This window comes from Myzus persicae, unplaced genomic scaffold (genome assembly GCF_001856785.1).
Source record: "Myzus persicae strain clone G006 unplaced genomic scaffold, MPER_G0061.0, whole genome shotgun sequence".
NCBI classification, from domain to species: Eukaryota; Metazoa; Arthropoda; class Insecta; order Hemiptera; family Aphididae; genus Myzus; species Myzus persicae.
This window is the reverse complement of record NW_019103912.1, coordinates 152126-224214: the sequence shown is the minus strand read 5'-3', so window position 1 is coordinate 224214 and position 72089 is coordinate 152126. Positions and strand designations below refer to the sequence as shown.

The 72089-nt window shown below is 29.9% G+C and overlaps 2 protein-coding genes across 2 annotated transcripts; one reads left to right on the top strand and one right to left on the bottom strand.

Moving 5' to 3' along the window:
- Positions 1–4463: 4463 nt before the first annotated feature.
- Positions 4464–10118, top strand: LOC111036235 (venom carboxylesterase-6-like). The gene is made up of 10 exons (XM_022318199.1): positions 4464–5069; positions 5155–5292; positions 5355–5511; positions 7160–7345; positions 7473–7663; positions 7762–7927; positions 8010–8194; positions 8263–8413; positions 9265–9391; positions 9453–10118. Exons 1-10 carry the CDS (start codon positions 4881–4883, stop codon positions 9655–9657), a joined length of 1695 nt encoding a protein of 564 aa, XP_022173891.1. The 5' UTR covers positions 4464–4880; the 3' UTR covers positions 9658–10118.
- A 3476-nt stretch (positions 10119–13594) lies between these two features.
- On the bottom strand, positions 13595–40371 carry LOC111036233 (laccase-5-like). The gene is made up of 12 exons (XM_022318196.1): positions 39807–40371; positions 21713–21874; positions 21438–21636; positions 21002–21128; positions 20665–20872; positions 15991–16211; positions 15717–15921; positions 15439–15623; positions 15173–15368; positions 14778–14993; positions 14457–14687; positions 13595–14210 (listed from the first exon to the last, which is right to left on the bottom strand). Exons 1-12 carry the CDS (start codon positions 39955–39957, stop codon positions 14062–14064), a joined length of 2250 nt encoding a protein of 749 aa, XP_022173888.1. The 5' UTR covers positions 39958–40371; the 3' UTR covers positions 13595–14061.
- Positions 40372–72089: the final 31718 nt, after the last annotated feature.

The following is a 72089-nucleotide window of genomic DNA, read 5'->3' as shown; positions in this document are numbered from 1 at the left end:
AAGCTTTGAATTTAGGTATACTGATATTATAGACTGCAGTCTTTGTTTTTAATGCAACTTTTTTCATATTTTTATCTTTTTGATTCTCAAAACGCATTTGCCAGCGGGCGCCCATATCCTCCTTTCCATTTTTATTTTTAATATTAAAAACTATTTGTTTTTTTTTATATATTTTTCTTTTTTGATTCTCAAAATGCATTTACTTGCAGGCGCCCACGTCCCCCTTCCTATTTTTATTTTTAAAATTAAATCCCCTTTGATTCTTTTATATATTTTTCTTTTTTGATTATATAAATGCATTTGCCTGCGGGCACCCATGTCCCTCTTCCCATTTTTACTTTTAAAATTTAATTCTAGATGACTTTTAAATACCATTTTTACATTTTAATAACCAGCTGGTTCCTAACACATATTAGTTTTACCATTATTTAATTATTGTAAATAAATCTATGAGTTTAGGAATACTGCAGATATTGTAGACTGCAGTATTTAATGTTTGTTTTTAATGCAACTTTTTTCATATTTTTATTTTTGTTAATTCTCAAAACGCTACTGCCCGTGTGCGCTCATGTCCCCCTTCCCATTTTTATTTTTAGAATTGAATATAATCTCAATTTTTTATTTTTATTTTTTTATTTCATTCCTTAAACTCATTTGCCTGCGGGCTCCCATGACCCCCTTCCCATTTTTATTTTTAAAATTGAATTCTCGATGACCTTTAAATACCATTTTTAAATTTTGATACACAGTTGGTTCCTTAAAATATTCATTTTCTCATGATATAATTATAACAAAAGACGCTAAGAGTTTAGGAATACTGATATTATAGATTTCAGTTTTTAATACTTGTTTTTAATGCAGCTTTTTTCATATTTTTATTTTTTTTGATACTCAAAACGCATTTGCCTACGGGCGCCCACGTCCCCCTTCATATTTTTTTTTCTTAAATTAAATCCCATTTGATTTTTTTATATATTTTTCTTTTTTCATTTTCAAAATGCATTTGCCTGCGGGCGCCCATGACCCCCTTCCCATTTTTATTTTTAGAATTGAATATAATCTCAATTTTTTATTATTTTTTTTTAATTTCATTCCTTAAACTCATTTGCCTGCGGGCTCCCATGACCCCCTTCCCATTTTTATTTTTAAAATTCAATTCTTGATGACTTAAATACCATTTTTACATTTTGATAACCAGCTGGTTTCTTCTTCATATTAATTTTACCATTATTTAATATTATTGTAAATAAAGCTTTGAGCTTAGGTATACTGGTGTTATAGACTGCAGTTTTTAATGTTTGTTTTTAATGCATCTTTTTTCATATTTTTATCTTTTTTGATTCTCAAAATGCACTTGCCTGCCAGCGCTTATGCCCCTTTTCAATTTTTTTTCTTTTATTTAACTCTAGTTCAATAGTAATTTATATGAAAGACGTACTAAATATAGTTATCTAAAAATTACTTAACACCTATTATTAGTCTTGGATGGGGTTGAGACACGTATCCCCAGTCCCACCCATAGAAATTTGTTTCTGTTCTGGCGGCCTGAATTTTGGTGTAGGAATTCCAAGATCTTTCATAAGAATTTATTGGAATGACGTACTAAATATAGGAAAAAAAAATTGCCACATTTTAGATAGGTGGTACTGTGGACATGTGCGTTCCATACAAGACGCATTTGGGTAACCATAGAACGCTTGTCCGTCTTTTTATGTTGTACGTAATGATATTTACTTAAAAATGTGTAATTTTCGTTGAAAAATCAATGCCAACAATATGCAGTTTATGGAAAATTCGTAAATATCTTTAATTTTAACATAATGACCAAGTTAAGTTACAGTTATTTATTTATGAAATAACTTAGTTACTCTTACTCACTATGTCGTTGTATAATATTCTATTTTTTTAACTAGTTAAGTTGAATGTTATCAAAATAAATAATTTATAACTTAATTTTTAACTTTTTAACTAGTTATTGCCCAACTTTGCTTTTTGTTTTCCCATGAATATGATTAAACAAAGCAAGATGTACATCTAATAGAGTGATCCGTTGAAAACATTATATGAGAACTATATTAACTGTGTGAGACTATTATATTGTTTCATGGGTGGTTAATTTAGAGAAGTTTAAATTGATATGGTTCTATATATTCAAATATAAAACGATGTACAACATGATTAAGATAAAAAAAAATATTTATCGCACCGTACTAGGTACTAATTATATAACTATTTTCAGATGGCTACATTAAATTTAAGCAGTAGAGTTGTACACATCGATTTCGGTAAATATAGTAAAAATACCGTGACGTTCATAATGGCATATTGATAAACTCGCTGCTTTATCTTTTATTCTTAAACATTCTAGACCAATTATCATAATATAATAACTAATAAGGCAAAAGTTGCTGTTCGGGAAACGTCGAAACTAACGTGGAAGATGTTTTTCTTGGATTAGCTTTTTTGGCAAAAACAATTTATTATAAAAAATTAGATTTAGATTAAAAAACTATGATTTGGCCTACTGCGCTGTTGATTAGTATCACAGTTATGGCCCAGCCCTGCCCTGCTTACAGATAATGCACCAGTTGCGTCCCTGGGTTTGGTAAGTACTGCAAAATGTGACCTGTACGTTTTTATTTTGAATAAACAATACTAAAATATCTGCTAAAAAAATACCAACCTATCAATCACGTTGATTTGACGCAAGGCGCCATGAAATTGCATGTAAATTTGTTATACATTTTGTATACATTTTTTTTCAGTATATTTTTACCAAAACAAATTACAACACTTAGGTACCTACTTATATAATTGTTATAAATGTAACCGCTGATCCGAAATTGCAAGACTATAACAAAAAACCCTATTATTGACTATCGAGTATCGAATATATTCTAGAATAATTGAAATGTTATGAGTAATATATTGTAATTACTGGTTTGTAATACTATTAAACCTATAGTATGTTCTGCGCGTGGATTCAATATCTTCTATGGAAAACACACTAATAATAAATCTTTGTTTAAACTTAAAAAAAATATTTCTTCAAACAACTGCGTTAACTAAATAATGTAGATTACATAACTTATAAAGGTTTTTGTTATTCAATTAAAATACACATTTTTTTGTCAAAGTCATCTCCCCTAAATTATGCCCATTGTACCTAGAGTAACTTGGAACCCAACTCGTATTTTCGGTCAGAATTATAAGTGACTTAAATACTCAATGATTGATTAAGATATACTTAATCTACCTAGTTTATTTATAATATATAAATAAATATAGGGCGATTCACCTAGCTTAATTATCTCCATTTTTTCCTTCGACAGTAAATGTTAATTTATTCAAATTTCTAATACAGATTTTGTTTTTGTTTTTTTAATGTATATTTAAGGACTATAATACTAATATGATCCACATTTAATATTTTAATTGAACATTTTGAAGCAGATGATTTTTTTTGAAATTTTTGATGTATCTAAATCAACATTTTACGAGTAGTTCCAAGTCAGTATTGAAGTATAAACAATGCGTACGAAATCGTGCTTACACTCATTAACTTAAATAATGTACCTAAATTGAATACAAATAACAATTAGTATACCTGAAGTTTGTGAGTACATTTTAAATTTGATTTAAAAATTAGTTATAACTTATGTCATATAGTTATATTGAATGTCGGTACCAGAATGTGGTATAGTAATAACTAAAAAGGTAAATAGGACTTAGTACATAGTTGGTTGAAATGTATACAGAGTTTCCTCTCGAAAGTGAGGCAGACCTATAGTGCTAAAAAACTGGGTACTCCACTGCATAGTGCCATATCCAAACCTAATATAATTCTTAGTAGATATAGAAAGTAGAATTACTAAAAAGCTACTCATTCAAATTTTGATTTGGATAGATAAATCTTACTTGAAAATTAGAAGTTGGTATAGCCGCATGACACTCCTTAAATGGTAATCAAAATCTAAGTAGGTACTAGAAAATAAGGACATTATGCATAAGTACTTCCATATTTCAAAAATTAGAATTCGAATAAAATCATTATTAAATGAAAAATGGGGATGAGGATGCTAGGCGAATCATCCTGTATATTTTTCTAAACATTTGACTATAGATATCAGAAAACAATAGTTCTATGGTGACTTGACACTTTTATCGTCTATTTTAAATTTTATTTACGTAATACTGATATTAATAAAGTATTGACCAGTTTTAAGATAAGTATGTGACTTTTGAAATATTTTATGGTTTCTCTTATAAAATATACAATATTGAAGGCCTGAGAATGTAATCATTTATATTTTATTGCATAACTGTTATTATTCAAACATTTTAATATCCTACTACCTAATGTGATATATTATATATTAAATGTGTATATATTAAAATAATTAATAACCAACGTTTTTTTTTTATAGTATAGGTATGCATAGCAACACAACACCACATAACAGTACAATATATTAATTAATCTTGTGTTAGTAATAAATGCTTTAATCTAATTAATTTGGGGGAGTTGAAGTATGGGGTGAGGATAAAATATATTGTAATTTGTATTAACGTAAAATTAAATGTAATTATAGGAACCTAATCAGAGAAAAATTCTATTTCTCCTCTGAATAAATTCCTACTATTACGCCACTTTACTGAAGGATGTCCAGCTGTTTGTAACATACCTTGTATTCCCACCAAGAAGTGGGGAAAAAGCATACTATAATTGTTACCAGATACATAGCATTATATTCTCGTGTTTTTATTATAACAACTATTTATTCATTCAACATTTATGTACCTACCGTCTACCGGTGGCCAATTATTGATATACTCTTTGCAATTTTCGCCGGCTGTTATTTTGCTTCTATTTTTTCAACATGCGCATGGTTATTGTTTTATTATTGACACGTTTGTATTTTTTGGTGGCTGGTCATCAGTATCCTATAGTAGAAACTGAAAGTGGGCTCATATCTGGAAAACTATCGAAAACATGGAAAGGAAGAACTATTTACAGCTTCCAAGGAATACCTTACGCTACTCCTCCAGTGGGGAAGCTGAGATTTCAGGTGAGATTGTCAATGTGAAATATTTTACAGGTGTATATAAATACAAAATATTAAAACACACATAATACATAATATTATGTTATAGGAAGCTCAGCCGATAAAACCTTGGCTGGGTGTGTGGAACGCATCATCTCCGGGTAGTAAATGTATTCAATACGACCATTCGAGTTATTTAATTGAAGGAGACGAGGACTGTCTTTATGTGAATGTATATACACCAAAAGTTAGTGATTCGTATATATCCATTTTAGTTTCAAAAAATAATTGTTTTAATTTATAATCTAGCTTCCGGTAAAAGGAAAAAGTAATAAACTTTTGAATGTATTGGTTTTTATTCACGGAGGCGCCTTCATGTTCCTTTACGGATCTATATACCAGCCCGATTACATTTTGGACAAAGATATAATTCTAGTTACATTTAATTATCGGCTCGGTCCAATAGGTAATGTAATATGAAATCGACTTTGTAATTAACAAATATTATCTAGTTATGATTTTATATTCTGAAAATAATAATAACAATTCACATTAAACTGAATATATTTTAAAATTACAACTGTAGATTTCAGTTCCTACTTCCTAATTAAATATTCCTTAAACTCTCTACACACTAGAAGCTATCCTTAATCCTAAACTTACTACTCAAACAAGAACAACCTGCAATAAGCAAACCTAACCTAGAAATAACAAACACAATAAAAGAAAACTTAGCTATATCATATTATTCTATTTATTGGATGACACATAATTGAGCAAAAAACAAATTTTTTACGTAGTGGTAGGTACTTTGTCGACATACAAAAGAATGTAGAAATACAAAATAAAATCTTCATGATTGAGCATAAATAATTCTGCGAAGTTGTAATTCACAATTATTTTTAACTATATTAGACAAACAATATTTATTTAAATAATTAATATAATACATTATACGATATGAGTTTAAAAAAAAACACGATTTTATGGTCCTAATATAACCTAAATGTTCAAAATATTGTCCATATTTTACTTGCCAATTAATTTATACTTGTATAAATTTACTATTGTCAATTCTTTACCTCTTTCCGATAAAATAATTTGTAAATAATTTATGGTTTATAGGTAGCTTGCATAATAAAAAAAAATAAAAATAAAACGCGTTTAATACTTTTTTGACCCACTGACGTATATGAAAGACTAAGTAATTGAACACTCACAACACAGTGCACATATAAGTACTGAATTTCATAATAATTTTGGAATAGTTACTTATCTTAAACTATAAATTCTCATGAGTAAATGTTTAAAACTTAACGTTTATAAGTTATAACGGTCTGCAATATCACGGATAAAACTAAAATTTATTTTTTCATTGCAGAACTTATTTATTAATAGTTTAATATGATTGATAAAGCTGGGTTCGGTGATTTAATAATATATGAAAATAATAAACTGAACAATAATCGTTAAGAAAAAAATTCCATGCTCAATCATGTCTTACCGTAATTATCTTATTCTATTTTCAGTTACCTAAAATCTCTTACTAATCCTTATTTATTATCAACATTAAATCTGAAGCGGTCATCAAAAAAATAATTGTTTTCATATTGGAAGCTTGTTTTGTTATAAAATAGTTATATTTCGTTTTGTTATTGTCATAATATTGTACCATTTCAAATAACTGTCGAGTTGCCATAGTCACCAACTAAAAGCTAGGTAGGTAATAATGATAAAAAAAAAACAACTGCAGATGCATATATTTTATTCCATCTATTTATTTTAAAAATAATACAAAATATTTTATTTGTGATTATACAATGACTTAAATGAATATTTTTTTCATACGTTTTTATAAAATTGTATACGATTAACCTCTGCAATTTACCTAACCTTCAATTTATGAAATTCAAGGTTGAATTATTTTGTATTTGCATTTTGTATAATATATAGAAGGATAAAGTAGTTTTTATAAGTTAAACTACTATTATACCTACTATATTATACTCATTAATAATAATTATAGTAATAAAGATCAAATTATATTCACATTTACATATTTCATATTATGCCTACACAAAAAGACAGATATCTAAGAAATATACATTATACAGGTTTTTTTAGTACTGGAGATTCCGTAGTGCCCGGCAATAATGGATTAAAAGATCAAGTACAAGCGTTAAAATGGGTGAAAAGAAATATAAAGTATTTTGGAGGCGATCCAGAGAATATTACAATCAGTGGAATGTCGGCTGGAGGTGCCAGTGTTCATTTCCATATGTTGTCACCATTGTCTAGAGGTTACACATTGGTTTATGTTTTTTTTTAAATTATTGTACCTAGTGGATGATAATTAATTTCCTGTGTTAAATGTACTCGATTTCATATTATAACATATCCCAATGTGTCATATATTTTATGATACAGGACTGTTTCAAAGAGTATTCTCTCAGAGTGGAACGGCATTATGCCCTTGGACAATAACCGAAAATGTACCGGATAAATCAGCAGCAGTCGGAGCTTACCTAGGTTGTCCTACTCGTCCGTCGAAAGAATTGGTCGACTGTTTAATGTCGAGGCCAGCTTTACACATCGTAGAAGCAGTAAAAATATTTCTCGTGAGTACCTAGCAATATTAGACTGTTGATGCGTTGTTCGTTTTTAAATGTATACTTATATGTTTTACGCTAATTCGATCGTTATATGGAATTCGTAGCCGTTCCTGTACAACCCATACTCTCCTTTTGGACCGATTGTAGAGTTACCGAGTGAAAATGCTTTTATAAGCGAACTGCCCTATCAAATTCTTGCCAAAGGCCTAGCGGCTGATGTACCGTGGTTGTCCAGTGTTGCCACTCACGAGGGCCTCTACCCTGGATCTGGTATTCGATTTTACTAATGTTATAGTTGTTAGGTACGCTATCGTTACAATGAATAAATAATACTACGTATTATGTTTTTAAGAATTTATCAATAACCCTACGTTATTGAAGTACATTGACGAAAATTGGAACAAAGTCATGCCGCACATACTGGATTACAACTATACAGTACCCCAAGATAAAATCGACAACGTGTCTGAACTTATCAGAAAAGAGTATATAGGCAGTAAAGAATTGGTTAAAGGAAATACAGAACAATTTATTCAAGTATTCAGAATTTGTAAAATTGTTTTTCGTCAATCGTCAGATAGTTTATAATTGGACATCATTTTCAGATGATAAGCGATCGCCTGTTTGTAGTCGATATTATAAAAGCTGCTAAAATGCATGCACTGCTTTATAAATCTCCGGTATATTTGTATCAATTCGGATACCGGGGTAGCCACAGTCTATCGGAACATTTTGCTCAATCAGATGAAAATTATGGTAATAACATAGGCGCAAATTGGGTTTCAAATTTGGGGGGGGGGGGCTGTAAATTTTTTTAAGCAAACCCTTGCGCCATGCCCAATTATGGTAAGTAATAATTAGGGCTGTGCATCGAATGCATTAAAAAAATTAAAATTACTAAAAGTTTTGTACATAAAGCTTAATAATCCTAAAAATGCGTTTCAATCTCTTATAAATGGATTTGAATCTTTGAAAAATATTCCACTTAAAATGCACTATAATTATAATAAATTAAAAATCACAATTCAAAAAATATAAAAATCTATCAAGTGTAAAATATTTTAAATTAAAGATATTATTAATTTCGTACGACACTTACAACTTATTTATACAATATTTATAAGTAAAAAATTAAATAAATAAAAATAATTCATAAAGGGGATATAAAAAGTTTAACTGACTAAAAACCATACAAAAAAATTTAAAAAGTAATAAAAAAGTAGGTAAAATGTAAAATAAAAGTTTCAAATTTGAATTTATTTGAACAGAAAGAGGCTAATTCAAGCGTTAAAGAAATATAAAATATCACATTTTTCTACAAATTTACAGCCTTAGTAATAATAATATACCTCCTATTCATAATAATTATTATATTTTATGAAAACGTTAAAAAAATTTCAATACTTATTATTTCAAACATTTAAAATTAACTTCAAATAAACTTATTTGATATTTCTATACATTTTTTCGAAATTGATTATCCTACCTTGTGGGAGGGGGTGGTGAATCAACCCTAAATTTGTGCATATGGGTAATACAAATATCCTAAACTATATTATATTATTATACAGATTAATGATTTTACAACATTGTCATTGTATTTTTAGGAGCTAGTCATGCCGATGACACGGGTTACGCATTAAAAAACGTATATGTAAAAGTCGAAGACTCAGAATCGGATAAATCGTTAGTGCCAATTATAGTTGATATTTGGACATCGTTTGCTTTCGAAGGGTAATATTTTATTTGATGTCTGTAGGATAAATTTATCAAAAAACAATTATTTTTGAAATAGAATACCATCAACTGGAATTAGCTCTATCAATTGGACACCAGTGAGCAAAAACCCTAATCATTCGGCCGTGTCGTTTTTAAAAATATCTTCCCCTACTAATATTACAATGAGCGAAGTCGAGAATATGGGAAGAACTAGTTTTTGGGATTCGCTGGGCTTCAACGAGAATGAACACTATTCTTATCATGAAAATAAAGATGTTTAATTTTCTTAAATGTATTACCTAATAATACTTCAATTGTAATGCTCAGTTGCATTTATTTTTATATATAATTTATGGAATACAAAGTACTAATTTTTTTTATAAATTTGTGCATAACTTAAGTTATTTTTTTAAGGAATCAAAATACTTCTTAGTTTTTTTAAATTTATGTTAAATAATATATTGGCATTTAGATTTAAAATATTGTATTGTTGTATTAATATTATATTATTTGATTTACATTTGTAATCATGAATCATAATCTATAATGATCATGATTTTTAAAAATAATTTGGTGTGATGTTACTGAAAAATTAAGATTTTTACAATTGTATAATTTACTTTTTATGTAACAAGACTCGGTTAATATTATATCTTCTAGAAAATTTGTTTTCAACAACAACGTTTCTTAAAATATACGTAGCATGCGTCTATCATGACGTATGCTTATTTCAATTTGAACAGCAAGCATATTAAAAAAAATCAATTAACCTTAAACCTACCTAACTTATATATATTTTTTTTTGGTATATGAATTATTATAATTTTCTCACGGGTTGTTAATAACAAAACGAGTTTTGAAATCTTTGCACTGGTTAATCTATACTCTTCGCTTCGTTTAAATTGACTTAAACCTATACAATTTATTATAAATTTAAATTTTGGTAATTCATTTTGAGCTATTATAATTTATAGAATTATAATAATATAGGTATTATGTTTAATCATACATGAATAGTAATTTATATTAATGATGGCAAGTCTTGAACCCGTGAACAATTACCAATATTTATAGTAATAATACTAATAATAGTATAAAATAACCGAAACACGCTACTCGATATTTTCCTCTGCAATGAAAATCTATGAATCATAAATATGTTTTTGTTTAAGAACCATTGTTGGTAACCACGCAGTAACAAAACCTTACGAAAAATCGGTCAGAAAGAAAAAAACGTGTGTCCGGCCCAAAAATATATTTATGTTAAAAGTATCAAAAACAGTTAAGAAGGGCAAAAAACACGTCAAGTCTTATTGATTAGTAGAGCGTGGCTTTATACAATCTTCTCTCGGTGATTTATCGCATTGTAAGGTGGGTGCTTAGGTACACAAGTATAGCGCATAACTCTTCACTGGTTATCGTTGAAAATCTTTGAAGCACTGGACAGCTATCGATAACTATGAAACATTGATATTTTTATTAGAGCAGTGCTACTATTTTCTATTACCTGTCATATATTTTATAAACACAATAGTTAAGCTGGGTTCACACTGCAGCGATTTGTATCGTATACTATTGAGTGTGGAGGTATTACGCCGCAAATCAGATACTATTGTTTAATTATTTACTTATTTATTTCGTAGAAACATTTTAATAGTCTTGTTGTGTTGGCTGTCCAGAAAAATATTAAAATCGACTCTGAAGTTGTACTTGACGAAACAGCATTGAAGCCACATTATTAAGTAGATATTTTATTGTAATTAAAACAGTATAAATATATACTTTTGTAATGTATCAACAGTACCTACATTCTATAGTATTTGTAAACGTGAATATTTAAATGTGTAATCTTACAGTGATCTCTTTATATTTGTATTGAAAGGTACACACTGTTACAGGAACAAAAATTATGTTGTATATTACTTGGTATATACTTAACCAAATTAAGATGTTTTTAGGTAGCAACTTGTTTGTAATACGTTACCACTTACCAAGGTACCTAAGATGAATATTATGTTAATATCTACACACGAAATAGTTATTGGGAACCCTGCTATATGGTTACAACTATAATGATCGGTTGCTTCACACACACTCGCACAACCATTCCATATTGATATAGAACATTCAATATTTCTTATACATTTTAACTCCTTAAAAAGTGTCCACTTTCAACATAAATGGAGATCGTATCGGGAAGAGCCAACATCACAACAACGACGCTAATGTATTTTTAGTAGCCTATCTACGACGCCGCAGCATTGTAACTGTATGATTGAAACGTAATAATATGAAAAATGTATTTATTTCCACGTACAGTCACAGAGTATAACCTTACTGTGAGGTAATTATTTATATCATATGAATTACATTTTATTAGTTCTTTATTGAATTCAGTTTGACAAATAGTGGTAGGCATTGTTATTACTAAAATATATGTGGTCATGCGGTCATGCGGGTAAATACAATTAAATTTAAAAAGCATTACCGGAAGGCTTGTAAACTCATCGACGCCTTTATTACAATAGAATATCGAATTAACAAAGTATTTCGATTTTAGATGTATGTGAATTCCGAAAATATATACTTTTTCAGTCGTACAATACACGATTATTAGTTAGGTTCCAAATAATCTGAGTCTAAAAAAGAAAAAAACAGTTAATGGATGTGTTGACTAACAATAATTTAAATAACAGCTTTGTAAAAACTTATGGAATAGCAGTGCTTCTAATCATTAACTGTACCTCTAAGGCCACTATTAAGTCTCTTATAGCATCCATACCTGTGTAGGTAACAACTAACTTCAAAGAGCATTCAAGTGCCCTTCTTTCGGTGACTGTACCTATATTACAAATTACAATACGACCACAAAACTGATAATTATAAGTATTGTAGTATCATAAGTAGGTATGGATAATATACAATAGTATAGCTCAGCGGCCGATCTTCAACCCGTGGTCTGTATTCTCTGCGATCACATTTTAAGTACCTAAAGCATGTATCTTTTCTATTTCGATAAAGTTAGAACGGTTATAACTTATAAGCCATTATTTATAAAATAAATGTATTTACTAATGCGGTGTTCTTTGTGAGGCACCCTACAGAATCATTACCTCAGTGGTTCTCAAACTTTTTATATTCACTTACCACCTTCACAGAACATTTTCAGATATATACCATACCACTACCCATAACTTAATAACTTTTTGTTTTGATTATCAAAACCTTATTTTATACTCTGCATGGCATTCACTGTTGGAACATTTAAAAACAGCTTATGCAAAATAAACCAAATAAAATTTAATGTTAAAAATGATTCAGTCCCATTTTTGTATTAAGGAGGTTTTCTCCGCCTACCATATAGGTTGAGAAACGATTGCACTGTACCATACACTTTTATAAGTGCACCACACACAGACTTATCATCACTGTAGCCAAGTTTCCACATGATCTTTAAACCGTAGATTCAAAATGCTGTGTTGTTTTAGATTTAAGAATTGATAACATAATACCTATATAATACCAAATTGATTAGTTATGTATATGTTTTTATATATTTTTTACTACAAGTTTTGGAGTACGATTCTGTTCGATTACTGTTCTTAAAATATATTTATAATATGTTATAAGTCCACAGTCATCTGTGTAGGCTGTGTGTCTGATATAGATATCGAGCTATTGAAATAAAGTAGAGATTTTTTGAATTGTTTTGAAATTGGTGTTTATAATTCTAATTAAAAAAGGTGATTCATTTTATTCAAATTTTGAAAAACGAGTCTTATGCCGAGTTGCATGAATAGCGGTCACTAAACATTTAATCAATCAATATTGAACTAATGGTCCCTTAAACTTGATTTAGTGTTCGATGTTTGCTTCATTAAATTTTATTGAACCGTTAAATTGATCAATTTTTCATGCAATCTGGCATTAATATTTTGTTTTGGCATTGAATATTAATATAGCTGGCTAATATTGGTAAAAAAAAAAAAACAATAACAAAAAAGGTGTAAAATTAACTGACATGTTTTTAATCATAAAAATTAGTGAAAGAAAATAATGATTTTGTTATTATAGCACAAAAAGAATAATATAGTACAAATATTTTTACATTATAACATAACGTTTATTCTAATTTATACATTGATAATATTCATAAAACATTAATTAACTAGAATCTACTAATTTTTATAGATCATTATTTACAAGATGAATTAGACGTATAGAATTAAGTAAAATTAAGTAGAATTAAGCATTGTATTGTGTTGTTTATATAAAGTAAAAACGGGCTACATAATATTGGCAAGCAATTGATGAGTTTCAAATGTATATAGAGGCAAGATAGAAATATACGATAATTTTGTGCTTGATAAAATATTATACATAATAATTAATATTGTGAAATGACTTAGACTATATAATGAAAAAAAAAACAATTGAACGAGTGACTAATAATAACACATTTAAATAACATATGTTCGTTATGGCATAACACATTATTTCTAGGGTACAAAAATGTAATATATATATAATATATATATATACGTTTAAAATAAAATAAATAAAAAAAACATACTATCTATAAAGTACACGAACGTATGTCTTTCTTTTGTCGCTTCTAACTGTGGTTACCGCATTGCGTTACTTATATGAGCACTTAGTTTTGAACTGACGTGTTATGGACGTGGTCAGTGTACACTGACTGGAGGTAAAAAGTCACCACAACGCGGGAAGTTTTCGGGAACCGGCGGTAAATCGGCGTGTGTCCCGACGTGAAGCACCAAATTCATACCGATTACGATATGGAACAAGAAGTGACAATGGAACAGCCAGTAACCTGTGAACAAAAAGTTTAACGTTTGTATACTCGGTGAATTAACTGTATTAACAATACATTAATGGAACGTAAGTCACGCGTGGCAATAATAACGATAATAATATGTGCAAAAAAAAGTAGGTATCTACACTAACCGAATCAACTGTTTATAATATTTAAACGTAGCGTAAGGCACGTGTGATAATTATAATATGAAAAAAGTACTCTTATAATATTATTGAATCTATTCCAATCGACGATTCTTACCTGGGTTGTCGGCTCTGAACCGGAATACGACGTATCCGTTGTTGGGCACGGCTATCGTGTCTTTGAGCGGTGGCAAATTGAAATGCCTGTCTAAAAGTCCTCTTCTGTCCAAATCAAGAGCGTGTTTCAAGTTGATTTTCTTGACGTTCTTGTCGGGTGATCTTCCCATACCAATAACGTTGAACGAGTAACCGTGCAAATGGAACGGATGACTCAAATTCGGTTGTTGGACTATTGAAAAAAAAATAACAATACAGTTTTATCACATTTTGTATATTATTATTGAAGTATTGCAAGGTTTGTAAAATATAGATAAATTACCTTCATCGACCAACACGACTTCCACAACAGCGTGCCTTGGAATATCGACTTTGTGCGAACACATGCAATTTCTGCCACAATTTGCTGGCTTGTTATCTCCGTTACAGAATAATTCTGGAGGTATATCGTCTATCTGGGAAATCATTGGAGATGCCGGAGAGGTATAAGAAATTTCGTCCACTAAACTGATTACATGGTCTCCACCACCGGGAGCCACTGAAAAATTAAAAAAAAGGGTTCTTAATATTATTCGTGCAGACTACTGCAGACAAATAAACATTGACTGGGTAATATTCAATCATAAATATTATACAATATTCTTTCATAATTTATTAAGCACGTTGGTTGTTATTTTAATATAATAGATTTAACAGATTTAACGTGTTTTGGTATACCCAAGTATTTGTTGTATTGATGAGGTTGGAAAAGTTCGTCAGGTCTGTAGAATAAGAATTTGAATGGCAAAAATATTTTTACATCGGGTCTTTCTTGTAAAAGACCTTTGTCTACAACTTTGGCATTTTTCAGTTGGTTCACACAAATGGCGTCAGTTCTGGGGCGATCACAGACAGCATCCAACGGGTTCATTACCTATCATTAAAACGAAAATAAATTAATACAATATCGAATATATTGTGAAAAATGATTAATATTCACTTACAACACCCTGGGGTAATCCAACATCATAAGTTGGAGCCTTTGATTTTGGTTGATATGGTCCTCTTGCATACCTGAGTATGGCCAACTGTTGCACTCGTTTGTTTCCACATTCACCAAGACCTCTGACTTGAATCCAATAAGCACCGACAGGCTGTTCCGCGTTAATAATGAAGTCGTATCTCTCTCCTGCAGGTCACAATGATATATATATTATAATATATTATAATGAAACGGTCTACTTTGTATGTAGAAAAAACAACTAATCATCATAAAAATTACCCGAGAATGAAATGATTGTGTTGACGACCACCGGTTGAATAGGTTCTCCGTCTGTAGCAATAAGCACGAGCGGATGTCCTTGGATGGTAATTTGGGCTGGACAGACAGATGCTAATGCATTGATCATTCTAAACCTGTATCTCCTACCCGGTGTGATGGTAAAAGTTTCCAAAGGCGTGTTAGTACTGAATCCAGTGTTGGGGTCCTGTAATCGAATAGCAAAGTTTTTATAGTCCATTATTGTTCAAAAAATATTTCATTCATCCGCACTCACCGTGAACTGCCCTTTGCCATTGATCAACAGAGACTCGGGATCTTGACCGGTGTTTGCAGCTAATCTACCTGGGAATCGTTCCATTCCATTTTCATGGAGCCAATCGGACAACAGTACCACGTGTGTGGTCAAATCGTAATCGTACAAGTGGCTGTTGGGATCTTGCGATGGTGGTTGTCGTACAACAATACTACCGTAGATACCATCAATTTTTTGAAGTCCTGAACAACATAGTAATAATTTTTATAAGCATTGAATGGTGAAACAATAGTTTATCAACATACTATAACTATTTCACTATTTAAATGTATAAAAAAAGATTCTACGTTTATTGAATTATATTCTTGAATATACATTGGAGCGTAGCTTTGTGCCTTTGGACTTTGCCAATTTTCGAGGGACTGATTATGTAATCGGAATTGTTTTGTCATATGGATATGTATGGTTTAAATATTGAACATTGTACTATTTGAACATCTTTTATACTCGTCTAAAGTTGAACGGTTCAACCAACCAAGAATATTAATAGTTATCGAAAGTGGTATCGGTACTCGTTCAGAAAATTGAACTTTGGTACATCATAATCATAAAAAAGCTCAGAATTTCATATAAATGAGTCTTATTCTTGCATAAAAAAATTTTTACTACGTATTAAATATCATATTTTGAAAAAGGCAAAAGTTAACATTTTAAATATTTTTAATAACATAATATTATGCTATTTAATACTCATATTTGGTGCTGTTATTAAGTGCGAATTACTGGGATTATATAACTATTAGTTGTTTTGTCAAATTTCAAATAGTTCATAATGGATAGCGATTATGTTAATTATCTTACACGAGAAAGTGAAGATAATTAAATGAATGAGTATTTGATGGGCTAACTATCAAATTAATTTATGGTTTTATATTTATATTAACATATTTTATTTAGTGTTTGTGAAAGTTATTTTATTGTAGTTAAATAAAAGTAAAGTAGTAAATAAATCAAAAGTATTTTCCTTGACATGAGTCTATTTATACCTATATACTTTTTAAGAAATATAAAAAAAAACCATAAAAATATTATGTTGTGCACCTATTATTACACATTACTAAGTAATTTAGTAAACAAAATAATATGACGTATATAAATGTAGGTATCATATTTAAATTTTTACTGATTTATTAATCTGTTATTATTTTTTTCAAATGTATTAGATTCGTTGGTTGTATACGAGTAGTGGTAATTATCTGAAACATCTATGTAGGAACACCGTATAATTTTGTTGAGAAAAATTAATTACTGAATTTGAAGTGGGCGATTGAACGTTATACCCACTTATTGAATTTCATTATGCGTTTAAACTAGGGTGACCATTTTTACAAAAAAAAAAAACGGGACAAGCAATTTTTTGTTTAAATACTCTAAAAAAACATACACATTTTTAAAAATATTTTTTATATTTTATAGTTACAATTAACTTTGTATAATATTTTAACAAAAAAACACCTGTTATTTTTTATTGAGTTGATGTCGATTGCTCATCATGTTCTTTATTATCTATTGCAGTGCCGTTACTGTACTTTTGCGATGAACTAATTGCGTTTAATAGTTTTGGTTGTGTTAACAAAAAATCATAAAAATCATTACACGAATATTTTTTGAAATGATTTTTCAGAATTATAATTGATTTGATGGTAGGAACGAGAAAGCGATTTTTTTCGTCCGTCCATAACACATTAGTGATAGAAAATTCTCTTTCAATTGCAGCATTTGTTCCAGGCATTGCAAGAGAATATTCTACAATCTTCCACAAATTATTTATCAATATACTTTTACTATTTAAAATTTTATAGATAGCACACCATCTTTCTTCAACACGAACATAATTATTCTGCCATTCTTTTAAATTTTCATTTATAACATTAACTACATGATTATATTCATCAAAAAGAATATCTTCATCCACATTCCAACCGGTTTGTTTTTTATTATTTTGTAAAATAAATGTTAAACTTTTTTGAACATCATTCCATGTTGGACAATTTATCAGTTGAGTCCAACGAAATATTTTTAGTTCTTCAAATGAATTTCCCCACTTTTCAATATACAACAAAAATGTGTCATAAAACTGGATAGTTTGCTCTATAAATTGTTTTTTTGTGTATTTATTTTTTGTTTCTAGTTCTAAAAGCATCGAATTTACACTGGAAGTTAAAAAGTTTTGTGTTTTTCTATTTTTTATTTTTCCACATAATATTTCTAACTCTTCTGATACTTCACATGCAGATATGTTGTCCCCTTCTATTCTTTTTATAGTGTCACAAACGACTTTTAATTGACTTTGTATAAAATGAAACCATATTATTGCAACGGGGTCACTAAAAAATGATTTTAAAATGGTTGGGCATTTATCCTGAGTGTCAAAGTACAATTTTAAAGCTGGATACATTTCAATAATTCTAGAGACTGCTGGTTGTAAGGATAGCCATCTTGTCTTTACACTTCCAAGTACGTTTTTGTATTGTGTATTTGTAAAATCACAAAATTCTTTTAATGCTTCCACTCTCACAGTATAAATATAAAAGTATTGAAATATCTTGTTAACGATACATTCGATATCAATAGGTAAGATATCTGTACTAGTTTGCATAGCGTTATGCAGAATATGAGCTGCACAACCAATTCCAGAAATGTTAGTCCTTAAATTATTGTTCAAAATCGTAAAAACATTTTTTGTTCCCCTCCTTGCAGCACCTCCAAAATTGGTATTACAGTTGTCACCGGTAAATGCAATAATTTTGTGAGATAACTGATATTTTGTTAAAATTTCCATAATATAAGATGACAATATATCTGAAGTTTCTCCTTTCAAATTTGTGAATTCTAACACTTTTATTTGAACTCCCGTTTTAGGATCAAAATATCGAATAAGAATGGGGACTATTTTTAAATTCTTATGATTTGAAGTGTCAATCATAATTGTCGCAAAATTAACAGCCTTTAGTTCGTCTATAATTTGATCCATTGCAAAAGGAGCCAATACATTCAAAATAATTGATTCACACTTGGTACGCGCACAAGAAAACTTTTTTTCATGTAACTTTTTTATTAAAGTAGTAGTACAATCCATTGACCTAAAAGAATGGTTATGTACTATAGTGTGAAATGCAAACATTCCCTCTTCTGCTGCAATTTTTAACCCTTCACTAGTTAAGCCAGCTGGTCCTTGTTTAGTAAAATATGAAGTTACCTTGTCACTTTTTGAAGCACTAGATAAGGCCGACCTATGTTTTTTCTTTTCCATATGCTGTTTGATATCTGAGCGTCCTCCATGTTCGATTGAAAATACCGCCTTGCACACCGTACAAAACACTTTTCCAATTTCTTCACTATTTTTTAGAAAAGTAAATTCAGACTGTAAAGATACAGTGAACGTACATCTCCTCTTTGGCATTTAAAAAAAAAAAACAATGCACTAACTCACAAAATTTAAAGAAAAAAGACGATACGTAGTGGCTATAATAAACACAGTCGCTTTACTGTTCGTACGTTACTACTCGACATATTATTTTGTTGTTCGACTTTTTGATTATAATCATCGATTATAAATAATATTATATATTTTAGTTTGTAATGCATATGCTATACGACGTAGAGTGGTGACTTGGGTAGCGCGTGTCGCGTGCGTAGGTAATTCGCAGAAGCTATCGGTTATCGTAATCGCGTGCCACGGTCCGCGATAGATTCATAGAATAAATACTATACATTATTAGTTATTACCTATGGCTAATTCACTAATTGCTCGTCGGCACTCAGCATCGGCAATCGACGTCCGTTCCACGAACATTTTAGTCTGTTATTTATAACTTTGTTTTCAAGTTTTAACTGTTTTATATTTGGCTTATAAATTTATTTTATTCTTTTACAAAAAATCATAAATTATAATTTAATTATATGGAAATAACGGGATTAAAACGGGACAATCTTCTGAAATCGGGATAAAAAGCGTCCCGTTCAAAGTTTCTCGGGACAACGGGACATAATGATCAAAAAAGGGACAATCCCGTTTTAAACGGGACGTATGGTCACCCTAGTTTAAACTCATTGGAAATGAGTTCGTATTTTATTAATTTTTTTATTCATGCACCGTATAAGGCAATAAGTGACACTTCATTTAGGTTTGATATTTATTAAAATATTTTAATTTAAGTGGTTTTGTTTAGATAATAATTTAATAACTTTCACTAAATTGTACTCCACTACTTCTACTACCACTACAGTCTACAGTACTACTGCGTTACATAAGGCCACGTGTAGACATTGCTACCATTATCGTGGAACTAGAACTGGGTTAATGTGTGTGAATCACGGCCGGCCGGATAGGAATACCCAGACTATATATATTTTTTTATGTGAATTTGATCGCTCACGCATATATACCTACGTATAGTATGCATATATTGCTTATTTTAACAAAACCAATCATAAAATCCTGATCGACTGTTGTGATATATAGGTACCTATAGTGGCGAGTAGGTATGTCGAACGAGGAGTGCATATAGACGTGAATATACGTAATATGCATATTATTATAAATTATACAATATCAATGCACAATATATTATTAAAATGTCTTGAGTAAATGTTATATCGGTTTTTGACGGTCAACTCGGCGGCAAGACTTACCGGAATGGGCGTGCCAGAAATGAGTGCCACTGTTGGTGTCGAATTGGTATCTGAACGTGTTTCCTTCGTGGATTGGACATTGGGTGACGTATGGGACACCGTCGTAGTATTGAGTTCCCTTCTGGTGAAGTCCGTGCCAATGGATCACTAATTCCATACCGTGCATGTGGTTCAAGACGTCGACGACGACCTTGTCTCCTTCGCAGACCTATATACGCCCGCGGAATACAACACAGCGGTTAGAAGAGAAATATAAAATACCACGTCGAGATGAAAACAAGACATATCATACATATGTACGCAATATCGTAACACGGCGGATATTATATGAACATACCTGTATACTTGGACCGGGCAACATACGATTCACAGCCAACATTCCTCTTTCGACACCATCAGCTAATATGCACTGACAATGGCTCCACAAAGAATTGGTGGCGTTTGGTGTGCAGACTTGACAAGCTCTATATTATTATATTCAAACAAAGGAAATTTATTTTCGTCCGAAACTTGGTAAATAATGGGTGTCGGGTGATGACGATAATGAACCAAATGTTCACAATAAATCAGAACCGACGATGAGAATGTCGTAAGGTGTTTATTGGAATATATATATATATATATATTATATATAGAGAGAGAGAGAGAGAGAGAGAGAGATAGAGACGTCTATTATGTTCCATATTATAATATGTTTAATGATAAGTTACGTGTATAGGGACCAACGAACGACACCGAAGAAAACGAAATAATATAATAATGTTCATGCTTACGCTCCCAGTACGTTGTATAATTCTGCGGTGAAATGATAATAACATATTCTGGGTGGCTCTCCTTCGCGACAAGCTCTTGCGCATTCTTCGGGTGACGAAAGTTCAGAATTCTTACGTAATTCGTCGAGACCTCTCTTGTCGAAGTCTAGTGATGAATATCCTAAAGGCGGCAAATTACCGTGCGATGATTCAGAAATACCTTAAAAAATAAACCATCGAATTTATTAAAATATAATATTAGTTACAAAATAAACGTTATTTTTTAGACCACTCACTTCCAAACCCAGAGAAGGTGGCTGGGTGAGTTTGTACAAGCCCGTGAGCTGACGGAAAATAGTCTTCTGGCTGAACGTAGGCAGAATCATCTTCCTGTGCAGGTTGAACATGTCCCGGAGACCAATATGACTCAGCTGTTGCTTGATCACTCGATTCACCTCCTAAACACATAATAATAATATGACAGTGTTAATAATTGAAATATTGTACAAATGCATATAACTATTGTGCTGTCTTAATTATTATTTTGACTGCGAAACAGAATTTTATTTCTATACCGTAACAATAATAATAATACATACAAATAATATATAATTAGTATTCTTTGAATATAGATGTGTGCGACTAAGCGATTTCTAAACTTTAAAAAAAAAAATGTTTTAATACCTTGTTATTACACACTAGACCATTAACCGATTATCGTAACAATACTAAAAATACAATTTATCTATCCAATGTGTGTAAAGATAAGTGCGTTATTTGATTGCTCAAAACTCCCGATAAAAAAATAAATAAAAAACATTTATGTTTTCCATTCATAATAGTAATTTAATTGTAATCCTGATTACACGAGTTACGGATTAACTGGCGTTTGTATTTCCTAAAACGTACGTTCTAAAACTCGAACAAGAATAAAGCATATACCTACCTATATATGTGTACGAAAGATAATCGGAATGTTACGGACATATAAAAGATATAGTATGTAGGTACCTATACAGTATATACAAACAATGTTTCAATAGTTCTATTCAAAACCATTTACTGTCGTAATAAGTCAAACGTTTGCAATAATATTGTACTATTTGCGTATTCAAATATAATATTTATCTATATATGACCATATATGCACGCTTGTACGCAAATGATTTATTACAAAATTATTATCATACGAGATCAACAGATACGATTACAACCCCGAAAGAAAACTTGGTTTTCCACACGACTTCCAACGGGGTATTTTATACGATGTAAAACGCGGTTGAAAGTAATAATATAATATTATATAGGTAATAATATATCGTTGACTTCGAGACGTTTGTAAAAATGATCAAAGGTAGTCGTAACTGTTTGTTCAAATATAAAAATTAGAGCTTTTGTTAAAAAACGAAATCCGATATCCAAGTTTCTGGACGATCGTTTTATATTTTACTGATTACAAATAATTGTATACCTCTTGAAAAAAGAATGTGCATTTATTACCAGTTTCAAAATATTATAGACCAAAACACATGACGTCTTGACTACAGTAAATAATTTGCGCTTTGCGATAAACTACAATTAGAACCAATTATTTTATTTATCTAAGTAAATAAATTAGTAAGTAAATAAATAGAACAAAACAAACCGTAAACAAATAAAATGTTTTAGAAAAAGTTTCCAGTGGAGATAACGAAAATATCACATGTACATGTTTTGTTATTATACTCATATTTTATATGTAAATTATGTTATATTTTCTTGCTGTAGTTAGTTTAGTGTATAATATATAATAGGTATTTATCTCCCTTGAAAAATAGAGTTTCGTCAAATAATTACTCTGGCACTAAATAAAAATTGTTATATTTCTTTTTTGTTACATTATTGTTGTTACATGTAAATAATAATAGGCTGTAATATTTACGCATGGTCAATAATTTGTACATTGCATTTTCAAGATGTAAAAATTATGAGAGAATCAGGAATCAGGATTGAGTGAAAATTTGAAGGGAAATCTATTGAAAACACTGTAGGTATTTGATGAGGCATTTCAGTTCCTAATGCGTATGTTATATTTTATGTCAACATTTCAAAATTGTAATAATTGAAAATGTTTGTATTGTTTTTATTCAGATAATTTATATTAAAGTTGTAAAATGTGAGCTCACAAAAAAGAGATCGAAGGATTGGCTGGCGAGCTAATCTTACACGTGGTCTGAACCAACCAATACAGTGTATAATATTTTAGTATTCACTAGTACAAATAATTGTTCCGACAAAGAAGGTTGAAAGTTGAAAGATCCATTTACATTTATTAATAATTGAGTTTTCTGTTCACTTTCAAATCGAACGTGCCGCGACCGTTTTTATGTTTGTCCCTTGTTTAGCGTGTCGCAACTGCAATACTTGTATAGATTAAAATGCTTACAACGTTATGAGAGAAAATTATTATTTTTTTATACTGTACCTATATATAATATTGTAATCATACACGAATAATGAGGTGTTATGTGCCCATGTAGTAGTGCCTACCAGCTGCTACTATACCTGTATCATATTATTACGTCTGCATTGGTTTTAAAAACAACTAAGTATCCTGAATCGTATCCGCTTGTGGTTTTAAAATAATGAACATAATATCTTTATTTGGTTCGTCAATCGTCACCCGATGCATATATTGCTTTAATGATTATATTAATATATTATATTTTATTTGTCGATTGCGTAATTATAGGCGTTTCGTGTTATTATTTCACTGTGATCACAATAATACAATTATTGTGCACGGGCTGACATTCACATAACCCGGAAATCGAAATCCCGTAATCTCTCACCCCGTGTTGTAACCGTTTTGATATTTTCGCCTAGGAACAGGTACGTCATATATGCTTGACTATTACAACTATGGTGCTGTTATTCTGAGTACAATTGTTATTGTTATAGCGTTTTTGTATCGCAACTCTCGAATATGTTATGTAAAATAGAACTGCAACGGGTTCGTATATTTAAGTATACAATATATTTACTTATACGGTATGACCCGTTAAAAAATTTAAAAATCGAGTTCGAAATCCAAATATAGATTAAAATGGAAACTTGAGATAGATTTTACCAAAATGAAGTTGTCATTACGACCAGATCGTATATTATTATATCCACAGCACAGTGATTTAAAATTATTATTTTATTTTTATCGAGACCAAAGAAAGTTACCAAAAACATATAAATTGGATGATTGCTTGGAGTTCCTCGGTAGATGAATTCATGAACACAATATCTTGTACTACACTACCGAACGCAGTAAGTAGAATCTTTGGTTTATGAAACGATTTCGATCTTATTTGTTTGTTGCGCATTGCCACACAATTCATTCATACAAGAAGTAATTTCGAATATAAAAATTATAATTTTATAATTTCATAGCATACAAAATGCTCTTCGTGCGAAAGATTATATGGTTTTCATTTTGTATACATATATGATATATCGTACTTATCGTTGTAGCGAAACTTACGACGGACAATTTTAAATTGTCTTAATGTTTTGATATTATATATCTTAGATGCATAATTATACGTTGTTTGACGAATCGCAATAAAATATTTCAATATTTATTTAGGTACATTATAACATGGTAAAATTTGAATAAAACTTAATTGCTATAATATTATAAAACAGTCTAATATTTTGGGATGAAGATAAAAATATTTGGTATCATTTATTTATTGATTGTGGACTTAACATTTTTTATTCTGATGGCCATCTTTTGGTTGGCATTTAATATTTCTTTAGCTTTTAATGCTGCATTGATGGCTGCACTAGATTTTCCTTTTCTGAATGGAGATACGGGACGTCTAGGCTTCGTCATCGCTGCGTCAATTTTCTTTTGAACTATTTGGTTGTTCAGATTAATTTCCCGGTTTTGTTGTTTTGTAAAAGAACGATTGTCTTTTGCACTATTACTGTAAGTTGTATTATCCCATTGGTTTCGTTGCTTAACGCCGAATGAAGTTTGAGAAGTAGATTCAGAAGGACGGCGATTCATTTTTTATTTTGCAAAATCGTATTATATTTTAAACTTGTGGATTAGCTTTTTTAGTAACAAACGAATAACAAGAACTGAACCAGAACAAAACAAATAGATCGATAAAATTGTATAAATATGCCTCAATCAACAATTCGACGGTCTTCACTTTACATAGTTACGCAGAATATGTATCTATACAAATCAGCACTCAATGATTTTTCACAATAATATCGAATATTATACGAATTAACTGTAGGGTCGGTTAGTTAGTTCCCCGATCAACGTGCATAGCGTATCCACAGGGTGGAATTGGGACATTTTTGCCAATTTTGTGCTCAAATATTTTAACTCCCTTTTCCCCTCTGATACCAGCTCAAATTAATTATAAGATAGCAGCCTTTCGTGCTAAGCTCTATCGCACGCCAACCTTCTCCCTAATCCGGGGCTGCTAATTCAGTATGCAATGATGGGTTATCCGCATCCCGCAGAGTTCAAAAGCAATCATTTTTATTTTGAATTGTGATATTTAATTGTTAAATATATTTAGTTGAATAATATCTATAAAATAATTTAATTTTGAGATCTATGAAATAGTTAATATTTAGTGTATAAATTATTAAAATGTATAATATGAAATTATTATATAGTTGAAATTAAACCGTTAGAGACTGCTCGACGGCTGCAGGACGATAATTCATTAGGTAGGTATTTATGCTAAAAATTAAGATATTAATTATATTAGAAGAGCAAACATAAATATGGTGAAATTTTTTTTCTTTGATATGTCCAGAGCCCACATTCCTATTTAACCGAAGTTTTGTATATTCCTAGTAATAACGACTTCTCGATAAGTGTAAGGTAAATATACACCATTATTGTATTATATAAATATAGGTATAATAATAACAAAAAAAAAGACGATAGAAAAAAAATTTCCGGGCACGCGCCTATAGTGAAATTGTGTAATTAACGGTTGAGGACGACCGACGGTTTCTATAACTCTCAAAACGTCTTATTATCGTAAGATAGTAAATTGCCACAGTAATAGCAAATGGCATCACTAAAAAATAACACGGGATCCGGTTCAGACGTGTAGAAATCAAAGACGCGCGTATTTATTTATTTTTTTTATTTTAAAAGAAAATAACCATCATTTTCCATTATGTAGAAAAATCTACAACCATACGAGTATAATATTATAACGTGAACAGTATATTATATTATGCTGTAAGAACCGACCTGCATGATTTTCGAATGTATTACATTTATTATAAGTTTTTTGTTTTGATCTGTCTATACGTTTGTGGACTTATATAGCTTTTATATTCCAAATCGATTCGCGAGAATGTATTTTTTCCTCTAATAATATATACCTAATCTTCTGCGATGTGAAAGCAGAAGTGTTCCAAAAGACCAATAGTTTCGCGTATGTCAATTTGCAATTGATCGGGAAGACAGAGTTTGTCAAATTCCAAAATTATAATAATGGATTTTAAAATAGCTGGAAAAACTTAAAAGGTTTAGATTTATTTTGTATTATAGCGCTTAGTAAGTGTGTATAAATAGGTATAATATATAAATTATATGATCTAACCTATATCTGACACTCTATACAATTATAGTAATAGTAATCATAATTTATTTTTGTCAGTAGATAGGTACCTACTATATATATACTATATACACTATATACTACATGAAAATAATAGCGCTCAATGTTCCGTCGTGTTGAAAGGTGTATAATACAGTATATATAGTATTATATATTATTACAGTGTATTATATTTGATTTTGTAATATTACCTTACACACGTAGTGTAATATAGTGTGATAGAATTTTTTTTTCATTTTTATTTATAAAGTTATGAATGTATGGCTTTATTAAATTTTCAGCCACGCAGCCATAGGTACATCCAGAATATATATGAACATAATATTATAGCCACGAATCAACCATATATTAATTACTTTTACGCTGACCGTTATTCGAAAAACAGTATTATTATGCTCTTGATGATTTAGGAATTGAAATTTTTTCGTTACATTTTATACATTTTTAGTTCAAACATTGTATACCTACTACGCATAGAGAACATAGTATAGGTATCTTAAACGCTGTGTCCGTCCGTCGCGAGTTTCGTTTACAATGGTTACCAATACCATTGTTGGTTTTATAAAACAATTTCTTACACAGGTATATATACTAACGAAATATGTGAGTGTATTATGTAAGTAGGTATCACAATTTGGAATGTAAGCATATTGGCATGAAAAGTCTCAGTCCGTTGTGGATTACGTTGTGAATAGGTATATTCGAATAGCGTTTTGAATAAAAATCAGTGGAAAATAATATTTTAAATCGTGATAAATTACACGGCCGTGTAAAAGAAATAATGCAATTCGCGTACTACTATACAAAATGTATACAATGCTTAATTGATAATTTAAAATTATTGATTTATTTCTGCATAATACAATAATATGATATAGTTTAATGTCGTTTAGAGACACCCTAGGGGAGAGTGCCCACTAACATAATTGCTAATATATACACACACTAAGATTTTTACACCCCCCCCCCCCGATTTTGATATTAAAACATAATATAGTGTAATAATAAAAAGGTTGTAAATAATAGTAAGGTAATTTTCCACTACAGTGCTCCCGATATATTGTTGCCGAAACCATAATCATACATGCATCTCAAATGGTCCAACTTTCAAGAAATTGTGAATGTTTTTAGAATATTGTCGTTACAGAAATTCGCATTTAGAACGTTTACAGTAAGCTATACCTATATCGCGTTTTAAATTATTTATTACTATTAGTGATGTACCATATAGGTATGACGTGTTATAATAAACGAGTACTGATTACTATACAGCTGTAAATTAATAGCATTCACATAACACAGGTATATCGTTTTAGTCTTTATTAATTACATTTTATTTAACCGCACAAACCGGATGTAGATCGTATTAGAAACTTTCTAAGTATTTATATTAGATTTGTACAACTGTGTAGTAGGTACAGCCCTCCAATGCAATTCGAAATAACGTTAAAAAATCGCATGCAATGCGACATATATCTTACAGGACGCGTGTCTTACCCGTATTATAATTAATAATAATTATAATACGTATAATAATTTTACATGCTGCAACTGAAAGCACTTAAGGGAACATATTATTATACTGTCGATATAATAGTTGTCAAAAAAATGTGCAGTTGAAATTTATGTAACGAAAAAACATAATTTGTTCATGACGGTATATTATAATAACCTATAGATTTATCATTTTATCATATAATGTTATATGTTGAACATAAATATAACCGTATATATTACACTTATTTGCACTAAATCTGTTATTATATTTTAAGATCATATCAATAACTAATATAATATGTGATTAACTACTTTTTGTTCTAAACATAATTTTTAGTCACAGATTTCTATGGTAGTATAATATCTGTTTCAGAACAAACTCGAATTTAAACTGCTAGATTTTAACGCGTACGAATTAACAATACGATTTAAATCCATACCTATATTAAAATATTGAATTGCCTAGGAAAAAGATGCAAGTTAAATATTACTATAATGTCGGCGATAGAGCTGTACAGAATAATATTATTTATGTGGGATAGGGACATTCTAATCCCCGAGTTGATGATGTTTTAAAGTACTTACCTAGATACCTATAAAGTAATATAATACAAGTTTCACACGTTCTGTATATTTCCATTAAATCGTGACTTGGCTACTATTCCGAAAATATATATAAAAAAAAAAATAAAAAAATAAAAATCACATCTATTCAATACCCGTCTGAACGGTTTATTCGACATTCCCCTCTCCCCCGCCGATAACACCCGTCCGATGATCCCCACTCCTAGGGAACATAAACAATCGATCAGTGACATCGGACGTCCATCGATCAATGTGTTCTTTGACCACACGCCAAATTTCACACTTCCATTGGCACCCACGACCAGCGGCAGGGGCATACGTAATTAGTTTCACTTGCACCGAACCGCGGCGCCTAGGCAACGTGAATTTCTCCCGGTTAATCATAGCTGTAGAAAATAATACCATGTTGCAACCGAGAACGGAAGCTGATATAGCTTTAAACTGTAGTTAAAAAAAAAAAAAACAAAGCAAAAAAAATTATATTTTGTAACGAGTCTCCTGCGCAGACGTTATTGGATTTTATTCATTACACTTTGGTTGGTTCTATACCTTTTCTTCTATATATACCCACCCACAGTACGTACCTACTTATAATCCGCAGTAATAGGTACCTGCGATGTTGCTTTCGCATAATATTATTATTTTATCTCTCCGTCTGATGATCGACGCCCGTCGTACGCGTAGGCATTGTTTTATATTTTATTATTCAAACATTTTTACGGAATAATATTATTATATTAATATGTCGTTTCGAGAAATTCTTGAGTGAAAGTTTTTGCTTAAAATATAATATTTTAATATATTCCTACGTACCTACTCGTATATTATGTATATTTTAGACTTACCAAATGTTTTTTGATTAAGCGTGTTTATTATATCGTACTATATATAGGTTTTATTAATGTTTTATGGCACTGCATTATTACTATATTGTCACCATACAATACTACCTATATAGGTACAACTGTAATAATAAGGCCAACCTTTATGATACGTTTATATTATCATATTTTTCTAAGAATTTATCGTATTTCATCGTTGATTAATTTCAGTTTTTGTTCCAGCGTTTAATATCAGATTTCACGTACCCGTCTACTTATAATAATATGTACGTTTCAAAATCATAAAATGATTTTAAATTTCAAAAACTGTTTACTTATAGTATAATATTAGGATACCTAGTATCATATAGTTCATAATCCCATTCCTGAAGCTATTATTAATATTTCATGTCATTATTTTAATATCTATCAATTATAAATTGCCCTCTTTAAATATGAACCGTTTACCGGTGAAAATTAATAATATGTTTGAACGGCATTAGGAGTTTTATGACGTTCATTCGTTTCAAATCATTAAGAAAACATATTACGGTGTAATATTTAATGATAGTGCCATAATAGGCAATTACACGGGAAATATCACATATTGTGCAGACTGAAGAAGGATTTATCGGTGATTACAATCACTTCAGAGACACAGGTATCAAATTATATGTACACACATCAATTTAACAGTTGTGTGAACAATTTAACGAATTTTTTTTTTAACAATTTGCGATTTAATTTCAATGTTTGTCCTATAATTAGGTCCTATTTAGATTTGGTGCAATATACTCTCAAATTAAATACTGGAAAACTTATATTGGTGTCATACGAATTTATTTCATTCGTAATGAATAATGCTTTTACAAATTACATTGTTTCCATACATAATTTTGTATTGTTGGTAACAGCTGCAGTATACCACTACCCTACATTAGACTTTATACTTTATTAATAGTGCACGTTATGATAATATTAAGTAAATATTAAGTATTATAAATAAGATTTGGCAACAAACAATATGTGTAACGGTGAAAAAAAGAGAGATTTTAAATGATATTGAAAAAAATAAAAATAAAACGTTCAATAATAAACGAAAAAACTTTGTAGGGCACCTTTTACGACTGACCGCCATAGTAGAATTTTAATTCAGGTTTTGAACATTTTTCAGGTTTCATTGTGCTTTCCCTTTATTGACGTCATTTTTAAGACTCAAAACTTGCTCGAACTCTCACTCAATATCACCGAGTAAAGTTTATTGTTATTTAAAAAAAATTTTTCTTGTGTACTGTTATATGTACACTAAAACATTTTTACCTGTCTTTTAAATGTCTGTAGGTACTTTAATAACGATTCTAATTTTTTTATTCGTATATTATAGATAAGGGTTCAGAGGGTATTGTCACACATTTCGTAGGATTTTGTTGAAATGTTCGGTTATATTTTGATAAAACTACTCAGGCTACGGATTATTATTACATGTAATAAAATTATATGGATGTTAACTATAACGTAATTACTGTTAAAAAACGTGATGATGTATACCCGGATTAATACCTACTTTGAATTTATTTTAGTAGAATTTTAGAAATTATAGAGTTGATTATACATGTTTTTTTAGTCATCGAAATGTTTTAATTGGTTGTTTTGACGGGGCTTTTCAGTTTCATATGCTATTTATTTGCAACGATGTTTTCAAGACGGTTGTATCCAGTATCAGCCTTTTATTCGTCATGTTATATTATAATTGTGCAAAAGGAAGAAATATAATATATTGTATGTAAATAATTTTTATTAATCAATCATATCTAACCTATGTTGTACATTTATTTTCAATTAAAAATGTTCAATTTAAACATTTTAAAGTTATATGTTATGATCAGTAATATTAAATCATTACGTACCACGACGGTTATAAATTAATATTACTTATTATAGGACCTAAAGAATAATCTTAACAAAATTAGATATTCTTAATGTATTCTAACGTTAGGTATTTATTTGAATAATACCTTTTTTGCTTATGCTTATCAATAGTTGTAAATTCAATAAAATTTAAAATAACTCTCTATATATATTGGTTTGTTTGATACTTACATCATGAATAATATATTTTAATTAATTTCAGAATAGTTATTTGAACCGACATGTTGACATAAATCATTAATAATAGCGAATCATATAATAGTAAAAAATATTGGTAGGTATATCGTATACTTATAGTACATAATGCAGAAGCTGTATCGAAGATTATCCAATGTGACGTTATTATTGTTATTACGTTAGTAGCAGGTTGGTATATAAAATGTATAAAATAAAACCACAATGGCACAAAATGTAATGGCCTATGGTTTCAGAACTACACTTTCTTCGATGGTTTTCGAGTTCATTTGAAATCTTAGCTGAAACTAAATTATCCTACGTACGCATCTGGTAGTAGCATTTCACCAGTATTAAAAATAACTGTATATATTTTTTTTATGTACAAAAATAATTAAACTGAATACATCTATCGCATACTTAAATATATGTACGTTAAACTCACATGCACACGCCGCACACGAGCACACAAACACGCACAAGCACACACGTTTACGTCTCAAGCGCATTGAAATACATATAATAGGATGATATACTAAATGTAAATAATTCGTATCATTTGATGACTTTGTAAGGTTTAAATGTTGAACGTACCTATACTTGTATTTTTATAATAATATGCTTAATTTCACTTGTTCGTTGTGCATTATGCACTTAAGTAATATATAGGAACACGTACGTGTCATCGATATTTTTTGTTTGTTAATAAACGAAGACCTTGTCTTCGAAGTTTCATCTTATCGACCCATGTTTATATTATATACCTATGTAAAAATTTACTTTCATTGTTATTAATAAAAAAAATATATCTTTAGTATAGCTACCTACTACTAGTAAGCGGGCCAGCTATTGTCGGAATTTTTGGTCGCTTTTTTAATAATGAGATATCATTTTTAGATTTATGGATGTATTTTGGTAATTTTATTTTTTATTTAAAATTATATTTATTTATCTAAATGTAATATTTATCACATTTAATTGCAGGCCATTAAATTATGACAGTATAACATAATGAGCTGTATGTGATTCAAACTCCAATATGTTGTTAAAACATTACTAGCTTACTCCTAAATTTCATTGAATTAATGAAATGGACTTAAAAAAATTCATTTTTATCCTTCTATTCATGTCAATATATAAAATATATTAAAAACTGAAGTGGATACATAATAAATCATAATAATTATAAGTTATAAAAGTTATAACGGTTAATGCCGTTCATGCCAAATACAAGTGATCCTACCCGATGGCGCATGGCAACAGAACTGGTTTTGTAGTTTGCCATTTGTATACAACGGTATAATATCAATATTAATGTTTCTCGAAGAAAATAATTATTGAGTGATGAGACTTAGAAAACGTGTACACATTAAAAAACTAAACTACACATAATTTAATATTGTCGTCTGTGCACGAATGGTTTTTTTTGCTTAGAAATATTAATATATTTAATATTATAGGTACTGTACTTAAATTACCGAGGGGCTTGACAAATTTTAAAATATTTTATATTGTCTGATTGCTTAACATCATGAAGTACTAGAATATAGACATAGGTACATACATATACACATATATACATACATATGTACATGTATACAATATATCATATACATTCATATAAATATATACATATTATATGTATACAATAATACATACATATAAGTACATGTACATACATACTTAGGTTCTGAAATATGAGATTTTTGTCGGTAGTAAAAAAAACAACATTTCGTGTGTAACGCATGTATGTAGATGAAATCTGCAAAAGTGTACAACAATAACATTAATATAAGTAATACCGAACACGCGTTTGCCTTTTAGCACCTATATATTTCATAATACGCGTAAAATTTGCCGTGGAATGTTCAAGGCAAACATAGTGTGCTGGTTGTTGTCACACATACAATATTATTATTCATAATAAATATTCTATCAAAACAAACACACGAGAACATTGACACTGTCAGCAACTGTCCTGCACAGATCCATGGCGAATCGTTTGAACGCACGTCAGAGACAACCGATTAAACAGAAAACAAAAGTGCGTTAAATCGTTTATCGATATATCGTATATAGTGTCTCGTTCGGTCACAATCGATTCGTTACCAATATGCACTGGAATTAACGCAGTCGGGAAAAGATTCACGCACGTGGTTATACAACGTATAATAATAGACGTGTACACTAGCTGTACGCACATATTATAATTTAGTGTGTTGTGTGTAAGCACACACAGTAGACAGGTAGGTACACATGTAAACATACGTGCGAGAGCGTATATAACATTTAAATCATATTTATCATGATCAATAATCGCCAGTTCATTAGCGTATAATAATACATATTATACACCAGTGTAAAAAAATAAAGCATATTATAAGGTCAGATTATAGCGATTACGAGTCGACCGTTTAAGTCTCCACGACGCGGTGGCGGGTAAACATCACATTGCAGCAGACCGTCATTAATATGATTATTATAATATACCTAGGTGCCTACAACTGCGTAAATTGCGATGATGGATAGGTGGTAATCTGTCAACTCGCGGGATACGATTAAAAATTATTTGTAAATAGATAATTATTGTGGAAAAATAAAAATAAAACTAACAGTACATGGCGGTACACGTGTTGACGACAGAACGAAATAGATTGATACTCAAACCTTAACCCTACGATGGAGTAACGTTTCACAATATTTCACACCATTTCGTTGTTCCGCAGTTAATCGTGTGAAAATGACAATTGATTTTCTTTCTCTACGCTATTATTATAGTGTAACCTCGTTTCAATAAGTAACCCATTTTATAATTTTGTTATTATCATCAGTGCTCACATTTATAGCCATAATATTCATTCTAAATATGATGATACCAACGAAATAGTATATAGGTAGGTAGGTTCACAACTCTTTTTTCCTCCTCCCTTTTTGTCTGTGAAGGAGCGTTTAATAAAATTCGTATTTGTTTGTATTATAATATTAAATAATTAATAACATTACGTTATATGACCTACACCAACAATGCGATATCCTTGCGCTAAATATTTATCGTTCATGGTAAAATATATCAGCTTCGAGACCTTTGACCCGCAGACTGCGATGGTGAGCGTTATACCCGTGAATATTATTCAGGTTTTAAACGAAGAGTAGATTCACCTTCAGAAAGGAATTCACTAAAAAAATTACTGCACATTGTAGGCTATATAATAATATAGGTAGGTAGCACCTTTTGAATCGATATGAGTTCCATTGCAGTCATAAATGACTTATATTATTGGGTTTGATTTTTCACGATGACGGAAATTCAATCATAGCATCACAGTTGGTGATCGTCGTTTGTGTGGTGACTTGTGGATATATATAAATATAATATACATTGATATATCATAAATATATTATACACATAATAATATTATTATACCAAGGTATATGTTGTATACATTTTTCAACAGAGTTGATGGAAAAAAAAATGAAAGTATCTATTTGATATTTCTATACATTTGTGTTTCGAATGTTTTCAGAGGAGTAGTCTATCTTTTTCGCATAAAACCGTCTGCGAGACTGTGGCCAGACTCAGAAATAATAGAATCGGAAAGGAAAAGAAAAGTGGCCAGGTCTTCAACGCATGGTAAGACAATTACGCGAGTACCAAGTCAAAAATAATAATTACAATCGGTGTATCGTTATTATGCCGTAGGCATGGAATAAAACTAATCAAAACTCAAGTATCTGATTCTGTTTACCAATAATGTTCCATTTAATGCGAGCAATCAAACAAATAGCAACATGTTTATTTAATTCCAATGACTCGGACACGGTTATTTTCCCCACTAATTACATGATAATAATTGTGTTAAATATATTATATCAGGCAAGGGTATTGTCGAGTAGAATTAATTAATTATTCATCCACCTTGGACACATTATTACAGAAATATTGTATCATTATTGTTATTATTATTAATCACCAGCACGTCATTTACGTAACATTAAATTAATACCCAACAAATTAAATACCTATTTATGATATAGTTACATATTTTCACAAATAATAATACTTGTGTAAGTAATTTATTATGCGTGCAACATGTGTATCATATTATTATTAAGTGCAGCAGGAACTGTGCATTCAGCGGTAAGTACCTGTATTTTAATGTCGTTTCCTTGTAATGCTCGAATCGTTTTAAAATTCAATGGTTTATTATGTATTTTCACATATTATAGTATTACGATTTATGATGTATCTGAACGGATAGAAACATTGAAACATTATGATGTCAGTCTAAAGTTGTCAAAATCCTCCAGATATACATCCTATATATTATATAATCCTATGATAGCGATCCTCGATTGTTAAATATCAGAACGTTATAACTACCTCATAAGTTTGAAATTCGTAAACATTAAACTTGTAATATTTGATGACAAGCATGACAAGGATGGCTGATAATCATAGTTCGTATAATAACTAGTATAATATAATAATAATGTAAATTTGCATAATAATGATTGTATCAGGACAACTTTTATGTTGAAAAATGGTATATAGAAGACTAAACTAGAGGATTTGCTGATCCAGGAAAAAATTTAATGAACAATTTGATAATATATCTCTTGTTGTCCCGAAACATGACACTTTTAACGGAGCATGTTGCGGAATGAGGAATATGATTTTGTGGGTAATTGAAACATATTGATGATTTTAATAAATTGATAGATCTTTTGCAGTTGCAATTTAAAATTTTTATTTCCACCTTAATTTGTAAAATAAAAGACTTGAATTAATTATTATCACGAGACATGATAAATGATAATGATACGAGCTGAATTAAAGTGATGTTGTTTACTCTAAACATTTCCAACTCGCAGCAAGATTAACGCATGTATAGTTTTTAATAAATTAAATAGTTTTTTTTTCGTTTCCATTTATATTTTATTTATTTAATTTTGTTTAATATTGAAACCGGCCAAGATATTTGAATAAGCACCAATATTATAAAATAGCATTAATAAATAAACGTCAGATCGAATGTAAATTGTATTCATTTAAATTTGTTTGGGAAATGTTTTTGAAAATATTTTATTGTTGGAAGTTCCTTAATTGATAGCCCGAAACCGTTAAAATATAATATTATGCGTGTGTCTTATATCCAACGCGAATCCAAACATCTGTGATTACTATTTATGCGTATTATTTTTCCATCGTTATTTCCAGTTTGACCACCTCAAAAACCAACATGTCCACGGATTTATAATATCTGCAGTTTAATATCATTATATTTCCAATACTCGATATTTTGGATATAATAATTCTTATAATACAGTTTTTATTTATACCTATAAATAAAAACTGTATTATAAGAATATAAGGGTATATACTATTCATTTTGATTACATATTTAGGTACAAAATATGATTTCGGTTTTAGATTCAAAACCTGTGAGCCGTAATGTACGTCTATTGTTTTATGAGGATAGATAACTGTATAATATATTTTATGCGACACATTTATAATCTCCACCGTTGTTCAGATTCACTTTCTATTTAATAAAAACATCGTTATAAGACGTATTATATTAGTTCAGAAAGCAGGTTTGATCTACTACACCGATCGGACAGACGAACGTTCGGCGGACAAAATAATAATTCAATTACGTAAAATAATGTTACTGGGACGCTGCCGCGGAAAACGACAAACTTCCGTCTCTATTTTCACCGGACACAATAACCGACGACGACGGCTCGTATCGTTTCGGCGCCAATACGACGATGATCATAATATCACAGCTATACATATATCTAAGCAATTACCTGGTATACCTAGTGGTTAACGCTCATCAACAATTGTTTTGTTTCTTAACGAGGAACACTGTATGGATTTTTGAAGAGCGTTAATTCTAGTCGCAATATGTAAATATCGATATGTTTATAGGCGGGTACGTCACACTACGGCCGGGTCTAGGTCAGACCATGTCGATAATTGTTTTTTTTTTTTCTAATTGTTACATTATTCCCCATCAGACCACCAAGGATCACTGGCGGTACCCTCGTGTGCGCGCGAAAACGATTGCAATATCAACTCTGACCGTGACACGGAAAAGCATGCAGTAAGGAACCCGACGCTGCTTACCTGGTGGCTGGTTGCGTCAGTCACGATTCGCGTGTATACCTATCTGTACAGTGCTCGGTGTCGAGATAGGTCCTCTGCGAGTGCACGAGACCTACAGACCGGCCGGTGTGTATAACGCGCACGGGGTATAAAAACAAATCAAAATGGAAAGAAAATATTGGTATGTGTGGTGAGGAAAATGTACGCACACACGTTTATAGCGTATATTATTGCGATCTTGTACACGGCACTGCACTGTACTCGTTCGTGACTTGCGTAGTCCCGATTTGCTATTATTATATTGTTCCCGTGCGACGGCCAATATGCGGCCAGCTAACGCGTTGCGCACGAGACACAATATTATTATGCCGTCAATGAATCATTATTCGGACAGTATGATTACTGTAATAATAATAGTAATAATAATAATAATAATAATAATAATAATAATCCACCTGCAGCAGTCGTTTGAATTCGAAAAATAAACGGTCGACGAGAATATTACAATACGCATAAAATCAGCAAACTGCTGATAAATTTCTCCCGCGGAAACGGCATAATATACTTAGTCGTATACCAACGGCATATACTTTTCAGTGATAACAAATTGGATATTTTTGATAAAAAAAACAACGTACGTCGTTCTTCAGTGGACATTCTGCAGATCAAAGACATCGTTCTACAAACTGCGATTGTATTATTATTATTATTATTTTAATATAGTATAATATACATTGACGGACGTCATTTTTATCGGAAACAAAATATAGGAGGTTATTATCAATGGATAAATCGGCGCGTGGTCTTGAGTTTTCACTTTGTGTTTCTATTTAAATTCTATACGCAACGAAATCGTTCATCTCGTTAAATGCGTATTACAGGCGAAATAATAGACACAGGTAGGTATGCCTAATATAATATATTATGCTATAATGATGTTCTTGACAATCGGAAACTATTAAGACGTTGAATGGATATTAAAGAAAATTATTTATATATTAAATTGATTGGAAATTAAATAACTCTTCCGTTAGTTATATTATGATGTTATTATGTTAATACCTAAACTATTGTGAATATCACTTATACGGCTATCGCGAAAGATATAATAATTCCATCGTAAATCGAATTTCGTTGACCGTTTTCCGTCTATAAATTTGCTGCAGAATCATAAAATAATATCATCATTATCGTCTTACTCAAAGGTCTATATTTTATTCTTTACTTGATTATAAACTTGAAATACATTTGTAGGATTACTTATTTTCTAAAACTAACACGAGTGCATTAAAAACATTATAATTTATTGTATTGTAATAAAATATATAAAGCAACAATGTAATCGAAAACAATTTATTTAAATCAAGTAAAAATCGGAGATTTGAACGAACGTGAATATATTTTGTATTGACAATATTACTATGTCTACCACTACTATAACTACAGTACAAGCACTTTATGAGTTTATGACCTTTGCTTTGGTAATGTGCGTTATATATGTGTAATATATTGTAATATTAATTAAATAATAATAGAATAATGATAGAGTAATAATATAATAATAATAACTACACACATCAAGAATGAATAAATTGCGGTAAACTATCTCTATTATATTTACCGACTATGTTATTACCTGTTCGTTTCTTGACCCTAGTCCCAGCGAACATGGTGGAATTCTCCATATTGGTGTGTGTAAGGACTATGGTCGATTCTGCTGGAGCCGGCGCCAAATACAATGCCATGGCCAACACGGCCAAACACCACACATGGTTATGATGGTTCATTTTCGCGGTCGCGTAACTACTGCAGCCGAATAAAAATGAAAACTATAATATAAGAGCGAAATGAAACAAAAACGACGTCGAGAAAACCGACGGCGGCGGCGGTCGTCTACCGATGTGATGAGCTCACATGAAATGACACTGCGCGTAGTTTTTAATCGTTATTTTATACTTGGTTTCTTTTCTTTTTTTTTTATCGTTACTAGAACGCCGCAGCGTCGAGAAGAAAAATTAAATATATATATTTTTTATATATATTTTGTTTTACTTTCAACGAACAGAGACGGACGACTAATATATATATATATTACAACGTCGGCGTCGACGGCAGCGGTGGCCGGAAACCGTTCGACTCGGGAAGAAGTAGACAGCGGGTCCTCGTGTCGGACCAACACTCGCGAATGGACTGAATTTCTTGTTGGCTGCGAATAATTTACTAGGCAGGTACTACTCTCTTTTAACGACCTCACCACCGCCACCGCCGCTAGCACGCTGCAGCGCCGCGGTCTTCGCCTTTCCATTTCTTCGTCATCGCCCAGCTCCGTCGGCCTTCCGTTTATTATTATTAAACCTAATGTATAACAATTATTCAGTTTTTTTCTCGAACATTTTTTTTCGGTTTGATATTATGATATAAGATTTTATAAGTAGGTACCTACTTCCCGTAAACGCGTATAACGTGTCATTCGTATGCGTTTGGAAAATGTCGAGTATTCGCGTACAACCTGTACAATACACACGTGTTTTACTAAAATAAGACTCTCCTAAAAGTGAAAACCGTCATAGATCAGCCGAGTCATCTTCATATCTAGAATTACAATTTGTATGGTTTTTTGTACATCAAATACCTATATAATATTTTGTGATTTTAAAATTTCAAATAACAGTATTTAACACTAAACAGCCCTAAGACAAGGATTTAAATGTTTAAAAGTATATTTTACAGTATTCTTTTATGTCTTTTTAATTGTATTTAAATATTTTGTTCAGCTATGCATTTAAATACCCTCCTAGATAACAGTATACGAGTAATGCATTTTAAATCCAAGTATATACTAGCCATTACGACATGGAATCAAACAAAGCAATTTGGTTTGTCCGTTATATTCTAGTTAACAGATGATAGAAATTTTTTTTTAAATAGAATATTTTGTATTCAGTTGTGATTTTTTTTCAAAAACTGCATAACATTTGAATAATGAACATAAGTAAAAATAATTAATTCATCAACCCCTCCCCCCCCCTATTCATTTGTCCTATCTTAGATTCAAAATTAGATACTATATTTCTTAATATTAAAAAAATCAACATTTTTTCAAAAACTGGATTTTGTAGAAGGTGCTTCAATCCCATGTTATAATAAATATTAAAATTAAATACAAATGTTACTCAAACATATTATAAGACATTTAGTGTATTGTAGGAAATTTATCATACAGTATATTTTATTACAGTACTGTCTCAAGCGCAAATAGTGTTCTAGGTAAAATCAAATTTTGCCACCCCTAAAATAATTAATAATAAATATAGGTCACTGTTTTGTAAATGCTGTCCCCACAAAAGTTCTGCTCTAGGCCATTGCCTCGATCGTCTATACTTTGAGTCGGGCCTACCGATATACCTAAAGAAGAGGTATGAGGTACCTAGTATAACGATGATTAAAATGCGTGTATACTGAAGGTACGTGAGGTTAGGTTAGATGTACTGTAGGTACGCTGCAATTTTATTGTATTGGCATATATTACGCATAGATAATACTTCAATATGGTAATCTGTTAGTAAGTTATAAGTATCGAGTACCTAAAATAGAAATTAATTTGATCCGACCTTGATAAGCAAATATAATATATATTTTATACATATATTTATACTCGCAAGTCAAACATTCTACATTTTAATCACTGGATATTTCTATATATCTATTTACCTACCAGTTTATATCATTATAATTTATATAGGTTATTTACAAACGCATCAAGTTTGTGGTCAATGCTGTAGTATATTATACACATATGTTTATAGTGTATACATATCCATTAAACGTATTTTATAATCATCCAAGGTGCGTGGGAATATGTTCTAATGAAAGTGATCAGATTTATGAATGCCTTCTCAGGTAAAAATAATATGTACAACAATTGCCAGATTTATTAGTTAGGTACTAAACTTCGATACATATATTAAAATTATACACTGTTGGAGTGTCATAAACTCATATAGTCATATAAAATATATAATATATGGAATGATGTATGTGTATAGGTTTCAACATTAATCCCAGTACCTATCTATACACATAGCAAATTATCACGTTTCACATTTAAAACTGAATGATTGTCGCTTGTTCAAATTTGTTTATTTGTAGTGTAATTTGATTATACCTTCATTGATAATGTTCCCATTTGTTTGAATTGAATAACATTGAGAATTATTTATAAAATAAAACTATTGAGAGGACGCCACGCCATGCCTACCTGCATAATATATGCGTTGTCTTCGTCTTACAAGTGTACAAAATCGCAAAAAATGTTTTGCTCGGAATAGAACCACTCAGTCTGTAGGCCTAGAAGAGACACCAAAAGCTTACACAATATAGAAGATAATGTTTTTTGTATCATAACATTTTTATTTGTTTAAAATCATGAATAAGAAAAAGGTTATAATATTTTCAAAAATATGATACTCTTTCGTTTTCAAAACTTAAATAACTTTTGATATACTGGTCTAATCGAAATAATAAAAAAACTACGAAATATTTAAAATTCTCCTCAACTCATGGTGAAAATTGTATTTCTTAGTTACCTATACTTGAAGTCTTCTCAGTTCTTTCCCTCGTGAAACATTTTTTGCTATGTTTTACATTTGTAAAGCGGAGACCACGCAGGCGGATGGAGCGTCCTCTTACAGATCCAATTTTGTGTTTTCGGCTAGACAGTATAGAGTGAATTGACCTATGTGTATTATGAACATAAAGCTAAAAACATTAACCCTGTGTTTGTACTTCAGTTTTTTACAATATGTCCAGTTTTTAATGAGTTTTGAGTCACCTATTATAGTAATGATTGAGTAAAAAACTAAAATTTAAAAATGCTCAAAACTCGCTTAAAAAATAAAATATTGTAAAAATCGACGTACCTATAAACGCAAATAAATTTCTTATAACGAAGTTTGATTAGTAAGATTAATTCAGTCTAATATTGAAGGTAAAAAAACACACGATTGGTTCTGTTGAACTTAAATATTGGCTGCGTTTATGAAACGGAGATATCACTTGTATTTATATCGTCCCCTTAATGTTAAATCAATGTTTAATTGCATTATATTATAAATAATTATGGAAAAAAATATAAATTCTTAATATTATAGGCAACTAATTATTTGTATTAATTAATGTATAATAAAATGTGTATAATAATTAATATTCATGTATTTACAATTCACATTTTTTAATTTTATTGCATTTTTATTGAATTTATATTTTTTTGTAATAATTCTTTGGGTTTTTCTTGGTTGTTATTTCCTTGATAATTTATTCTGTGGATACTTTTTCCCCGAGTATTTTTTCCTATTATAATCATTAGGTGTGAATTATAACTAAGCGATTTTGGACTGAGTTTCCTACGATCGTTAATGTTTTAACCTATAAACAACTTATAGTCATAATTATATTTTAGTTTTAATTTGTTATTATTTAATGTAAAATTATTAATTACATACGATTTATTTTAGATTCACACCGAGGCACATTGTGTCTTTACAGTGATGTGTGTTTTCTCAACTCCCTTAAGTACTTTTTTTGTTGCTATTTTTACAATTTGTTAGGTATAGTTAATCTTAATTGTCTTTTTTATTATAATATTGATATGTATCTTGTTAGTAATATTTTAGGCTTTTGGGCCTTGGGCGTTTATAAATAAATAAAGTTTTGATTTTTGGAGCAGATATAATTTGCTTGAATTTTCAATACTTAGGAAGGTTCCCGTTAGAAAATTTGATCTAGTTGATACTTTTAGGGGGCAAGACTAAACATACACTGTAGTACCTATATAATACTACACAGTACCAGTTTACGATAGTAATTTTATTTTTAAGTTGGGATTAAGTGTGAAATAACTATAGAGACTTAAAATGTTCATCAAATATATTTTATATTAATTATTAGAATTTATGAGACTTAATAAAATGCTGGCACTTTTACAGCTATTTTTAGATATTTGAAATGTTTTACTTTTGAAGTCTTATGTTAATGAATTGTTTGTTTCTCGGTAAAAAGAGTTTAAAAATTGAATACAAGGTTCCTCAGAAGTTGTTTTTACAAAAGTTCTTAAAACATATCAACAATTCATGGTTGGGTACTATTTTTTAAAGTGTTTAATTTATAGATGAAATCGGATACCCAAATTAATTACACGCATATCAATTTTCCTTCAAACTGGTTTAATTATTTTGTTATAATTAAGGAAAATATTACCCTTATAGATATGAAATATTTCACCATTAGGCATATTATTATTTTCTATGGGTACTTAATCTTAATGAAATTTTAATGAAATAATATAAACTAACTATATTCTTTACTCAGAATAGATTTTTCGTATAAATTCGATGATTATTCACTCATAAATTCAAAAAAAAAAAATTCATTCATTACTGCAGTTTCCCATATTATATCCACACTCGAAAACTATTTCATTATAGGTAAGTATCCAGCAGAAGTGAGTTTTCCAGTTTTTTTTTAAATTTCTGTCATTAGTCGTGATGGCTAATTGATATTATTAGCTTACATCTTACACTTACATTTTTTAAACTTAATTACAAATTGGAGGTATTCTATAATAATATAACATCATTATACATTCAATTTCTACTTTTTATTAAATCTCTATATTTAGGTTAACTGTTTTCCAATTTAGGTATTAGTTTTTTCGACTATTTTGATTATTTCAAAAAACATTATTAATATTTTGAACAAATTAAAATTATTTGAACAATGTTTCATCCAGTAATATGTGACGATAGCTATATTTTATTTTTCAAAGAATATAGACGGGGATTATTACAGTGATTAATGATTACCTACTGACATTATTTTTACACACTGCTATTTTTGCTTACTTATAATTTTAATGTAATATTTTGCAATTTACGAAGATTAAATATGATAGGTATTATAATGTAGTTTAATTGTCCGCAATGATTACACTGTGGACACGATATAATAATTTTATTTTTGGGCGATTATTAAAAAATTGCACGGGAAGAACTAAAAAATATTATAGGTACTTAGATGTGACAAAAAAAGTGTTATAAAACTTCTTTTTAGGGTATAAATTTGCAATCCCGAGTTAATGTTATTAAAAAAATTGTCAATTTTTCTAAATGCTTTCAACTTGTTCGGTATTTCCTAGATATTTCTTTATTTATTCTGATGTACGTGCTTTCGTAATGCTCATTTAAATAAATTATGTTTGTATGCAAAAAGTGTTTAACTGTTACAATATGTTTTGCATATTTAAATAAAATTATAAGAAAGGATTTTCCAAGCCACACAATATATACATACTCGTATACGCATAAGAGAAATTATAATAATAGCATAATATTAGGTATGCTTCCCATTCGTTATTTATTTTATATTTATCATAATCTAAATCGTTTATGTTCTTGCATCTACAAATAATTTTAGAGTTTCGGTTTGTAATTATTATGTGCGTTACATACAAATTATATAAAACATTATGTGCTTACCTATTCTATAACGGTTTTATTCAAGCTTTTCACTTATTAAATTGTTTAATATTGCCGTCCGTGATTGGCAATATCAAACGCATAAATCATATAAGCTTATAAACTATTATTATACTAGTAGAAATGACTTAGATAATTTTCATAAAAAAGTGTAGATTATATAGTCAAACTTGAATAATAATTATAATAACAACCTGAAGTGTGTTCATGAAGTGTACCGTTTATATTAATATTGTGTATCAAAGCGAAAGCGCTGGCATACATATAGGTATACTTTCGTGAACGGTCTGTTTGCCCAATTAATTAAAATAATGTAAATAAAAATGATAACGTTCAACACGCATTCTGGCTGGTAACTGGATACTAATTTACCATTTTATGGTGCGTTGAAATAATCAAAGAATCCAGTAGAGATTACTTTGTTATTATTAATATTAAGTAGCTATATATTAGCTATAAATGTGAGAGCACTACATATAGTGTTAGATAACATATAAGGTAAAGTTTGCTTTTAATAAAATATAATAAATATTATATATTGATATTAGTTTCAAATAATATTGAATAATATATATATTGTGTACGATTATAATACAGCCTATAGGGCCAATTGGCTGTCTGCGGAAAATTTTATCCGGCTCGAAGACAAAAAAAAAAAAAAAATTAAAAACAAAATAATATTATACGTTCTGGAGTTGTAATTTATCTTTTTTATACATTGGTTTTTCCTGACGCCATAAATTTTGATGGCCTGCCAACAATTTCCAGATATTCCTAATGAGGTCTTTCAAAAATATTAATTGGTTACCCATGAACTTTTATACTAAACGTTTATTATTTTGTTTTTTTTTTGTAAGTTAAATACGTGTGACAAATTACAGAGTTCTATTTGGCTGCTAGTGTACACACACGATTATAATAAATACATATTATACAGACCAGAAAATTGTTGTACCTACATTTAAGTCGTGTTATTTGTATTTGTATTTTTTTTTCAACAAAATAACCCGTTGCCACTTTTCCTCAATCTTAACCTTTGGCCAAAAGTGGTTAAACCAGTTCAACATAATATATACTCTAACCGGATGTACGATTCCACACACACCCGCGAAATTCGCAAATAATTAAAATACGTCATATCTACTTAATTCTACATATTTTAACACATTAGTATATCACCTATAAACTTCTAGAATGCATCGTGTAAGACAAATAACCGTGTTGAAAAATAAAATAAAAACATTTCAAAATTATATTTTATGTGATTTATGGAGGTACAATTAGTGTCACGTAAATAAATTTATAACTAAATAATAGCCCGACAGGACACAGGGACTGGGTGTTTTGCACTCTTCTCGCTTCATTAACCACGGAACAAGACTGTGGTGTTTACTGAATTGTGATATTAAATTTCAAAACAAAGATAATACAACGAGCCAAACAATTATTCTGAGTTCAGTTCAGTGAAGACTGCGCTCATTATCTCTTCAATAATTTTCCTACAGTTACCGCGGTAGTTTTTCATCGTGCTCGGTAGATACCTGTATGATATTCGAAAAAATATATTCAAAACTAGTTTTTAGATTTTCAAAACATGACGCATAAAACTTATTGGTCGTTGTTCCTATTTCAAAACCGTAAAAAAAATTTAATTTAATTCAAACGCTCAAACGCTTATAATATATTCTCGCTCAGAATCTAAAAAGGTAGGTATAACAGACATACAATTATTTGGATAACTAGATACTAGTTGTTGTATTTCGTTTCACTTCACTTTAAGAATTAAATTGCTAGGTAAAGTCGTTATATTCTAGTATTTATCGTCATCCATTTGAAAGCCGCAATAAACCACCACATCTGAAAATTAATATGAGAAAAACGTATCCTATAAGCAGGAAACTTTTTAATAATTCTCATAAATATTTAGTGAAAAATGTAAAATGTTTTCCACACTATATATATATCTATATTACTAGTTTACATCCATCTGATCTATTGTAATAATAAGCGTATGCTGTATAAATAAATGAATATTTTTCAGAATTTGTTACATGTTAGGGAGAATCTACTTGCAGCTTTACTTTTTACCATTATTGAAAGTTTTTCATAACTTTCTAGAACATTTTTCATACTTTATATATTATGAATTTAATTTGCAGTATACATAACTGGTAGTCGGCTATGAATGCTATTTGTACTTCTCTTCCCACCGATCACTTTTGAAGGACATCGCTGTACAGCTACATTAAGTATTTTGAAAAACATTTTTGCAAAACCTGCAATATAGTTCTTCTATTAACCATCTTAAAAACTTCAATAAATAAAACGAAACAAAAATACCTATATTATTCCCATTGGGTGTCTATCCATCGATCCAGCGATCATCTTAAAGTCACGACGATGATCTAGTTGTAGGCAGGTATCGTTGAATTCACAGTACCCGTCATTTACATTATTTCCATCGATCGGTTTCGAAACGACCAGTGTTCCAATTTCATCACGCCAATCTGAGAACCCATCTTGTCTTGCGCTCTTGTTTCATTTGTTTCACTCTTTATAATTCATATATGCATAACAAACAGCTTGGTCGTGAGAACCAGAATATATTTTAGACAAATAAGGTAAAGACGAGCATGAAGCCTCGGCAATGACTGTTTAATAGTGCGAGTGGGAAAAAAATTACTTACAGCATCTACCACTTTCTAAACGGTACCAAAAACATTTCTATCGCGTTCCGAAAGAGCGTTTTACGAGTAAGCCGAATCCACCCTTAAACGGAGATACAAGTTGGAGTTTTGATTGGTTATCGTTATTGATTTAATAACACTATTAAGGACGGTAATGATGATATTCTATTTGTCATACTGGACTAGTTCTTGAAAAATCTTAATTGATCTTTCGTAATCTCCGATATATTGTACTCCATGGACTATGATACTGTTTAGGACAACAATAGGAATAATTTAGGCAATACTATAATAATGAATCCTTGCATCGGCAGGACGTATGGGGAAATGTGCCTTATAATAATATGCTTTTGTGAGAGGCTAACAATATGTTTATAATACGGAATAGCGTTTTGATGATATGGTTGGGACTTGGGATGTACGAATATAATGGAATAACATCGACCGTCGATTTGAATGAACGAAATGGGACTTCTTTAAACATAATAAGAAAATGATAGTACGTATTTATTAGTTTTCTCATTTGTCTTTATTAATAATTGTTCAAATATAATATCATGCAGTATTGTTCATTCCTTATTTCTTAAATATTAATATAGATTCTTTTTTTTCAACAAAAATATAAAAAACTAAAAATAAAGAATGATTATTTTAGTACACAAAATAAATACATTTTTTCAAAAATATTTGTATACATGTTTATACACAAAGTATAATATTGCTGTTGCTATTGTTAATAAATAATTTGTAGGTACAGCTAATTCTTAGAAAACCAGTTACACAGATTGTTCTAGCATAAAATATTTAATAAGAATTTTTTTCTCGGCAAAAGTTATAAATGTCCCCCCAAAAGAACAGGACTTTATTTGTGAGTTTGGGATTCTTCCATAACATATAGTAGCAAAGTTTCTAGAAAAAGCCTCCCACTGTAAAATTGTTTGTTTAATGTGGATCTACTGCATTTTCTGAAAATCTTATGAAAATATCTGTCGAATTCATTCGAAGTACATTTACAATCATCAATAAAAAGTAATGTGTCTATTTATGATGAAAATTCCAAAAAAAGTATTTAGAATATTTTTTCAAATACATTTTGAACGACTAATTGAAGTGATATAATCATCCGTTTTAATTCAAAAATTGTTCCATATGACTCTGCGTTTACCACGAACAATTAAAATTAAAACAATTAAATTTTAATCATAATATAGTATCAAGTTAAAATTAAAAAGCAAACAGCGGCATGGAATTTTATTGTGTTTAATATTTCAGTTATACGATATACTAATTTGGTACGTAATATAATATTACAAACCATAATTATAGTTATTAAAGTACCCAACTTATTTAAGCAAGTGAAATGTTATGTTAAAATATTTTTTGCTACTACATGGGAATTACATTTTGTTTCAACTTATTGGATAATTAGAAAAAAAAATGATGTACGATTCTTCGCCACGTATTATATAAAAGAAAAGTTTGTAGTCAACAAGTAGGTATGCATATTTTTGTTATAATTGCTTGGTAAATATAATTGGACAAGGAAGTAATAATTATTCTATCCAAGTAATGAAGTAAATGACGCAACGGTAGCATTGATAAATGAAAGTTTTAGGGTAGAGGAATTGAAATGACGTATAGGTACTTGCGTTCAATCAAACGTGTTAAAAACGTATTACGCCCAAACTTATCATAACATTATAGTTGTTTTGGTCATTGATCAACTATTTTTTTTTTTTTGTAATATTCTGTATAAAAAAATAATACGGGTACGCATCTATCTATTTTAAAATTCCATTTAATTTTATGCGCTACTAATGGGGCCACAGTTTGGGCCAATAAACGTTACGTCGTTACCTGAGCGTATCAAAATATATAGTCGATGTCAGCTTTGACGATTTGGTACAACAAATTCGTAAAAAAATGATATAGAATTGAAGACACACAGGGTCGGATCAAGACATTTTGCGCCTGGGGGCAATAATTGCACCACTTTGCTATTTTCCACCCTAGCTAATTTGGTTTGATATTTTCACCATAAAATAAGATATCTCATATCTAAATGCTCATGCACATTATCATGAGTCATGAGAATAATATCTAAAAAATAAAATAATATATACTGAGTACTATGTAAACTAATGTCTAATATACATTACACAATATTAAATGAAATAAAAAAGTCTATTTTTAAAAGTAGGTGCGAATGCAGACCCTATATCCTCAATGGTCAGTCCCCAAAAATGACACATCTGCTGAAAATATTTCTCAACCGTAAGTCTTGTGGAGCGTGGACACACAATTTATTATCGTATAATAAGTTACCTTGAGTTAATGAGTTCCATTAAATGCTTTATCATCCTACAAAAACTGCAAAACGTTCAAGTGTATTTTTGATTAGGTAAAAAATACATTTGAATAGTTTTTATATTTATAAGATTCTTAGTTACACAAATTTCTGGACATTTCGTCTAAATTTGACGATGTCACTGAAGAAAACTCAATCATCATAGTTATCAGCTTCATTTTACTCGAATTTCTTTGAAAACATTCAATATTAATACTATTATAATATGTATGCGCACCCACTATTACTTATTGTAAAAAAAAATCTACCTAACTAGAAACGAATAATTAACATTTTCAATTGTTACGAGTGTGTAATTATTTTAATGTAAACAATCAGAACGCTACTTCCACGGCTATAATTGCTACCGCACGTTCTATTTGTTCGCGCGCAATATTGTCAATTGATCCTTCCCACTCTATAATCTTAGTGGCTCTTACACGATACGTTTAGTAATTCACCCCATGGTTGGACAACAAGTCCAAAAGGGAGAAAGTATTTACTAAAAAAGTTATAAATATTCGGTGCTAGACCGAATAATATATGAAATTGATACATCGATTATGTTCGAGATATCATATATTTTATTCAATGCCTAACCTACTATTATCTATCAACATTAAGTTGTTTCAAAAACAATTAAAAAACATTTGTTGAAAAAAAAGAAAACGGCACCTACCTAAAATGATTTATGAGTGGGCGGACGATGTTATTTGTATTTATTTTCATTGGGTAATACTGACATGTTTTATATTTTGTTGTACCTACACTACACACAATCACTATTTTTGTTATTGAGATAAACATAATTTATAATTTGTTTTCAGTGAAAAATAGTTTTACATTTAATTTGATTATCGAAGAAAACTATTGCGCTTATGGAACCGTAATAAATTATTATGCGCCTAAAGTATTATGACAGCTGATATAAATATATGATTTTATATCAACAGGTGTCAGGCAACATTTCTTACATTTTATTGATAATCGATATTGACATTTGACTACTCGGGGTTACTTATATAATACAGATATCATATGAACGGACGATCAATCAAAGTTGGCAGGTCGTTATTTTAAATCAAAATGTAATGAAAAACTAAAATATTGAGTTCTAGTAAAGACATAGATCAAATAGTCCACTACAAAATAGGCATGTTCATGAATGATACTGTTGAAATAATAAGGATATTATTATCACGAATGTTGTTCATTTAATAATTGTTTAAGAAAGTCTGTGGTGGGGTGTGGTGTGGTTGAACTCGTAATTTTATTATTATTTAGGTAGGCGTAAGACGTAGACTATATTTTTAACCAAATGATTTACACTAAAAATAAATAATAGCGGTGAAAAAATATTGATTCGTCAGGCAATGGATTACGTGATTGAAGAATAGGTACATTGGAGATCATTTACAGAGTATTCTTAGTTGCCTACTACAAAAGAAATATGTGAAATTCGATTAAAAAAAAAATTATAACATTATGAATAGTAAAAAAAAACAATTTAGTTTTGTATATTTGTATGAGATTAAAATTTTATATGGAAATCACTGGACATCAAATAATATTATAATATAATATATAATATTATAAGGTACGTAATTATGCGAATCTGTATTTTTGTGTTTACAATGATACCTATAGCATATAATATTATTATATTGTACGCGTGTACATATAAATGTGCCCGTCAATACAGGAACACGTAATACTAAAGAAACCACAAAATATCTATTAAAAAAAAATCGAACACTGCAAAGAGTCTCTTATATTATTATAGATGTGTAACAACAATACGCCGTCATATTGGTCATGTAATTTTATTACGAAGTGCATATTGCGATACCGAGTTGACAGTCCTTTCAGTGTGGTCGTCGTGTGTGCACTATACGACGGTGGTTCCCTAGACCATCACCCACGAGGCACGGCCTTAAGACAATGCGCACTCTTGTATTGGGTTGCCAATTTTTTTTTTTTATACAAAATCGAAAGAACAAAACTATATATTACACTTGTAACATATTTATATTGAAATGGTTCATCGATCTCCTTAGGAAGCTCGCAGCGATGGAGATGAATAACGATACAATATAATTATTATTCACATTATCTGTGATTAGTGACCATATTTTTCATTTTTCGTTTGGTTTTTCGACAGATATTTCGTGGCTTCGAGTACCTATACCAATGGGTGTAATTTACGATTGCGATGTGTTGTTGCGATGCGGAATCGACAGCAGTCTTGTCAGTACGTATCCGCAGGTTGTCGTGCGTGCATATCACAAGGCTGCAGTGGCTCCCAAGATCAAGCCGGTGTTCGGTTGGTTTGTCCACAGATATTTCGTGGCTTCGAGTAAACATCCGCACCTAGGCATAGGTATATAGAATATTTTTTTTTCGAATCTGTATAGCGACCGAACGGGGAAAACGGTCATCTAGTTTGCATACATTTTTCAATACAATCGCACTACGAACACTGCAAACAATCTCTTATTATTATCATGGATGTGTAACAACAATACGTCGTCGTATTGGTAAGTACGTGTCGTGTAATTTGATTGCGAAGTGCATTGCGATACTGAATTGACAGTCCTTTCAGGCCGTCGCGTGTGTATGTATAATATATGGTGCAGGTTCCCAGGACCTAAGCTCGAGGGGCGGCTTCAAGACAAGTACGCGCTCTAGTGTTGTCATAATGATATTATGTACATCTAAATATTTTACGTTCAGAGATTATATTTTTCAGTTGTCGGTATTGGTTTGTCGACGACCGATATTTCGAGGCTTCGAGTATACCCGCACCTAGGTCAGGTATTTAGAATATATTGTTATATAAGATTCATATTTTATGAATCCAGCACCGCCTGTGTGCGATCCATACAAAACGGAAAAACGGTTATCTAATAATATAATACATATTTTTGAAATGTAATTGCAGCTAGCGGTTTGCGACGTACGAGTGTGGGAAAGAATCGTAGACCGAAAAAAGAGTTTTGTATTTTTATTCCGAAATCGTTAAAAAAAAAAACGTCGTCGCCGTTGTTGTCGTCTGTTTCATTACGAATAACGTCACCTGGCTCGAGTGTGATGAAAAAACGCTAATATAGGTGCCTCCACTTGAACATATCGTGGGGAGGAAAAGTGTGTATAACAGCCAGTGTCAGCGGCGGCGTCTGACAGTCGGTGAACGTTTCACGTGTGTCGGGAGAAAATAGCACCGTACATGTGCAGCTGTTGCATCATCACGTTCTACATACTTGTTGACCCACGACAAATAACCATTATACAAACAATTATATTTTTATTATTATCGTTATTATTATTATTGTTGATAATAATAAAATGTATATTATAAATATTATTATGCGTTTATAGTTTTTCTTATTAAAATAAAATATATTATATTCAAGGTTTTTTATCGCGTCGCGGTGGTAGATATAATCATCGTAATGAAAATTTATCGTTGACCAAATTTGTTAGGACACTTCTCCCCACCCCGCCCGGCGACTGAATACCTCGCCGATTTCGGAAAATGGCCACAATAATAACAACAAATGTTGTATTTTGTACCGAATGCGCACGTTCAATACCGTCTGATAAATAATTGGATAATATGAGTTTGTCTCATTTTTTATTATTATTATTGTTATTATTGTTATTAACTAAAAAAATATCTATAATATAACAATCATAACAACAATATTATTAAATAATGGCCTATATACGTGACTCGAGGAATGGCTGGACTATTACGAAACATGATATATATGTATCATTATTATTACTATGGTCAGTGGTGAAATCTGCTGATTTAAAGTACTTATAATATATATAGATTATGTATTCGACCAAATATATGTGTACCTATTTAATTGATATAGATATCCGGTATTAGTACGATTGGATCCTAAATATGACAAACATCGTTGACGACGACTAGACATAATAATAATATTGTACACACAATACTCTGATAATATTTTTAATTTTCTCAAAATTCTGTATCATGCCATCTGTTTCAATCAGAACAATATGCTTAATTGATAAAAAATTATGACATAAAAAGAAAAGACACGGGGAACGGCTTCTGAGCGGAGGTACTTCAGACACTAATAATATTATATTATTATTACCTATAATTTAACTTGCATAATTAATAATGACATAAGAGAAGTGGACTGACATACGTATCAACGTATCAAACAAAACTCAAGTCGATAAAGTTAAATGATTCGAAAAATTAAATTATCTACGTAATAGACAGCCCATGTACCTACGACAAAACGTATATATATAAAATAAAAAGTGCGCAAAAATAACATTTCAACATTCAACTTCATGCACAGATAGGAAGTAATGTGATAAAATGTATGTCAAACGATGCAACTAGAGTTCTGACGGAAGTAAATATTATAATTTGTGGTACGAAAACTGACGCATCGTGTGGGATTCAGAACAACCGAAATTGGTTTAAAACGATGACATAATAATCGGCCAAGAGAGAATAATGTTATGTACCTATAGTACCTACCTGCTATTAACGTGTTGACCGACCATTTCAAATAAACCAACGAACCCAACCTCTCGCCTGTAGCGTTTTCGAAGTTTTTCCCAAGGTTCGTATTTTATATCGACAAAGCTCATATTATTACTAAAATATATGTGACTTAAAAAGTGAGTAACATCAATACATCAGAATTGAGTCTGTTTTTGAGAATAATTTTAGTGTTTCGCTTGTTCATATTAATAACAATAATAATGATTTATTCAAATGAATAAAACGGACCGAAACCCTGCAATAGTAGGATTTAAGATTATAAATTAGAACAATGTTTAGAAATACGTTAACATTAAATACAATAAGTATATAACATATTTTATAGTAAAAGTGACAGACCCACTACTATGCCCAACATGCAACACAAACATCTCCGGTCAAGCACATCATCGTCTACTGCCCAAACGTCGACGAAGCCAGAAATTAATTTCATCTTCCGGCCAATTTTTACCAGGCAATTGGTCCATTTTCAAACCCTACAAACAAAATTTCTTATCTTAAAAAAGTAAATTAAAATGCACAGTGTTATATAATGTAAAAAATAAAGTCGATGCTAAAAATAAAAGAAATAAATAAAAATTAAATAAAATAGTTTTTTTTTTTAAAGTTTATTTTTTCGCTTTGTTTTATTAAGTAGGTAAAAATATATAATTGATTAATTAATAATAATTGTAATAAAAATTGATCCATATATTTTATCGCACCAATGTGGTCCAACCTGACTAGTGCTGTATTGTGGTCTTGGGCATACTTATATAAGTAATGATTTTACTGCATTTAACACAGTGTTATAATATTATGCTCTATATTGAAAATACAATTTCATTCTTACAATTAGATGACGTATGGAATAATATCGTTTAATCGTCGTCTATTTTATGTAAATATCGCGTTTGGAAGTTATGAAATCAAAATATTAGAATTTACCGATACAACCTAAAGTAATATTACAAAAAACCTCGGAGTGATCTAACATATCAATTAATATCTCTATTGACGGGCACTCACTACAGTCTGTACATTATTGTACTTTCGTAAATATACAAACGAACGGCACAAAATTGCTCTTAATGTTTTAATGTTTGAAACTTTTAGTTCGCCCTATTTACTTTCTACACCCATTATACGGATCATATTATGTCACTTTAATCACAATATTGGGCAACACTTTAATATATTGGAAAGTTGCATCACGGTCGAAGACTTTTTTCGTTCAAATCACATACTGCCTAATACTGTGGTTTAACCGATTTAGATACCTACGGAGTTTTAATACTATCAATTTATTCAGTAATTCTATCGTCCCATATATCATATTATAGTCTGATTACATACAATGTCTACGTATATGGTATGTTATACAAATACAATTATTGAATTATACATTTATGAAACGAATATGAAAAAATTGGTTTACTTTCGTTAAAAAGTATTGCGGACGAAGTTGAATGTACAATTGTATAACTAGATTATATTATTATTATTAAATAGCTCACAGCAAATATAAATTTCCATGTTGTTATTCAAGATTCTTTACCATAATACAGTTCGACTGCCTACTAAATATTTATGAATTACGGATAACTTCGTATTTTTAACCTATATAAATAATATAGTCGTTAGAATATGATATTTACCTGGACACTCATTATTATTATTATTATTATTGTGCATTAGTAAAGGTAAAAATAAAATGTCGTTTCAATTATTTGTAGTTGATTAATTTGCATAAGTATAATAATACATTTATACATCAAATGTTCGAAAAAGAAAATGTATATGGTTGTAGCGTGTAAAATTGTAAACTTTACTGATTCGTGTCAAATTTCGATAATATATTAGAACGAAATTGCTACGTTGTAGATAATGATATTTTACGTGCACGTGTTTGTAGTGCGTCAATATGTCTTATTCGACGACTTTAAATTGCGAATGCATATTATTGTAATAAAAGTTTAAGCTATACGCACTCACTGTTAACTAGATTCACTAAAGTCGTTTTGATTTCCAAGTAAAGCTATTCTAAATAAATTACGATATTCGAAATTTTGTTTGGAGCATCGATCGGTTTTTTAAAAAAGTTTCTCGATCAAATTTATGGCCAGCTTGGTATAGTGTATTCCAGTTCCGTAGAAGAAAGAACTGGTTAAATGTCTACAGGCATTCCATGACATTATTGCACCATGATGCGTTATAAACCCGAATTCATCAGTTGATTTTCGATCATAACAAGAAACAACCTTTTATGTGGTCGTTATTAAGTCATCTCATAAGTTTTTGACCAAAAATAATAGACTACACAACAGTAAACAATTTGAGCTCGTTTATGGCTCAAGTTTTTTTTTTAAATTATGCAATAAATTTAATAACAGCATTTTTTTCATCTATAAACGTTTCCGCTTTCTAGCTAGAAAATTCAAAAATATTACAATAATAATGTTATTTGAAAAACTACATCATATTATAATATTATAATACATTTATGGACTATGACTTACGAGTATCCGTAATATGGCACTATCGTATAGTCGTATGGTTACTATCAGGTCTCGTAAATTGATGTGTTTGCATATCATTTTTCTATATTGTCCTATTATTAATACTAGGTGAAAATAGAAATCCATTTCAAGATATCATCGCGATTAAGTATGTGAAATTTTATTTTGCATATTTTTGCTTATTTGGCATGTTTATGAACTTTTATTTTTTTATTGGCATATTATTGGTATTCTTTATATTTCTATCAATTTTTCTATGTCCTATTTAATTCCAGGAGAAAATAGAAATCCATTCCATGATATCGTGATAAAGATGTATGTGGAATTTTTATTTGCATATTTTTGCATATTTGGAGGTTTTTTGCTTATTTGGCACGTTAATGAATTTTTATTTTTTATCGGCATATTATTGATTTTCTTGATATTTCTGTAGCAAAAATGATTAAAAATAAAACGGTGGTGTTCGGGTTTGCCGTTAATAAAATATATTATTATCAGTCGTAAACTGATAATCAGCTGCTTTGAACACGTATCAAGTAAATATCATATAAAAACAACTTATTGTTCATACCTAGTCAAAATATGTATATTTATTTCCATAAAATATACACCTCTTCTGTCAAAATAATGTTGTTTTTTTATAGCACGCTCAGTTAAATTTATAAATGAATATAAATTAAAGTGGGCCGGATATAAAAATAAAATATTATGGAATATACGCGTGTTTGACCACTCATCGTCGTTACATATTTATACGTTTTCGTGCATTACTTGTTTGTTGTTTCTATTTATTAGTTGACCAGTTTTCTGACTCATAACAGTATTATGGTTGTTTTGTGGGATTATAATAGTACCTTAAATTCTTCTGTCAGTGATCGTTCGTCATTGCACTCGTACCTCATGTAGCTTTTGCTCTGAGTTAGCGCACCTGCGGTATTATTATACATCTGTTGCATCTGCTGACTTGTTTTCTCCTTTATCCTTGCTCACTAGAAACTAGGTAGTTAAGTTAAATTTGTAGTTTGTTGATCTCACAAGATTATTAATTCACAAAGAACGGATATAAAACTATAAAAAATAATTTATCTTAAACGAATAATCATAGAAATGCGCGTATTTATTGACAAGAGATGCTAAATAAAAAAATTGGCAATAGAAAATAGAAAAAAATGTTCGTAAATAAAATAAAATGAAATGAGAGTACATTTTTTTTTAAATAGTCACGTTACAAACAAATATTCATAGTATTTGTAACTCGTTTAGAACTTTTTTAATATCTGTTTCCTTGTGGACTTTTAGAAAACGAAATTTCAAATTTATAAACATTGAGTTTTTTGAGGAAATAGGGCCTTTTAGATAACACAATATATACTATGTAGGCTTTTTCTTGGATCGCATGCCACCGCGCGCACGCCTTATAAACGACAAGTTACCATACAATAACCATACAATTATCTATAATCAGAAAACAAGTCAACACTTTGTTATTATGCAGTTAATGCAGTTGTTTTTATGATTAGCTGTTTAGAATTGCAGATTTTTTTTAGAGTAATGTTGCTCATTATTAGGTGCATGCTCGATATTTTGTGTTTAAAGTGCATGCACTAATCGTCGGGAATGTCTATGCATTTTTAATTATAGTTTATTACATAAATAGTTTATACCGTACATGTGGCTGTACACATTATACTACTAAATTTGTATATAAATTCAAATTAGATGCATTCAAGTATCAAGTGTGTAGGTACCTACCTATTTTATTATTATTGTAATTATTATCTATGACCTTCATAACCCACATATATTAAATTATTCGATGTCAATGAAAATTGTACTCTATCACGATATAATCATTATTATTTCCTTGGTTGATTAGGTTATGGTTAGCAATGGTGTTATCAATATAATTTTCCTTACTTAATTTACGTATATGGAGGTACCTACACTGAAACTTTAAGTTTATTTTCCATTACTTATCGAAAGTTGTATTATACGCCGAACAGATGCTGCCCATTAGTTAATTACTTATACCAATCATATTTAAATTTTGCTATATTACGTGAAAGCGCTTAAATTGTAATTATTATTTATTATGTAATAATATATTAATATGTTTTTTGATAATCACATTAAATGCAGATTAATAATATTTGGTTCATTCATGTTTTTCAAAACTATTATGGTATTCAGTTGATTTTCACAAAAAGCATTGCGTATTATTACCTATAGTTGTGCTCCGGTTTTCATAATAATTTGTTCTGCAGTTGACCTACAATTCGTTAAACATAGTAATTTCTGTCACTATGGCAGAGCGAATCATATTAAACAGGTTTCTAACGAAGTAACACTCATGTTATGTATGAATATAATTATTAAAACTCATTAATATTCAATAAATATTCAGAAATTATTCAAAAAGAGCACTTACTTATAAGATCATAACATATACAGTAATAAAATAATTTATTAAATATTATATATTATATATACAAGTATATTAATTTTATATCTTTTATTTTAATCAGCAGTAACTATATTTTATGCTCTAAAATTAAATCAAATTGATTTTTTATAACATAATATATAAACTCAATCTAATTAAGACGTTATATTATGGATTTGGAAATGGCTAGTTTTTTTATTTTCCGTACAAAAGAGTTGTTAGTTTTTTTAAAAAGAAAAATGTATAACTATGCCTAAGTAATAAGTAACTGCAGGAAGGTAATATTAATTTAATTTATTGAAAGTCTTAAAAAACTCAATTTATGTTTTATGATTAAGACTAATCGAGTACAACTTGCCAATAAATTATTATTCCTCTAAGAATACAAATTGTTTCGTATAAATAATATATAATGATATAAAAACCTAAAACATGTTTAATAGCCTATTCCGAGGACCTACTCAACATTTATAGTAGTTTTGGCTTTGAAGTAACATGTCGTACTTACTTATGTCCCAAATTCAAAAGTGTATTCAATATTGTATAAATGTGTCCTAGGTACAATAATTATTGATCAGCAGTTATATTAATATGATCATCCACCGATTTATTATTCAATATAGGCATTATTTTATTTATAGTTTCCCAATCTAAGTCACATAATATATACCTAGTCACTATGATTTATATTTATGCTTAAAAGAACATTTAATACTCGTATTAACAAAATATGTACAATATTGATTCCACAACGGTGAGTTAATATAACATCGGAACCGATTGTGTATAGGTTATCGATTAGTCCAAAACTCCAAAATATATAAAGGTTAGTGAAATAAATCCATACTATGGCATTATGTAATGATTACCATTTTTTTGTATGCTCTTTTGGATACATGTCTAAGGTGAACATTGTATTTTATATTATGTCTATTAAAATATTTAATTTATAAAACGTTCGGTAAATTCTTAGAAACTATGTATTTTCTTGTCTATAAGCCATCTACGATTTACTATTTTCAGTGTCTTTATGTTAATGTTTTTTAATGTTTATATATTCTGTTTATGCTAAATTTGTAAAATTTGTATTTTCCTGAATGGACATTTAACTATACTTCCTATAACGCCTTTTATATTTTCAACAGAACGCGGTTATTTAAATGGATTTTTTATTGTAAAATGGCCATTAATTCTCATTGTTTACGTTTAATTTAATCACCTATATGAATCCAACGAGGGAGTAGAAAACTATGAAGTTTATAAACTGATATGAATACCTTTTTTATGTTAAACATATTATTGACTTACGCCCATGAACATAATATTATCTAGATAATAATACTGTCCGTATTATAGCAATACATCGTGACATATTCAAATCGATAAGACTTATTAAGATTCATAAATACCTCCTAGTTACGGAAATACGTCAGGAACAATACAGTAAGTACCTATTTGAATTATGATGTATTGATATGAATGATCGATACAATGATTGTTAGTTTGAGTGAATAATACTATAACAATGATCAGCTATGAATTATGATTTTACATCTTACCCTTAGTAAATACGTTCACTGAAATCATTTTTAATTTTTCTGAAATTTCTTCGCCACATGCAATGATATAATATATACGATCTCCAACATTGAGCACTCAGTCTTTAAATGTTGGAGTTAAATTATTATTATACATGTATAAATCTCAAAGTGCAATTAATACATTTTTAAAATTAATCTACATAGTTTATTATCGTCACATAAGGATCTTGTTAAAATATCGTGGTTTATTGTCTACGTATAATATTTATCATATACTTAATAAAACTATTAGATTTAATTAGATTTTTAAAGCACATCGAGACAAAAAAAAAAGACAAATATTAACTAAAAAATCATAAAAATTGATTTTCTCGAAGGAAAATGTTAAAAGGTCTTATTTGAATTATTTATATTGAAAGGAATAGGTACGATGTTGAATAAGTTATGGTATGCGTAAGCTATACGAGGAATTTCCGTAAATATTCAAAACTGAATATCTTATACAGTTATATTACGAAACACTGTTTCGTTAAATAATTTGTCATCATTCAACTTTAAAATCGATTAGCTAAGTCCTAAATAGTGTATTGATGGACTTTTTTTCGCTTATAGTATATAGTCATAGAGTTAAAATGTTGCATATTGCTAAAAAGTTAAAACTATACTAATGTGCTATTTACTTTTCTCCCAAGTTTTGTTTTGTCGTTGAAAAAACAATTTGCTTAAACGTTAAGTTGGTATACATTTAAACTTAAAGGTATGACGTTGTTGTGACAGTAATGGTTTTGTAAGAAGAGATAATTATTGTGAAGAACACACTTTTAGTTGACAAGGAATTTCAGATTCTTGATTACCTATATCGATACGACTTTCGCTTTTAAAACTGTAATAAAATTGTGTGATGGGAAAGTTCATCTACCTATATTGATTTATATGTTTTATCACTGGTTTAGTAACAAAATATTTGAAGTGAAATTTCCTTATAATTTATCGCTAAAACATTTCCATTTGATTTAACCTTTTTTGCTTCTATATTACCTATTATTCAGTGATTACTGATGATCTTCTCAATGCCATATCCAGATAACATTAACCTATTATTACAATAATTGTTGAAATCAAATCAAATTTAAATTATCAGTGTTTTTGAGAATTTCGGTACATATTGACTGCATCTCCTTGATCCAAATCGTATAAGACTTTATCACGATTGCAGATAATATTACCGTTTAATATCCTTATAGAAATTATGGGTAACAATGCAACATTAATATTACAAGATACTTATAAATAAAATTTTAAAAAACTAAGGTTATTGTTTGTCGGGGTCACTAAATGAAATTAATGGTAATAGAGTTATCATTTCACTACCTAAATGTAGTATTGATGATTCAAATTAAATATGAATCAGTTTTATTTCATTCGTAATATTATTATGCAAGTAATAGTTGGCCATAAAACACAGATTTTAAAAATAGATTTATATATTAGGTAGTTAATATTAAATCAGTATGAAATTGCTGAGAAACATAATATAAACAAATATTAGAGGCTATAGTTTAGTAGAACAATATTTGATAGGTATAGAACAATTGGTTGAACAATTTTCTTTCAGAGTGGGTATAGAATGTTGTTTTGAATAATATACCTAAGGTCTTGTTGTAGGACAATTTTAGATTCTAAGCAGGAGATATTAAAATTATGTTAATTTTTTTTACTATTTGGAAATGGTTAGTGTTCTAAAAATCTCATACAACGTGTTTACTGATTGGAAACTAACCACTGTTCACCGGCTGCACTTAAGAGTTATTTTTAAGAAAATAATTTTATTCATCGTTAACAAATAGGTAATAATTTAAATAAAACGATTATGAAATTTAAATTATAAGACTAATCATATAAAAAAAACCTATGACAAAATAATAGATAAATATTTACGAAGATATCAATATTGCTAAACGTTATAAACTGAACATAAATCAGTTCATTTCCCTCGACCTTCGAACCCAGTTTTAAACATCAAATTAGGATACATTATATTTCCAAGTGCTCATTTATATTCAAAGTTGTGCTACAAGAAAATGTGAATGTTCATTTCACCAACAAATCCCCACTTTCGAATCTCTTACCAGGATACATTTTGTGATTCATTAAATATCGGAACTTATTTGGCCAGATGAAATGAAAAATGATGGGAAAAATCATTTGATAAGTTATGTTTGAAAATGGTTGTTTGGCTGTTTGCTGACTCTTGACGTATATCGAGCGTCATAATACTGCAGAGGCGCAGAGCTGTCAAAATCTTAACTACCTACGTGTTACGACTTTCTACAATACATCGCAGATGAACGCAAACACATTTATTAATGGGATCCAATTCAAACATAATATACGTGAGTATTTAGCAGATCCCTAATGCAGTGTAAAATACCAAGAATTGGAATCATGAATGTGGAACAAAACTCGTACGCAGTGCATATAATATAAAGATAAGATATACTAACGAGTAACGAATTATGTTTGTCCAAATTAAGAAGTCGGAATACGGCTGTAAAACAGTTTCAGTCACAGAAAGTAAAATTGAAAATTCTTTTGTGTCTCAAAATGTTTCGATACAATTAGAGAATTAGAATAAATATTATGCATACTGTGTAATGTGTATATACCTACATATTATTATTATTTTGTATATATTACGAGTATATTAAAGAGTTAGATTTAATAGTTTTGTGAATAAACGATCAACCATTCCAGATTTGCCCTAAAAATATATTATTAGCGAGACTAGTGCCAAACACAAATTTGTCGAGTTCTATATACTTTTGGGTGATATATGTATAATAACTAAGTGTATTTAGTAGGTATTACTCATAGATATCTAAATTAAGTTACCCACAGTTTGTTCACAATTTTTTTTCCTAACAAAGGTGAGTTAAATCTGTATTGATACACACTGTTACTCTGTAGGTATTCGTAAGTATAATTAATACTTATGTAATTATTTTTATATATTTTAGATTCTGATAGTAAATTGAATATAATGTTCCTAGTGTACAATTTAATCAAAAGTAAAAGTTCTCCAGGTTATTTTCAAAATAATCATGAAAAATAAAAGAAAAAATGGAAATTTTCACACAAAACCAATTTTGTTTTTTTGGTGTAACTCATAACCGTAGACACTTGTAATTTTGTCGAAATATTTATATTTTATATTTTATTTTGAAACACAGAGCCTGTCATACTAAAATTGTTGAAATGAAGATTAACAATGTTACTTATTTTGTTGTAATTTAAAAATATTAGTCATCGGTACCTGCATGCTTGAAACTTTTAATGTATATAGTTATCATTGATCATATATTTTATAACACAATGTTATTTTTAAATGGATTGTTTTTGGAAAAAATTAATACAACCTATCGTATTATTACTACAATAGTAAAATAAATTACTTTGATAGCATTATAAATACTCATCATAACATCAAAAATGTATACTTAATACTATACAGCATGACAGGCCGTCTTAGCCGAGAGTAGTTTTCGTATGTGATTATTTATCATTGATTCAAATTTAACACATTATACATTACTCTGACTTACTTAACGACGAGGTACTGCAGCACTTGACTCCTGAAATTGCACAGCAGAGCAGTCACCTATTTCCTCCATTTTAAAAAAAATTAAAATGATCGCCTTCAGAATTTAAGAACGCGTGTATATGAAATGGGAAACGATTGCCCCAGAATAATATAATATCTGTTAATCATCTACGATTATACTTTATAGTATCGATTCAGTCCATCAACCGGTCCCAAACATCACAGATGCAGCATATGCACCCGTGAGCGCACCTATGATATAGTTACGTATAGTTATTCTTAAACATGTAATATTATGCTCTACCTTAGTTATAAATTATCATATATTTGTATAATTTACGCGTGCATTGTAATTAACTTATTATGTTAATAAATATTTCGTTAATTATAAGATAGGAATATCTAAAATATTGCCTAATGAATTATTTATAAATATTTTATAATTAACCATTGATTTAAACTGTACAATTGATAGAAAATAAATCGGTGAAAATATTATTCCATGCCCACACACGAATTCCATGTATTTATAATATACTAGCTGTCCCGTCAAGGCGTTGCTCGAGTATTATAAGGCTATATAAAAAAATCCTCTTTTACCCCCTTAGAAGTCTAATTTCGAAAAATTTTTTCAAAAATAATAATAATATTTACAAATGATTCCAATGATTCTATACACATTTTATTAAAAAAATGATTCTATAAAGTTATAATTATAATTTGTTCGCATATCGATAAATAAAGTATTATTATTTTTCGATAACGCAATTTGTTTAATAATTGAGTTATTCGGTGTTTACCATACAACTCTTGACTTAATAAAAACATTATGTTAGTTTGTAGTTTAAAATGTCGGCAAGTATTCCTACGTGCTACGTCATAAATATAGCGGTTGCAGCCATAATTACGATCGTCAGTAGACAAATTAACTGTCGTAGTTTCGTGTCGAAACAAAGATCTATTATATCAATATTATATATTTTCTAGCTGATCCTAGACTCTATATGAGACTCATAATGTGAGCAGTATATTATCAGGTAGGCTATTAATCTGCACTCTGCAGTGGATTGCGGACCCCGCTAGGTGCACACTCTATATAGTCTATATGAATAATATGTTTAATTTTAATTTTATTAACTATTTTGAATGTATACATGCCGATGAGCGGCCGTAACTCAGTCGACAGCCCCATTTTAACGATTAATTATATCTTTATAAACTAAAGCTCGCTGTTGCTTTTTCAATTCGAAAAAACATTTCGGAACTCGAAAAATAAATCATCAAAAAAAATTTTAAAAAAAAATTTAAAAAAAGGGTTCTCTCAAAATATTTTTTCTTAAAAACTTACTCCTGGAAATTAAGAAACAATTAAAAAAAATTTGAGCGAAATCGGCCCAGCCGTTCTCAATTGATGAATTGTTATACATTTTTGGCTCCTTTTTTATATATATAGATTATATAATATGTACATTTTCGTAATAAACCGCTTTAAGTTGGTTTTTTTTTAAATTTATTTTTTACATTTGATTCAATTAAAAAAATATTTTATTAATGTGTTTTATTTATTTTAAGAACTTGTCTCTTAGGGAAGATATCACTGAGAATGTGTAAATCCACCTCTCGTGAGATACTCAGTCTTACTAAGATCCAACTCGTGTTGTTTACTTTTTAAACTTTCACATTCTTCTGAAAAAAAAAGAAAAAACTTCAAGTCAAGTAATTTTTAAAATACAGTAATAATAATCACTAACTACTTAAGAGTTACTCGTACAGTCTTTAAAACGATATTTCTTTTGATCGTTAAATTATTTACAACTATTATATTTCCTAAGCATTTTTATGAGCTATTTAGCTCATTTGTCTGTAGAATGTGCTCTACATATAATTTACGAGTTCGCAATCAAGATTACGTCAAACTTTTTGACATTTTGGTATTTCAGAATTTATTTTTTTACATGGGGGCCGTACTAAGTTGATTGGATAAGCTGCCTCGAAATCTCGAACGAGTTAAAAATACATTTGTACGGTTCACCGGTTCCCAGTTGCCTAACCGGATCACAATAATTGGTCGTAATTATGAACCTCATTGGAAAATAAGAAGCCTAATCCGTTGAGTTCGAAACTTCAATTTTTTTTAAAATATTAATATTATAGCAGCATATCTATCTATCAATATATGTTGTGTTCTTTAAAATTGTTGAAACTGGAAAACATTCACCTCTCTAAACAAAACTGAATTCTGAACGCATATTTTTTTTTAAATATTATATCTACCGAACACAAGATCTCGTCTTGACACGATTTATATAATATTGATGTTCGGTATGTTTTCCTCTCACGCTGGAATGCGAGACAGAATTCTCACTTTTCAATTTATATGTTACAGATAATTTTTTTTGTTTAATATAATATTGAGATCAATACTTGGCAAGTTTAACTTTCTGAATTTATAATAATACCTACGTAGAGCTGTATACTCTCCATTCCCACGTATTTGCTGGCGTTTTTCGATTAAACAAATACAATAAAATTTTAAATATCAACAAAATTAATTAACTATTATTGTTGTATCAAAAACACACATAAAAAAAACAAATTCTCGTACTACATTCTATCAATTTAATACAAATATATGAAATGTTGAACTTTAACTTGGTTCAAACACAATCAAAAAAATGTAAATAATAACGTTAAATTAAACACAAGCTTGAAAATTATGTATTTAATTATTTTTTAACTACAAAACGTTAAATTACATTTTATCAAATATACGCTTTTCAATTATATACAATATAGTTTTAATTGTCAAACATAGACTGACTGCTGTTATTGTGCAACATTTTATGTCAAATCACTTTAGGCAAAATACTAATTAAACGTTTGAAAAATATTATTTTTTAATATTTATCTACGATTTAAGTGAACGTTATAGCGAAAGAGTTAAAAGAAAATGAAAAACGTAAATTTTATACGACAGTAAATAATACTATGGTAAAAACATCTAATTGAGATGGAAATTAAGAAGTAGACATGTTCATTTTCATTTAGGCAGATGACATTGCATGTATCGAAGGCTAAAAAAAGAAAATTGAACACTAAAATCGGTATTGAAAAATAATAGATCAAGGGTAAGTAGGTTGTCAACAGTGAGTGTAAAGTGTATTTTAATCTGACCTCGTATAGTGGAGACATATGAAACTGAATAATGATTGAACATAGTATAAAAAAATGACGAATTTGCTTGTTTTTTTTGAGTATTTATGAAAGTGTCAAGTAAATATGTTGTAACATAATTAGTAAGTTATTCGTTTTGAACGGTCATGATTATTCACTCGTCGAGTATCGAACATGGTTTTGAGTTTTTCACAACTCACAAATTTGGATGTAGCTAGTACATCTGTATAATATATAATACAAATAACAATGTTACAATGACACGTTTTCCGATTATTATTTTTCAGCTACAATTAATAATATATTTATTGTCTTTTGAAGTTTTTAGTATAATTTTTATTTTTGTGATTCTTGAACGGTTGATAAATAAGCCTAGTTTTAGATCTACCTAATTTATTTTAAGTTAAGTTATTAATTTTAGTTGAGCATGCACCATAAATCGTTAAGCAAATTATATATGGGCAAGTACTTACGGTGTGTACAAAACACACGTGGTGAGACCCTAAACAAACAGTTTGAAATTCATAGCTATTCATTACGTGCTTATTTTTTTACTCAATTTACGTATTAAAACGTTTTTTATTTGTATTTTTAAATTAAATGCCTGTACATATGATTGATTTATTATTTTTTTTAATTTTAAAATGTATTATATTGAGGGTACTTGTTATTATCTATAACCTAACCCTTGATGAGTGTTACCCAATGTTTATGTTAAAAAAAAAATTGAATACGGATGAGCTGAAATAGCTTATGAAAAATATTCACAATATCTACGTAATAATTGAATATTACACAATATCGTATTAATTTATCGAATTATCCTGCAGATGTGAGAAAATGCGTTTCACATAGTTAGTTTTCCGAACGCAACCTATATATAGGTTCAATCGGCTTAACGGGTAATACGACGCAAATACATTTATATATAATATAAATACTCTGTGCGTATTACACCCACGTTGTTGCCCAAGAATCCGACCGAGCTGTACATTGACCGTTTATTGCGGACAACGTGTACGTATATATATATTATATAGTTATTAGTTTATATTACAGTGTCCGTAAATCTCATCGTAACGATCTAATAAAATTTTATAAGCAATTATGACCCGAAGTAGGCCGTAGTACTCGACGTACCTATACATAATTGGTTAATCGTTACGAAAAAAAATCACCTATTTGCCACGATATGTATTATACAGGTATATGAGATCGGGATCTCAAAACGAAAAATCCCGCGCTGCCTGCAGAGTTACGCGACCAAGTGCAGCGGCCGCAGGATTGATTCGCGTACATTTCGCGTGCGTTTTTACGGGCCGTTAAGGTTCTATTTTATACCGATATAATTATTATTCAACCTACAAACAGCTAATGACCATAGTTGTCGGGCTTAAGATCAATAAAAAAAAAAAAATTACTATTCACTCATCCCTCTTCCACCCTCCACACCCATGTCCCGGGCCTCTTGGTCCGATCGTTTTGCAGATACCTACGTGCACTGCGCAGAAACCAGTACCTACATAATAATAATAATAATAATAATAATAATATGATATCGCGCGTAAACGCATCGTGCGAGACGAGAACGCGCCGCGGAGTTGTGCAAACAACTGCAGCCACAATAAGGTGTGTTGCCGAGCCCGAGAACTATATTATATAGGTACGCGCTGGGGAACGTTAAAGTCACTGCCGAACACATTAAAATATCGTGTGTATACCAGCTCGGTGTAAGTGATACCGCTGCAAATTGACCGGATTCGCAATATAGTATATTAGTATATGTTAGGTCTACTGGCCGGTCCGTTGCGCTTGCGATATATACCATAAATTATTATAATATAATATTTCTCTCTACCCTACCTACTCATTCACATATCATTATACGCACACTCCACTCGTGTACACGTAATATTGTCCGGACCCATTAAGCGTTGACACACACGTATCGTACATTCGTACGCAAGGTTTGCGTCCAACCGCACAAGATACAATATCACATACGTGCAACGCACACGCACACGCACACGCACGCACACACACACACACACACACACACACACACACACACACAAACACACACAGGTTCGTTTTCACTCGCAATCGTCGACACCACGGAATGAAAAATTTGAAAAACGGTTATACACCGAACCAGCGTATATTTTCATCTACTTTTCAGTTTTCTCGTCCCAATCCGAAATAAATATAATACAACATATTTATATGTCAACTCACAATATCATTTTCTGCCCCTTGTACTCAATACACCCATGTGCACCCGTTCATACCCATCATAGGTTCTACGATCGATGGATAAGTATACACCTTTAACATTTTGTTTGTACTATTAATTCAGTGATAGACTGAAATTAAATTTTAAAATTTCATATTTCAGTCTATTTACCATCACTACCACACATTAATATACTCGAATATACATTATTTATTTACTATTTATATTGATACGAGGTGAATAAATTGTGTCTTAAAGAGGTCGGTTCGTGGCTGGACCTTTGCCATGGACTTTGGCGCTTCTGTCCTTTTAAAAAGTTGACACAACTGCATCAACATTGAGACTTTCTAACCACCACTTACGATCATTATGAATTATGATAAACTATTTACTATTATACCATACAGGTAATATATAGTTACCGAATTATATTGGATTCGTAGACTAGTGACAATTTAAACTTACAAACGAGCCACAGAAGCAGTTAATGTGATCCGAATACAATTTCTGCACGTTGTCAATGCCAAAAACACATGAAGGTACTAGCTGGGAGTCAATAAATAATGTTATATCTAAACGGATAACGCCCACGCAGTGCTGTAGAGTATATGACTCGATGAGTGACGTAAAATCACTTCAGACTAATATTAAAAAGTAAAATCATTAAATGGTGACATTGGTTGACTTTTAAAATTATTGCAAACCATTGAATAAATGGATAGACATGTGACAAGTGTCAAACTTAAAGCTGCAGTGGCTTAGCTATTCGTTTAAAATTGTTGAAGTAATTACCCGTAATGAAACTTAATTTTTCAAAAATAACAAGGTTTATAAATAAAAACAAAATACTTAGCGTTTGGTAGGTTTCGGGTGTACCTACCTGTCAAAGAGTAGGTCATTGTAATGTGTTAATTTAAATTCAATGAGATATTATTGCATACGAAAAACAATTCTGAGAGCAAACGGCGTGTCAGACTTTAATTTCTAAAAAATATCGTATATATGATTATATATTATATTCCTATAAGAAATATTTATTTTTATATGCAACTAAAAAAAATTGAATATGTTTATAACTAGCTCAATAAGCTTTAATGAAACGTAGTTTTAAGATTTTACTTTTGACACCACCTCCTCTTTAAAAAGTAACAACTAGTTCCACGTTTCTCGTAGAAACCACTTCTCGAAGTTTAAGATTGAAGCATTTTTAGTACTCTAAAGCTCAGTCACTATAGCTTACGCATAACTGTATGGGCCAACAACAATATACACTTATTCAAGCATAATTTTTAAATTATTTAT

Coding starts and splice junctions, on each gene's coding strand:
- LOC111036233 (XM_022318196.1), bottom strand. CDS start 39,957: ATGAACCATCATAACCATGTGTGGTGTTTGGCCGTGTTGGCCATGGCA. Junction 21,875..39,806: donor TAGGGTCAAGAAACGAACAG/GTAATAACATAG, acceptor TTATGTGTTTAG/GAGGTGAATCGAGTGATCAA. Junction 20,873..21,001: donor TGCCCGGTCCAAGTATACAG/GTATGTTCATAT, acceptor GGGCGTATATAG/GTCTGCGAAGGAGACAAGGT.
- LOC111036235 (XM_022318199.1), top strand. CDS start 4,881: ATGCGCATGGTTATTGTTTTATTATTGACACGTTTGTATTTTTTGGTG. Junction 5,512..7,159: donor TTATCGGCTCGGTCCAATAG/GTAATGTAATAT, acceptor TACATTATACAG/GTTTTTTTAGTACTGGAGAT. Junction 7,928..8,009: donor GGGCCTCTACCCTGGATCTG/GTATTCGATTTT, acceptor TATGTTTTTAAG/AATTTATCAATAACCCTACG.